Source organism: Lynx canadensis, chromosome A3 (genome assembly GCF_007474595.2).
Source record: "Lynx canadensis isolate LIC74 chromosome A3, mLynCan4.pri.v2, whole genome shotgun sequence".
Taxonomy (NCBI): domain Eukaryota; kingdom Metazoa; phylum Chordata; class Mammalia; order Carnivora; family Felidae; genus Lynx; species Lynx canadensis.
The window spans coordinates 130,422,144-130,493,827 of NC_044305.1; the positions used below are offsets into that span (position 1 = coordinate 130,422,144).

Genomic DNA, 71,684 nt, shown 5'->3' on the forward strand with positions numbered 1-71,684 from the left:
TCCGTTTAATTTAAGTTCTGAAATTCATTGGTATAAAGCTCAAAATTATTTTTATTGCTTTTAAATCCCTGGTCCCTCAGTGGTTATATCCCATTTTCATTCCTAATATTGTACATTCATTTTCTTCTTCCTTTGTTCTTGCTGGATAATTTGTGAATTTTATATCTTTTAAATGAATCAATATTAATTGACCTTTATTCGGTTTCCCCCTTCTTATTGTATCTTTTTGTATGGATTTTTTTTTCTCATTACTTGTTTAATTATTGATTTCTAATGTTGAGCTCAGAGAATGGGGACTCTGTGATATTTATTGCTTGAAGTTTTTTTTTAATGTTTATTATTTTTTTTATTTTTTGTTATTTTTTAAACTATTTTTTATTTTTTTAAATTTACATCTAAATTAGCATATAGTGTAACAAAGATTTCAGGAGTAGATTCCTTAAGTCCCTTACCCATTTAGCCCATCCCCCCTCCCACAACCCCTCCAGTAACTCTCAGTTTGTTCTCCATATTTAACAGTCTCTTCTGTTTTGTCCCCCTCCCTGTTTTTATATTATTTTTGTTTCCCTTCCCTTATGTTCATCTGTTTTGTCTCTTAAAGTCCCCATATGAGTGAAGTTATATGATTATTGTCTTTCTCTGACTAATTTCACTTAGCATAATACCCTCCAGTTCTATCCACATAGTTGCAAATGGCAAGATTTCATTCTTTTTTGATTGCCGAGTAATACTCCACTGCATATATAGACCACATCCTCTTTATCCATTGGTCCATCAATGGACATTTGGGCTCTATCCATACTTTGGCTATTGTGGATCGTGCTGCTATAAACACGGGGGTGCATGTGTCCCTTCGAAACAGCACACCTGTATTCTGTGGATAAATGCCCAGTAGTGCAATTGCTGGGTCGTAGGGTAGTTCTACTTATAGTTTTTTGAGGAACCTCCAAACTGTTTTCCAGAGTGACTGCACCAGCTTGCATTCCCAATGGAACTGCTTTCTTTTATAACGTGTCTGTCTCCAGAGAGCTGGGCCGTCTGGACACCCACAAAGCATCGCCTTTATCCTTTATGTTGATAACATGCAATCAGGAACGGTGAGCTAGCAGAGGCTCGTCTTGGTAAGATGCCTGTAATTAAAGGGTGGGAGATAAACCTTATGAAGATTCAACAGCCCACCCCTTCGCCAAAGTTTTTTAAAGATCCGACGGTCAGGGACACCATCGTCAAAGTAAACTACACATGGCCTGATCATACGTCTGTTACTTAGGAGAAAGCACAATGTCTCTCAGGCCTCCAGGTAGAGGTAAGGTGTTGGCAGCTCATCACAGATGAATGAAGAAGGGCTGGGAGGTTCTCGCAGGCACGGTCTGGGCTAAGGATCTGTGAGGTTAAGGTCAGAAATAATATTGCTGGGGAGCCTCAGGCTGATGGCCCAAGCTCCTTTCTTTGGTGGCGCTCCCTGTATCTCTACCTATTTCTCCGCCTGGGCTGAGGTCTCGGAGCCTGGGATCCTAGACCAGGAACCCTGAAGGGATGTCAGAGGAGCAGCCTCACCGCTGTAGCAGCTGCATCTTGGGAAGGGGAGTCCGGGGGGCCATTCTCCCGAGCTGCTTCCTCACCTGCTGGAGTCCTAGTTGGCTCCCACGCTTGCATCCGTCTTAGAATCTTAATTTTAGCACCTAAAAGATGCAACATTGCTCAGGCCATCTGTCCTTGGAAAAAGCACGTGTGGACTACTTTACAGTTTACATAGCGTGTAAAATAACAGGAAATTCGTTACCATCCCAATAACCCTTTGTCCCCATTTCACACACAGAGGCAGCAGAGGCGCAACAAGCGAAGGGACTTGCCACGCAAGAAACGGGCGTGTGAACCGAGACCTTCTCGTTCCAAACCCCGCTGACTTTTCAGTACATCTACATGCCCACGCTCTAAAAGCTTCAGCAACAGTCTGGATGAAGGTTCTCTTTGGGGAAGGAAGGAAATTCAGGTGTGCTGAAGTTGCTGTCCAAACCCGGTTGAACCGTGATTCAGTTCAGGGAAAGCCTCAAGATGGTACACTCAGCTCGTCTCCAGTCCCAGGCCTCTGGGAGCCGCAGAAAACATTCTTTGCAGTGTTTCGGGGATGGGGGAGGGCGAGTCCCAGCCCTCCCCCCGCCCGATTCGGTATTTAGGTCTCTGTGCCGAGATGCATCGGCATTTCCCTGTGGCAGCGTGGGATTCCTGGATGGCATCCTTCAATTACTTTAATCTCTTGGAGGCTCGCTGCTCATTTGTAAGACTTGCTACCTTCCTTGCAAGCTTTATCAGTGGGGTTAAATAGGAAATGTTGATCCTTATTTTCTCCTTCCCTTCATTTTTTTCTGGCCAAGCCTTTATTTGCAAGTCTGGTCTCCTGCAGTGACAACATATAGAGAGAGACTCAACATGCACAGAAATCATATAGACCCAATGGGGGTTATCTCTGGGCTCAGCAAGGGACTCTATCTCCAGAGCTGAGTTACCTGGCCCTTGTGTGCTGTTGCGACACTGAGCGATTGTCTGACTTGGATGAATAGGAACACCTAAAAGGCACAGATGATGAATAAGAACATTTTGGTTTAGACATTTGATGTATTGGCATATCGTGCATAATTACTGCCAATTACCATCTGACACCCATCAGAGATCAGTTACTGAGCTAGTCAGTGAAGAGAACAGGCTGGGTCAAGGATGAAGGCCACCGCGGACAGGATCTAAGATCACAGTGAGAAAAGTCAAGTGAATAACAAAACCCCTGAAGTTCATACAGGGCCACCCACCTACAAAGCTCTTGCACACCTCGGTCCTCCAGTTCAAAGCCTATTACCTACTCTCTCGGTGACTCTAGCAATGCCTTTGATTTCTCCGGACCTTGGATGCCTTATCAAAGTTGCTTTGTTGGAGACCCTGAGTGGCTCAGTCGGGTAAGCGACCGACTTCGGCTCAGGTCATGATCTCCCGGCTCACGAGTTCGAGCCCTGCATCAGGCTGTGTGCAGAGCCTGGAGCCTGCTTCGGATTCTGTGTCTCCCTCTCTCTGCCCCTCCCCCACTCACGCTCTCTCTGCGTGTCGCAAAAATGAATAAATGTTAAAAAAAAAATTTTTGTTAAGTTGCTTTTTCAAGGCTTTATCAATAGTTGGACTTGTTCAGTAGTCTTCAAACATGTCTAGCAACAGAAACTTCATCTTCCTGCCCTGAAGTCTACATCAGAACTACACAGGGGAGACGCCAGCTTTGGTTATGGTAGGGGAGGCGTCTCCGTGGGTCCCCGTCACCTCTTCTTGATAGCTTTGAGAAGGCTTGATGATCCTCAAACCCAGCAGCAACTCCTCAGTCAAAAGAACCCCACCCTGGTACGCCCTCGGTTGATGACGGAAATAGTCATCATCCCGGCCAAGCACAAGACGTTCCCTTGACATGCCTCAGTCAGTTTAATCTTTACAACATCCTCGGTCCTTATAAAAAAAGTTAAGTGATTTTCCCGGTCGTGGCTATTAGAGGGTAAATGTTCAGGGCCCTGAACGTTACTTCCCAACCCCTGCCCTCACTCCCAGTGGCCCAGGCCTCCTTGCCCTGCCCCGGGTTCAGATTAAGTAGCAGAGGGATGAAGCAGCAATGCCCAAGGAGACTAAGAAATAAAAGATTTCTGCTGGCAAAGCCTTGAGACATGAAGGGGGGTGGGAGCTTGCTGATCCTGGGTTCCCACCGAGGGAGAGGTTCCTAGAGAGGCTGGGAGTGTGCGTGCCAACACCCCCCCCCCCCAGCAGCCACACATGCGAAGGTTTGACAGGATACAATTCAAACAGGCATCCATTAGGCAGCGGGCCCATTTCTGCTCAATCACAGGCAGTGAAAGAACAAAGAAATGGGATCAGACTATCAGTGCCCTAGCAAAAGCCACCGGTGGGCTTCCAAACTTGCAAAGTCTAGGGGGCGCCTGGGTGACTCCGTCGGTTAAGCGTCCAACTTCGGCTCAGGTCATGAGCTCACTGTTCGTGAGTTCGAGCCCCCGCGTCGGGCTCTGTGCTGACAGCTCAGAGCCTGGAGCCTGCTTCCGATCCTGTGTCTCCCTCCCTCTCTGCCCCTCCCCCACTCACGCTCTGTCTCTCAATACTGAATAAAAGTTGAAAAAAAATTTAAAAACAAAAACTTGCGAAGGCTGTTTTCTAAGGGGCACCTGCTAGAAACCTGAGGTCGGAGGGCAACTGAGCAGCGTGCAGTGTCCCCACGCAAGTTCAACATCGATTCACAGTCGTTCACTGAGCACCTCCCGCGTGCCAGGCACAGGGCCGGGGGCGGCTGGGGATGCGGAAGTGAGGTTGTAGGACGATAAACACCTTGGGAATTTAGAAGGTTGGTCCCATCGGCTAGAAAGCGTCCGCTTCAGCCACCTCACCCCCACCCCCCCATGCCACCCACCCCAGTCTTCGCCAGGACCTTGAGGAGTTCTATCCACAGCTTGGCCTCAGGGGCGCTCACTTGGGCAGGTGTCTAGAAAGTTCTCACACACAGTTCCCTCTGCTTAGTGCTACCGGTTTGTCTTCCGTCATTACCCGAAGCCACTTCTTTCTGGATTCTGATTCGGCTGCTTCCAGGACCCCTCCCGACAGACTTGGGCAAACCTGGGTTTCCACGAATCCGTGTTTACCCCGCTACTCCATTCTGCCCACTGCCTTCGTCTGTTTGCCTTTCTCTCCTGTTTCCCTAACCTGCACCGACGTGACAGAGAAAGCAGTCACTTGACGTTTTGGGGTCGAATGGACCCCCTGGACTGGAGGAACTTCTAGCAAATGGGGTGCGGCATAGATGGGATTCCCTGTAGGGCCCACCTACTTTGACACCTTGTGGATCCGCCTTGGGGAAGGGCTGCTGGGTAGACATTAGTTTCTGGCAGTCGGGTGGGTGGTCTCCTTGAAGGTTTCCAATGGGGTTTGCAGCAGATAGGCCTTTTCCTAGGGAACTGTCTGGAAGCCTGGGTGATCTGAGTGCGGGAAAGCTTGGCTCCTTCAAAACTACCATACACTTGGCCTGGGAGCCGCTGGGACCTAACATCCTAGAGAGCATGACGAGCTTCAGGACGGAACAGACAGAGTCAGCACCTGACTCGATCCCTTACAGGTGGTTTAACCCCAGGCAAGTTATGCACCTTTCTGGGCTTATTTCCTAATCTGTGATGGGAACATAATTCACACCTCCGAAGGCGGCAGTGACGATGAATTCAGTGAGATATCCCCTCTAAATTGGCCAGCATAGGCCCAAACACGACGGAAGCTGGCTCTCGCTTTGTACCAACAGTCGCAGTAGACATTGGCTTCGCCCTAACAAGAGCGAACCCCCCAAGAGGACGCCAGGGTTCCGGGCCGGTGCGCAGTTGCCCACAAAACCACAGTGGCAGAGATCATCATCATTTGCAGGACCCCGGAATTTTAGTTAAATACGCACAATTTATTGATTGAAGAGATTAGGACAAAAACATTAACCAAATACAGGACAAAGCACCAGAGGCCATAGATTCCCAGCATGCATGCCCACCACACCTTTCCTCCTACAGGGGACTTAAAAAATAGGGGACGGGGAAGAAAAACAGGTCCTTCTTGACACAGCACCATCTTCAGAATGTGAAAACAAAAACAAAAACAAAAAAAAAACAAAAAAAAAAAAACAACCCAAACAAACAAAAACTTCTCCTTTGTTATCTTCCGTTATCAAAATAGAATCATGGCCGCCTTGTCTCCTGACTAGAACGGTTTAAGCCCCCTCCTGGGAACGTTGAAAGGCTGAGCCCCTGCTGACCAGGCATAAAGCACCTCCAAGGTCGCACATACATGCTACATACTATAATGAAGCACAGATCAAGTAACATTTACATACTAAGTCCACGTGTTACCTACCCACAAACATGACCATTCACAAAAACGTATACAGCGGTAAAATCCAAACACTGAGGTACTGAAACACAAATATTTATGCCAAAGTGTTTCTGTATCATCAGCAATAGAAAAGCCGTAATAAAAAACAGTTGCCACTCGAAATTCAAACAAAGCTATCTAGAAAAGCCAAACAAAAGGTTATTTCAGGGACAAGATACTCAAACGAGAAAAAAAATATATCTATAAATGTTAACTACAGCATGTAACGTCATCCCAAGTCAACCCGTAATTGAAGTACTCGCTTAATACATCACATGTGACATTTTCCTTAATAAATAGAAGAGTTCTTGAAAACACAAAGGTCGTATTGGGCGAGAGCTGTTTGTATTTATAACATCCTAGCTTTCACTGATTTTCTTCCCGCTTGTCTCTACCGAGGGTTTTTGTCCAAACCAGAGGCCTTCCGAGCCAAAAGGATCGTTCTTCCTAAAGGAAACAATAGCTGCCCTGGATTTCATCACGTGCGACACCGCTCTGGCGCACTGGTCATCCAATAAACAGAGACAAGAGGTTTCGTTGAGACCAGAGTGTTGCGAAAGCTTCGGACTCTCAATATGCCCCTCCCGCTAACCTGGCCCCGGTGCCATCGTCCCAGCAGATAGGACCATTCTAAGGCGCCCTCCTTGTTCAAAGAAAGAAATTCGGGAGTGGATTTCTCTTGTCTTCCTTCCCTTCCCTTTCCTTTCCTTTCTTTAAACTCTAATAGCGGTAATGCCTTTGGAAGTTTGACTTCTAATAGCTTCCTGCCACAAACCCGTGGACACAAAACAGAATCACTTTGTTAAAGGACAGACTTTTTTTTTTTTTCTTCCCCCTTCAGGGAGCAGAGCATCAACGTGTCATTTCCTGACCAGGATGGCAAATCGTTTATTTAGAAGAAATGAGTTAAAAGAGCGATTAAGAGACACAAACTGGACTTTTATTTTCTTTTAGCTTTAGCACCCAGGTTTCATGTCAGTCTGTGTGCACCGAATTGTTTTTAAATGAACCCCATTAATAATTATCAGGTAGGTGGCTGGCTTGTTTCAAAAAAGAAAAAAAGAAAAAAAAGAAAGAAAGAAAGAAAAAAGAAAAAAAAAAAAAAAAAAAAAAAAAAAAAAAAAAAAAAGAAGAAAGAAAGAAAGAATCCTTGGCCAATTGTACCTTCCCTGAATCGTGACAAGAAGTTAAAAGCTAACAGTGCGATGCCAAGATGTGTGGTTGAGGCAGAGAGTTTGGGCTCCGTCAGGATCTGCAACTATTTTGGAACAAATGAAAAGTGGGGTAGGCAGAAACAGCCCCGCTGGCAGGGGTGGGCTCCGGGGGCCGCGTCAGGGAAGGGGGAAGCGCCAGGGGCTCCCACCCCTCCGACCTGACCCCAGACTCCCACCCCACATCTCTCGCCCCCATGCTACATGTTCGGTCAGCTCCTTGAAGGTTCTCCTTCTCTGAACCGAGAAAACGTTGAGTGTCAGTGTCTGTCTTAACACCAAGCCAGGCGACGTGCGTGCCCCGGAAGGACTTTCCTCTGCCCTCTCTCGCTCCCGGTACCTGCTTAAGTCTCTGTGGGGCGTGAGCTCAGTTAAAGAAAGGGTCCAAGTTCTCTTCCATGTTGACATCCGGCACCAGCTGATCAGACGCCTCCTTAGCACCATATCCTGAATTCGAGACGCTAAAATCTGTAGAAAACCAAGGATGGTCCAGAATTTCCTGCGAGGTCAGCCGCTCTGAGGGCTCCCGCCGCAGGATGCTTCGGATGAGGCACTTGGCCTTGGGCGACAGAGTCTCTGGAATGTTGAACTGGCCCCGCCGGATCTTGCTGAAGAGGGAACTGGGCTCAATGTCATGGAAAGGGTACCGCCCCACCAACATGGTGTAGAGCATCACTCCCAGGCTCCACACGTCGGCTGCTTTGCCCGAGTAGCTGCCGCTGGTGTTCAAGATCTCTGGGCTTACGTAAGCCGGGCAGCCGTGCTTGTCTGACAGGGAGTCATCGTCCCCCCGCAGGATGTAGGCATCTTCCAGGCTTTCCAGCTTGACCCGGGTCCTGCAAGAGAGAGGAAAGCGTGAGCTCCTACGGGCGCTCTGACGCACACGAATCTCATCACTGTCACATCACACAGCTCCTGCTTGAATGTTTCCAAGACCCTTCATTCATTCATTCATTCGTTCAACCAGCCAAACGTGACTTCTAGGTGCCTTCTAGGTGCCAGACACTGTTCCAGGGCAGGGGGCCCCAGGAGTGAACAAGAGTGACAGGGAATTTGCAAGAGGCTTAAGATCTACTGGGGGTGGGAGGGTCCCACACCTCCAGCAAGTAAACAGACTCTAAATGACTTGACTATCTCCCCATCTCAGTGATGAGGGAGTAAGAGATCCAGTGCTATTCTCAAAGTCGCCTTTAGGTAGCGATGGGGAGTCACAGGATTTGAACTCAGATCCAGCCAACTGGGAAGCTCCCAGAAGCTCTGTCCACACGTTCCGGCAAGCTTCCGGCTGACGTGATAGAACACGGTATGGAAGGACCTTTTACTCAACGGTATCTTGGCTTTATTAACAGTCCTTTTGTTAGACATGGAAGATTTTACGATCCCATTTTACAGATAAGAACATCCAGGCTCAGAGAGCTTGAGGAGGAATAATTTGTTCACCGCCTTTTAACTGGGAAATAGAGAAGACCTGCCCCACACTTTGCTTCACCTGTCCTCCTTCCCCAATACCAAGCTGCCTCTCCAGGACACGGGCAGGGCTGGGGAATGTATTCGAGCAGGCATCCGTTACCAGCAGCTAAGCCCTCCCAGGGCTGACCTCCCCTTGCCAAGATTTGCTGTGGAAGTTGCCTCCCATCCTGCCAATCACATTCCCAGGGGCTGGTCCTTGACTTACATAATACTAATGTGACCTGGTTGCCTGTATCTTCTACCTGTGACAACTCACACACGATGCTGATTTCTCACGAGTGCAGGGGTATGTCTGTCGATCTGCCCTCGCCGTTTACTTATTTATTTATTTTTTGTTTATTTTTGAGAGAGAGACAGCACGAGTGGGGCAGGGACAGAGAGAGAGGGAGAAGGAGACACAGAATCGGAAGCAGGCTCCAAGCTCTGAGCTGTCAGCACAGAGACCAACGTGGGGCTTGAACTCGTGAACCGCGAGATCATGACCTGAGCCAAAGTGGGTCTCTGTACCAGCTGAGCCGCACAGGTGCCCCTGCCCTTGCCATTTAAGGACGAATGAGCTGGCTGACGGGTTCCAGGACCCTCCTGGATGCACTCCTGAACAGAGATGGAGAAATCCCACGTTGAACTCAGAGCTCCCGGGGCCTAGCACCCGTCTCTGCACAGCAGGGCTTGACGTGACCACTGGGCATAAAATAAGGCTCAGTAAATACTTTTGGAAGTTAAATTCCTAAAAATAATACGTACTTGCAGTGAACAAGGCTGAGGACCGAGACGTGAAAGGACTTGTTCAAGGCTGACGGATGCCCCCGACCCAGCACCATAAGCCCCTAAGACCAGCATCTCTCCTTGATTCAGGGGCCTTCCGAGAATTCCTGCTTCCCTGCCCTGCCATTCCTTGAGTGGAAAGCTAGGTACCGCTACCTTCCAGAGCTTAGGATGGAAATCCTCCTCCTGTTCTCCCGTCCAGAACCCTCCACGGCTCATGTCCAGGAGCTGTCAGACCGCAGACTCGGGCCCATTCCATCACACAGACGAATGCCTGCCACGAAGGTGACAAGGGACAGGGCGGAGGGGCCGGAGTGACGGGGTAGGGCCTCACGGACAGTGCCTACGAGGTCCCGCGAGGTCGGTGTCATCGCAACAGCTGCCTCCTTCATCTCAGAAGTGCGCACCGGAGCACGCGCCCCGTCGTCCAGAGGCGCCACGGGGCTCAAATGGCCGGGGAGGAGGAAAAACTGCAACGGGGCTCTCCTCCCAGATCCGAGCTTGTGACTCGGGTCCATGAACTACTGATCCTCCTTCTCCCTTGGGCTACAGGGCTCACCCCTTCAGGGCGGTCACCAAGGCTACTCAGGGAGCCACGGAAGCAAGGCAGGGTTCAGGGTCATCAAGTTAGCTCTCTATAAGCAAAACATGTGATGAAACCCTGGGTTGATTCTAAGATCTCATACTTGGATTACAGAAGTCTCAAAGACTAAGGAGTGACCGCATTCCCCTGCACTCATTTCTGTCCATGAGCCATAAATGGCCGTGTCACTGGTAAAGGGACCGGGCTCGGAGCCCGGGGGGGGGGGGGGGGGGGGGGGGGGAAGATGGTGGGGGGGGTGCAGATTCCAGGCCACACTACATCTCTTACCTGTGGTGTGGCTCTGGGAAGTCAATCTCTTTTTTCTTTTTTTTTTTTTTTTAATTTTTAATGTTTATTTATTTCTGCGACAGAGAGAGACAGAGCATAAGTGGGGGAGGAGCAGAGAGAGGGAGACACAAAATCCAAAGCAGACTCCAGGCTCTGAGCTGTCAAGCACAGAGCCCGACGCGGGGCTCGAACTCACAAACTGAGATCATGACCTGAGCCGAAGTCGGACGCTCAACTGACTGAGACACCCAGGAGCCCCTCTTTGTTTCTTTTAAAATTTTTTTTTTTATGTTTATTTTTGACAGAGAGGGAGAGACAGAGTGTGAGCAGGCAAGGGGCAGAGAGAGAGGGAGACACAGAATCGGAAGCAGGCTCCAGGCTCCGAGCTGGCAGCACAGAGCCTGACGTGGGGCTCGAACCCACGAACTGTGACATCACGACCTGAGCCGAAGTCGGACGCCCAACCGACTGAGCCACTCAGGCGCCCCTCAATCTCTTTGTTTCTTAAACTTGAAGAGGGGTGCTGGACAAGGTAGTGTCCTTTTTAATTTTAATTTCTTTTTATTTATTTATTTTTGAGAGACACAGAGAGACAAAATGTGAGTGGGGGAGGGGCAGAGAGACAGGAAGACACAGAATGCGAAGCGGGCTCCAGGCTCCCAGCTGTCAGCACAGAGCCCGACGCGGGGCTCGGACCCACGAACCATGACATCAAGACCTGAGCCAAAGTCGGACGCTTAACCGACTGAGCCACCTGGACGCCCCTAATTTTCTTATTATGGTACAGTATACATAAAATGTATCATTTTAACCATTTTTCACTGGACAGTTCAGCAGCATTGAGCGCGTTCGCACATCCGTCTGGACCAGACAGCCTGAAAGTCTCTGCCCGTTTTAACATCCTGGGATTCGCATCTATAGCAACGCGCCCTCGTTCCTTGCTCGCCCATGTTCCACTACAACTTGGAGCACACACGCTCTGTTCCTCTCCTCCCTCCTCAGTGAATGATCTCAAGACACAGGAAGGGCCTAGATGTGCTGATCTGGAATTGGGCTGCTGGAAAGCAAATCTCCTTCTTCCTGCTGCTCTTTCTAACCTAAGGCGGCAGGTGGGGCAGACCCACACCAGCCTCATGCGATGTTCCGGGATAGGAGTTGAGTCACGGAAACCCAGAGTGGGGAGGGGACGGGGCTCAAATCACGAGCCCAAGGAGGTTCCCTCAACAGCCTCCTTCGCCCGACCCTCACCAGCAGCAGCCCCGCCTGTCTCAGGAGCTGGCCAGACTCCTGGCCTCCAAGGTCACTGTCGTGACAGCAGAATGCCTATAGGAATAGCTCGAGCTGCTGCGGCGACGGTAATTAGCTGTGCAGCAAGGGACGGTCCGGTGTCCAGTGGGTCTGGGGGACGTTTTCCCCAAGGCTGCGAGGTGAGCCCCAGGCCTCTTGACCCCCCGCCCCGTTCCAGCCTCTTCACGGTCCCTCAAACACACTGACCACCCACCACAGCGCTCCCTGGGGTCTCTGTGCACGCCTTCCCCCAGCCCCTGCCCAGAATGTTCTTCTATCAGATCCAGGGGCGTCTCACTCCTGCTCACCTTCTTCCTTCTTTCAGGTCTCTGCTCAAAGGAGCTTCATTAAAGAGCCCCTGGCTGACCATCCTACATCCTGTAGCACCCGCCCCCAGGACTCGCAGGCCCCACAACGGCGCCGGGAATCGTCGTTCAGTCCTGCATCGGTTCCCGCGGTCCCTGCAAGGGCGATCACCTCGTTGCCACCTCCAGGAGCTCGGGAGCAGGTGGCTGAGGTCGTTGTGCATGTGGAGAACATCGCCTCTCTTTATGGCTGTATCTCCTGCACCCAGACCGGGGCTTGCCACATAGCAGACCCTCTGAGAGTGAAAGGCACAGTCACACCACGTCAATCAGAGTGAAAGGGACAGTCGCACCAGGAACCCCTCAGAGCTCCAGTGTGCTCACCTCTGAAGGAACAAGAGCCCTGCTCTGCCCGCCTGGCCGGGATTAAGAGCACGTCAGGTCGAGCATCCACGGGAACGGGCTTTGTAAATTCCAACACCTCAGTCCCTGGCGGGGTGAGGACAGGTACAGATGTGCCTGCAGACCCATGAACTGCTCCTGGCGGAGCCCTTGCAGGGGACAGACGTCACCACCTCAAGCTCCTTATGCTAAACCACATCTGCAGCCCTCTTCCAGACTTATCCCCTTCCGGGACACAGCCCTTGACGGCGACGGTCACCTTCCCCCTGTGACCCACCCGCTCCCCCGGGCAGCAGAGACCCTATTTCCACCCCGACGCCTCTCCTGGAACCCTTCGCCAGATCAGAGGAAAAAAGCCTTCGCCCACGGCCAAGGGTTCGATCTTGTTGAGGAACCCACTCACCGGCACTCGCCTCTCTCCCCCTCCACCTCCACCTCCAGGACTTCGTGGCTGTGCAAATACCCAGTGCACCCGAGAGCGTAACAGAAAGGGCACCCACGTGCTGCTGATGTTCGACTGCCCCCCCCCCCCGGCCACTTCCCCCGCCTCCCTTCAGAAGCAGGGCTTCGGATCCACCTGTCACGTTCGGCTCACCGTGTGCGATGTGCCAGAGTGTGCCCTTAAACACCCGCCAGGTATCTACATATACTTCCTCTTTAAAGTTTCTAACATCAGCTTCCAAGGCAGCAACTGTCATCCCTTTATGCGGACGCTGAGCCCAATGCTCAGAAGGGGTGAGCCAGCGAGGCCAGCGAGGCCAGTCGGGGGCGGGGCGCTCACCTTTCCCCTGGCTCCAGGCAGCCAGCACCCCCTGCCCTCGGCCTGCCCCACCCACCCGAGCACCCGGCCCAGGGAACAGCAGCCAGGGCGTCCCCGTCCACGAGACCCCCTCCCCGGGGCAGCACACACGCGCGCAGGGCCAGGGGCACCGACATCCCAGGCAGGCGAGGCGAGAAGAGGAAGAGAAGCCTAGGAAAAAAGATGGGGAGGAAGGGCGGGGTTCGCCAAGCATTCTTCTGACCTTGTCTCCTTCTCGGGACACCCCGAACTTGTTTACATCACTCCTGGGTGAGAGTCAAGGCAAGCAGTCTGGAGTGCGTCTTTTAAACCAGAACGTTCCGGGCGCACACGTCGGGACCCTGGGGCTGGGCTGTAGTCCCAGCGCCGGACCTGCCGCCCAACTGCAGGGACCCTCAGAAGGTCTCTGGGGCTTGGCTTCCCCCTCTGGGGAGCAGGGCTGCCCCTCTCTCCTCTTCAGAGCGGGGGGAGGGGCGCCTGGCAGAGCACCTGCTCCTGGCCGCTAGGGACGATGCAAATGAACCCTCTATCAACTTCTGCTGTCCCCTGGTCATAAATTCCCAGGCAAAGGAATCGATTTCCAGAACAATCAACAAGGGCACGGTGGTCCCAGGAATTCCAATGTTCCACTAACGAATGGGCAGGGCATTTAAAGTAGGCACTGGGGTCAGGGACATGACGTGTGACAGCCATCTTCTCCGTTTTTACGGGGACTAAACGAAACAACACAAGTACCTTCCGAAAAGCCGAGCACAGGAAATCTGCAAAGAAATGGTGGCGGCTCTAACCCATCTTATTAGTAAGATGAGCCCCACCCCGCCTTCAACCCCAGAGCCTACGAGACAAGACAGAGGAACAAGCCTCAGGCAGATCCAAGTGGATGTGAATTCTCTGCCCGCGTTCCTTCCTGGGCCCTTTGCACTGGTTTCTCCCTTGGCCTGGAATGTTCTACCCCCAAATATGTGCCCTGCTCACTCTTCTCACTTCCTTAACTCCTAGGGAAATCAGAGTGGGCTACCGGGAGGCGGTGGGAATAGAATGGTACATGAAGAATAGAGGGAGGGAGGGTGGACAACTGCTGTGACCAAAAAAGCTACGAATGACAGTGGCGACCTCCAGGCAGCTTCTTGGAGGAAAGAGCCATTAGCCTGGGGCGGAATCCACTTGGCTGAGAATCTGGGTCCCTGCGTGCATTTTGCAACTCGTCCCTGGCACAGGCAGCAACCAGCCTGCTTTGCTTTAATTTCTGAATGGAAAAGGCTCGCGCGGGGGCAGCCCGTGCACTTGGCCACCAGCCTTGTGCCATCAGATCCCCGGCCAGGTGAGGAAGCCAGACCAGCAGGATACGGCTCTACTCCCGCCTCCAAGGAGCAGTGTCCCACCCACTCGCAGCCGAGGCCTGCACGGCTCCCCGTGGCCCCAGGCCCAAGACCAGTGTGACCACAGCCAGACCTTTCAGCCTCAGTTTCCCTTCTGTACAATGTAAACATACCTGCAGGGCCCGAAAAGGGCTCTTCTAACTTCAAAATTCTCAATCATAAATTGTCTTTAATCGAAACTACAGGAACTGCACTGTCTCCTCCGTGACAGCTTCATAATAACAATGACAATTATGGTGACAACAACAGTGACCGTGAGTAAGACATCTACTAGGTGCTGCGAGTTTTTCAGTCCGCATCTCTGTTTCTCATAACAAAACTGAAAGGCAAGTATTATGATACACGCAAACCTCTTTAGAAATAAGGAAACTGAGGCACAGGGGATTAAATGTCCTAGCCCGCAGACGGGATAACGGAGGAAACAGAGTTCTGAGTCCACATCTGGAGGCTTTTCGTGCTGGTGCCCGCCCCAAAACACATCCTGTCACCAGCAACACAGATTTCCTGAGTGACAAAGACAGAAAACCTGTGAAAGGAAGGCCCCAGGTTTACCGAGCACTAGATCACAGACAAAAACCCGCACTCACGTGACCTAACTGTGGAAGCTCACGAGGCAGAGAGAGGTGGCTGGACCCTCTCATTTCCCAGACGAAAACACTGAGACAGAGAGAGCAGATGTGACTTGCCCAAGGCCACCTAGCAAGCGATGGCAGAGCTGGGACTCAAAACCAGGTTTTCAGCTTCCAAATCAGTGCTCTGTCCAAAAAAGTCAACAGTGGCCTGGCCAAGCAAATCATGCTTTGTCTTTAAACCTTTAAACACCACCTTGGGCTCTCGGCAGGAAGGGATCAGGACAGGGGGGGCGGGGGTGGGGCTGGGCTGGGAGTTCAGCCAGACCAAGTGGGCCTGGCCGGGACGGGAAGTCCGGTGTCCTGAGGTCAGTGGAATTCAGAGAAGTCACTGAAGGCTATTCTTTGGGGGGGGGGGGGGGGGTGTCCAAGCAGGCAAAAGGTCAAGTGAGACAGGTCAACTGCGGCCAGGTCTGGCTTCACTCTGCCCAGTACTGAAAAGCTGCCCTTGGCTGCCAGCTGGCTTGTGCAAGCAAGGGTCCCACCAGGGGCTACCGCTGGGTGTGCCCAGCCACGGACTGTCCCACACCGTAGGCTGCCATCAAGCCGACGTGACAGCCACAGGCTGCTAAACTCTGCCAGATAAATCGTCATTCGAGTTCTGTGTTTCCTGAGTGCGCAGATTTTCTCCAACAGTTACCCCTGAGAGCCACTGACGTACCAGATCCTGTAGATTCAGTGACCAGACCGACACCAAGGTCAGGCTGCTTCCAGATCGGCAAGAGGGCAGCAGGTAACCAACAGGGAGGCATGTCGGGTCCGGGTGAGGGAAGTCTACAGGGAGGGGCTGCTTGGTTCTCCCAGGTGGTATATCCTCTCACTACCTGACCACAGTCAGGGAGGTGGGGGGGGGGGTTCCTGCACCCGTGTGATGCACCAGAAAAATCACAGCTTACCAAGATGAAGATGAAGGAAATTGCTAGGGAACAGTACGGTCGTGATGAGAAGCCCGATCCGACTCAAGCACCCAGATGTTTCCACAGCACCGCTAGCCGGCCACAACAGAAAGGCCTGTGCTGTCTGCGTGCTGGTGCACGTCTGAGCCCTGACACACTATGACCGCAGGACAGCGGGGAAGCCACCGCATCCCACCCCCGAGGCCGTCCCACCGCAGGAAGACACCATCCGAGGGCAGCCTGTGTCTCCACAGGAACAGACGGGGAACCCGGAGACAGGCAGCGCCACTCAGAGCTCCTCCTTAGACCTCCGTTCAGGACTCCTGGTCCTCTGCAGGGAGACGCGATCCCAAAGGATCCCCTGATCCCGAGTCAATCGATCCAGCCTTTCAGAAAAGGCTCCGCAGGGGCGCCTGGGTGGCGCAGTCGGTTAAGCGTCCGACTTCAGCCAGGTCACGATCTCGCGGTCCGTGAGTTCGAGCCCCGCGTCAGGCTCGGGGCTGATGGCTCGGAGCCTGGAGCCTGTTTCCGATTCTGTGTCTCCCTCTCTCTCTGCACCTCCCCCGTTCATGCTCTGTCTCTCTCTGTCCCAAAAATAAATAAAAACATTGAAAAAAAAAATTTAAAAAAAAAAAAAAAAGGCTCCGCAGGCAATCTCCTGCCAGGGCAGGACAGCACTGCTCCGAGGGCCCACCCAACCTGGATTCTCCCGGGGAGAGGGAGCCAGGCGCCCCTCAAGCTCCTGCTCCGGCCCTGCTGCGTAGTCAGGCTGACTCAGGGTCCAGAACATTCCTACCCAGGACGACTGGCAGGGCAGGAGCAGGGCTCAGGCCAGCCCCTCTGACCCCACCGACCCAGGGGGCACTGGGAGCAGCGGTCCGGCGCTGGGCCAGGCAGGGATTTCCACTTGGCAGAGTCCTAACCTGGGCCTCACCCAGATGGCCCAGGCACATACTAGACCAATTCTGGGAGCCAGAAAACCTGAGCCCTGCTCTGGGTCACACCGCCAACACGTTGTAGAACTTTGGAGAAGGACAGTCCCTCCTCATTTCATTTGTAAAAATCCAAGAGTTGGGGTTAATTCTACCTCTTACCCACTCCTCCTTGATCCCACCGCTTGGGGCCTGGTTCAGCCTCAGTCAATACCCATCCCGGGTCCATTCTGCCCATACGCTTCCAGAATCACAACCTGACCCCATCCTGTCCTGTCTAGAAAAACCCTTCAGTAGCATTTCCTGGATTTCAGGTCAAGTTTAAGGACGAGGGCATGCACCCAGGCTCTAGACCTGTGCTTCCCTCTTTAGTCTTATCTCTGACCCCCATATAGCACCCTCCACCAGTACATCATCCCCCCCTGCACAGGCTCACTCATGTCTCTTGGCCTTTACTCATCCTTCCCAACACCCTCCCCTTCTCTCTACTTCACTCAGACTAACCCAAGAAGGAACCGATCTCCTCACTGACGCGCTCATTCTCTACACCCTACTACACCACTGGAACATTCTCTTCCTGCTCCCACAGACCTCTCTAATGCCCACCCGCAACGCGTAACATGGTACGAAAAGTAACTATTACACTCTGTCTTCCATCAGGCAACAACTCCCCTTAGCGATTCTTGTACCCCTAACACCTAGCGCTGTATGTGGTACAAAACAGATGCTTAATCAATATTTGCAAAGTAGCACGACTCGCACGTCTCAGATGCCCCCAGCTCTAACATGCTGTCTGGAGTTCAGGGTATCCGGGCATGATTCTGCTTAAGAACTGTACTCTCTACAGTCCAAAGAAATTTCAAATAGGCTGGACTCCATTTCATGCTTTAGAGAAACTCCCAAGAGTACTGGATAAAGGACATTTAAAATGTGTTTCCATCTACTGCCTCCTGCCATCAATATCTCTAGGGGATTTTTCTTATAATATTTATGCCTCCTGGGTGTAGGGGGCTATTCACACACCCACTTAGACAACTGTCAGACATTCACCAAGTATTTACAATGCCAGTCCTGGGCTAGATAGGGAAGACAGAAAGATAAACAGACCCCATTTCACAGTTCTGTACAGAAAACAAAACCACTCCGTGAAACAGAACGGGACATCACAGGACTGTCCGGGGGGTTAATGAACTAGTGGCCCATGACTGCTCAGAGAAGGTCAAGCACTGAGCTTCACTTAGACTCCGGCCGGTCAGGTCCTGTTGGTGTTTACTTGTCGCCTATTTGCATGAGAAAATTCTTTCTGGGGATCGGACACAAGGGGCGGAATTTTAGCTGGTGTCCATTTCCAACAGCCAGTGTGGTCTTTCCAGAGCCTAAGCTCGGGAGTCCCGTATCCTGGGTACAAATCCCCAGGCCTGCCGCTGATTAGCTGTGGGACCCTGAGCCTCAGTTCCCTCATCCATAAAATGGTGATAATAGCACTAACTTACTGTTTTTTTTCTTTTTTTTAATTTGAGAGACAGTGAGAGCCTGCGAGCTAGCAGGGGAGAGGGGGAGAGGGGGAGGAGGAGGAGGAGGAGGAGGAGGAGGAGGAGGAGGAGGGAGAATCTCAAGCAGGCTCCGTGCTCAGTGCAGAGCCCAATGCGGGGCTCGATCCCACGACCCTGGAATCATGACCTGAGTCAAAATCAAGAGTCAGAGGCCCAACCGACTGAGCCACCCAGGCGCCCCTCCTCACTGGTTTTAAGCTGGTCAATATACATACAGTAGTTAATTCGGATTAAATTAGTTCACTTAACTGCCCTTGTATTTAGAAGAGGGCCTGGCACATGGTGTATCTAGGTATTATTTCACTAAACTGTAAGTCCCACGAGGGAAAGCCTTCGGTCTCGTTTGCCACGGCAGTTTCCACAGCACCTAGAACAGTGCCTGGCCCGTGACAGGTTGCTGAGTAAACAAAGGGACCTCCGGGTGGTTGGGTGGTGAGGCCCAAAGCCAGCAGCTGATGACCAAGACCAGTCATGACCGCTACCCTCTTAAGGCTCTGCAGTGCGCCCGGCACCGTGCTGGGCACTGCAAGTTCACCATCTCCAACCCACGTCAGAGGAGGTAGGCCAAGGTCAAACGGCTCAGTGAGGCAGTAAAAACTCCTGCGGCTGTGCCCTTGGCCTCACCTTCCCAGGGTCTCAGTCCAGCCCGTCAACTAACTGATTAAGCCCAAGCAGTAAGCAGCTCAGTCAGAAATCCTACTGAAGGATGCCGACTTTTAGCCCACTTCTAAGCGAGGAACCTTGAGGATGCTCTCCCCTCTCACTGTGATCAGAGAAGCTTTTCATAAACGCGACACCTGACCACAGACACTGACCGCACTGTCTCAAATGTCATTCTGCACAAATCATTAAATCCAAATGGCAACGATGGGTTAATTTCTCATTTGAGGCGGAAGGCTGAAAGGAGCTTTCTTTGCAAAGATGTCTCCGTGGGAGACCGATAAGACGGAGCCTTTCAGGGGCTCCCAATCTGGGGAATGATCTAGAGGCCAACGATCTGTACTCACCCCCATTTCTCTCTTCTCTCATTCCGTCATGAGAATCCAATCTGAGACGCACGCGCTCAATAAAGGAGATCTTCGTTCACGCAGTGCCCACCGTGTTCCGGCAGCAGGGAAAAAGAGGCAGCCTCAGTCCCCAAGAAGCTCCCAGCCCAGGAGGAGACGGGGACAGTCTAGGGATGCACGTGTACAATGTGAGCAGAGGGGAGACTGCAGGGGTGCTGTGGTCGGGGGGGATCGCTTACCCATCCAGGGAGAAGTGGGGGAGTGAGCCTTCCCCAAGGGTTGGCATGCCTGAAGTACATAAGAGTGGTCCACATAAATAAGTGAATTCCAGGAGCGCTGTCTCCTGGGAAGCAAAAAGGTAAGATATTTTCCTAAAATACGGTGAACTTACCACTTAATGTAAATCGTTACTAACGAAAGAAAGCAGGACAGGATCTCTATACTTTGCTAGATACTGAAAGAGAGAGAGACTGGCAGGTCAGGGCAACACAAGGCCTGGGCCCCACGGGACACACGGGTAGGGTGCCCAGGTAGATGGTTACACGAGGGCCCCTAGGGCTGCTGCGGGGTTTCTAAAAAGGGTCCGGCCTCCCTCCCGCAGAAGCAGGCACTGATTAGCTTCCACGAAGCAGAGGAAATCAAACCTGTGACGTCAAGAGATAAAAATCTTCTAACCAAAGAAGAAACATGTACAGAGGCATGTTTCCCCATTCACATGGGGTATTTCTGTGCGGTGAAATGTCAACACTGAACTGCGACCGGGGGAGCAGGGCGCTGGGGGAGGGGGGTGGCAAGGAGCCTTGTCCCAAGGGAGAAGAGAAATCAAGCTGGCCAAAACGGGCACCACGGTGGGAGCCCCAGGCTGCAGCAGCTTAAAGGGCTCCCCACATCTGAGTCGGCGAGCTGGCCCTGTGTCACCCAGTGTCATCCTGTCACCCAGTGCACAGGATGTGAGGACGGCAGGAGCTACTGCTTGCTGATGGCTGATCAGGTTCCAAGCACCGGGTTCACCCGCATTAATTCATTTAATTTCACAAAGAAAGTCTCCTTGTTACTTCCACTCTGCAGATGAGGCAATCTGGACAGAAGAGCTTATGTAACTTCTCAAGATTAAGTTCAGTAAGGAGGGCAGGAGCAGGGCCTAGAATCCAGTGCCTCGGCCTCCCCGTGGGAGTAAGGGGTCTTCTCCCAGCCTCAGGCCTTCCCCTGGAGGCTCAAATTCAAACAAGAGGCCTCCCAGAACGGGCTGCCCGGGCAGAGCGGCACGGTCACTGCCCTGTATCTAATTCAGGGCTCCCACCCACAGGGGGCCCCTCTGACCCCATCAGCCCATCTCCGATTTTACTGCCGAAACTGTGGATGCAAAGGGTGTGTCCAGAGTGAGCCCAATCAGGGTAAGGGTTTAACTTCCTCAAAACAAAAACAAAACTGCAGGTCCGTCCTGCAGAAACGTCCCAGGGACGGAGGAGACAGCAGCAAAAGGCTGGGAACACAGGGGCCGCGTGGGGCCGAGGGAGCGCATGCGCCTCGAACGCTCCCTCCCCTGCGGACATCTCCTCTACCTCCTGGCCTTGCTGAGCCATCCACCCCGCCCTTTGCGCTTTTGCCCTGCTGGTCACCGGTCCCACCCCCTCCCCGCAACACTGATACAATGCCTGTCATTAACCGAGAGGGCAATGTGGCTTAAATCTGAACCCTTAGACCCCCAAGGGTTCACTCCTTGTGAAATGGCGGCCCAAGGGGCGGAACCCATTCTCCATGCACTTCCGGCGCCTTGGGAACGGCTCTTCCATAGTGGCACCACGTTATCCATGACTTTAGGAGCTGCTGGCCACCCTGTGCGCCTCTGGATCACGACACTCAGCTCTCACAACCACCAACAGGGATGCAGACCTTACTTCTGTTCTGAGGAATCCGCAGCTCAGAAGCATTAAAGGACTCCTCCCAGACCGGGTAGCTAATGAGAGGTAGAGACAATCTGCATCTAGAACCCAAACCAAAATAAAACAGAAGCCAAAGAATCTGAGGTGCTGCGGCTTCAACACAGCGAGACAAGGCACACTGCCATCAGGCCCTAACAGAACATGGGTTGACATCTTCAGAGCTGTTTCTGGGAACCTGGACTGATGGCCCTCACAGAGCCACCAAGAATATTCTCACGGGTTGGTCATGGATTCAGTTACAGTCCAGGATCGGAAATTCATGCACAGGAAGTCAGCTCACAGGCAGGTCTCCTTGGGAACCCGGCGGGGGGGGGGGGGTGAGGGCTTTCACCTTCAACCCCTTGCAAGAGAATCAACCAGGAAGAAGCACATCCTTGAGAGATCAAAGGCCATGCGCAAGGGAGGGGTCTGGTGATGGGAAGCTTAATAACACAGGGCTTCCAAAAGCCTCCTCTGTGTTTTTCCCCCATAGGACCAATGCATAAAGGGTCCGAACACAGACACAGACTCCATCGTTCAACGTTTCAAAAGCCTTTCCAATTCAACCCATTGTTTTCTTACAGGTGCCATGATGTCAGGAGAGGCAGAGGCTCTAGTGCTATCGAAATACCTATTGAGGAGGTTCTGCTGATTAGCATGGATGGCGACAGCTGCCAGCAGCAAGGTCCCAGTGAGGTCCCAGACCGCTGCCCCCCTCAAAACACGGGCGGGCTGCGCCATGCGGGCCACTGTGCAGACCAACAAAGAGAAACTCTGCTGCGAAACCCAATGGCTGTTGGACACATGGAGGGAGAAACACGTTGAGTGACAAAACCAGAGACTCACGCTCTGAGAACGAGATGTTAAAAATCAAAACAACAAGGAGAAAGGCTACAAGGCATTATTCCTCTTTCACAAAAAGTTTGACGGCTGGCTGGAAACAAAGTTCCTATCGGCTACCAATGAGAACATTTAGAGTGTCCTTGAGAATGAGAGCGACCTTCTCAGAGCTGCCCAGACTGAGACACCGGTCATGCTAAGAAGGACAAGTCCACCAAGCCTTCAGCAAGGTGAGGGATAGGGAAAGAGCTCTGGAGTCAAATGGTAGGATTTCCAGGCCAGCTCCATGGGCATGCCGGCAGTGACCTTGAGAAAGGTCACTTAGCTCCTGTGCAACCCAGTCACCTCGCCAATCAGATGAGGAGTCATCCTTCCCCCTGACAGTCCCGCAGCGATGCGAGGCTGCACGGGGCTCAGGTGCTCTCCGACACGCCAGGGACAGATGATGACCAGCTTCCTCCCCGTCACCTACGTTTCCTTTCTCAGAAGGAAATTGCTCTCTGAAGTTAAAAAGGATTTAGCTTTGCCATGCGTGCTCCGGTGAAGTATTCTGGTTTCACATTCACATGGGATGCTTCTTTCTAGATCTTTCTAGAAAGGGCCATGCTCTTTTGCAAATGTCCAACACAAACTCCCAAATCAACACCAGAAATGCACAGTCCTTGTGTCAGAAGCTTCTGACCTCTTGGCATTTCTATTTTTTTTTAAGTTTGTTTATTTATTTTGAGAGAGAGGGTGTGTGCATGAGGGGAAGTGAGGGAGACAGAGAATCCCAAGCAGGCTCCACACTGTCAGCATGGAGGCCGATATGGGGCTCCAACTCAGGAACCATGAGATCATGACCTGAGCCAAAGATCAAGAGTTGGATGTTTAACCAACTGAGCCACCCAAGCACCCCGACATCTTGGTATTTCTTCTCTAGGCACTGGGACATCAAGGATGTTCGCTTTGCCACCATAAAGGAAAAGACAGGTCTGACTCGGCCCCTTATTTGCTTCCAGCGAGCCGTGGGCACTGGGGCCAGCACCCTCACCCCTGGGGCTCTGATTCCAGGCAGCAACAAACATGACAGGACTGAAGGATGGCACCCTGTAGGCCCCAGAGTTTACACGTGCCCCCTTGTTCTGACCTGGGGGTGTCCACCCTACTGTGACCCACTTCCTAAGTATGTATTTACCATACATGTGCTATCGCTGGACGCACCACCCCTACACTCTGCTGTGTGAAATTCCTCTCTAAAGAGACACGATCAAAGGTGATGCTTAAAAACCTGGATCCCCGTCAAAGAGGGCATCGTTGCCCTTACTGTCCAGGGCAGGCAGATGAATTTCTTGAGAGCTGATTGAACAGAGCACATGTCCTTACTTCTACTCTTTCCTGTCTGTCACGGAGAGATTTCCCACATTCTGAGTCTTCCTCTATGAAATGAACACAAGGATACCCACCCCCAACCTGCAGAGAGAATTAAGCTCAACAATAACCTGTTAACCTCTCATTTTAGAAGTTAGAGTTACTCCGTGTCCAAGAAAGGTAGCACACAGAAGGATAAAGTATCTCTGTCGGGATTCTGCTGGGAGTCACAGCCGAACTTACTTCCCAATGAGAATATTCAAAGAAGCACACACATCTATTGTAACGCAGAAAAACCTCAGAACCAATAAAACAGAGCCAGGACAATAAAAGGATGAGAAACTTGAGCCCAGAAGGCGGGGACCAATCTAAATGGTCAGAGAGTATTAAAGATGAAACCAGGGTACAAACCCGAGTCTCCAGGCTCCGAGGGCAGACACATCTGAGCTGAAGACGAGAAATGGTTAAGGGTGGCCCCAGATTCTAGATCTCTGAATGGCTCCCTCTTCTTCAGTTTATTAATAAGGGTCAAATCCGTGCACTAAAAAAGCCCAGGATATTGGCTGCCACAAATGCCTAAGATATCTGTTTATGGGTGAAAATGTGGAACAATAACCAATCTCCGTGGCCACGGGCCCTCTGAACCTTGAATACTCAGCTGGGTTGCAAATGCTCATGAAATTGTCCCATTTGGGTTAAGTAACCGCAGGCCCTTTACCTTTGCTAACCCCACAATGCTTCCCAGACATTTCCCAATTAGCTCAACCCATAAAGACGAGAAAAACAAAACCAAAAACGAAGTGCACACCACCCGATGTTGAGAAGCAGTAGCCTACAATATCACAGGCCAAACTGACTGGAAGGTAGGAAGGTTTGACAGGAAGATCTGCACCAGACGCACAGATCTGCCCAGCGAGTGAATGAATGGCACGTATCGGCTTTGCACTCAGACGGCTCTTAACAGCTCTGACAACAGACCTTCACTTCACCAACCACTTTCCTAGTAGGAGGTGAGGATGCCCAAGGCAGTCGTGGTAACTCCACGACCCACGTGTGTAGAAACTCTAGAACAATTTTTGGAAGAGTCGGCAACGAATGTGAATCCGTGGCCTCCACCCCTCTGAGAACGCACATTCTTCAAAAGAGAAAAATAAGTGGCTTGGAAGAGTTTTAACAATGGAAGTCAGCTGGAAGACAAAGCAGGCCCCAGTGGGTTTGCTAAACAGAACGCAACGAGTTAATGGAAGAAGCATGAATGGAACCCAGATGCCCAGCAGCCTGTCCAGCTGTCGCCTCCAATAACCCAGACCTTCACCCGGCTGTGCATCTGCACTGGAAGGTTCCTCACCGGCAACACGGGTCCTTCCCACATTGGCCGTAACATGTTCATCATCTTTCAAGTCTGGTCCGACATCGCGTCTCCTATAAGATATCTTTCTTGCCTTCCAAGTCCTAGTTAAAACTCACATCCCAGCCCCCAGTTCCCATCCGACCCGGGAGATCATCTTCTTTTAGGGCTTGGAACATTCCTTTATAGGTGAGTCAACTAGCTCATGCACACGGATCTCCAGAGTACTGAGAATTGTGATTTATACACGCACACTTTACTGATACCCACATGCGCCCTGAGGTATTCCTGAATGAGGGAACGGACGAATGGGCTCTAAATGACTGATGCCAGGCCCCGAGCGTTCTGAAGGCACGACTGTCGCCATCGTGCCTCATGCACCTTGAAAACGCCACACAGGCTTGCAGCCACCCTTCGGAGCTGACGACACCGCAGCAAAAATAACGACCGGGTCACAGAGTGTCCTGGCACCTGCCCTCTGAGCATCCTGTAACGCCTTTAGAGGAGCAGCGACTCGTTTTCCGAGGGCGCTTAGAACGCTGCAATATTCATTCACTCCCCACCCCCCACCCCTGTCCTCCCACCCTCTCTTCTCACCTGGACAGCAGGCAGCAAGAAAAAAAACAAATAGTCCATTCCAACCTCTCACGCAAGCCACTCCTGGACGGCCTGTTAGAGTGTCAGGTCTGGACAGGAAGGGTACTCACCTCTCTTCGTCCTTAAAGATGAATTTCCGCAGCTTTAGGTCCCGCAGCACCAGCCCCCCGTCGTGGCAGTGGGCCACGGCCGAGGCGATTTGGTAGAAAAGTCTGGCCGCCTCCTCCTCCCTCAGCTTCTTGCAGGTGCGGACAAAGGAATGCATGTCCCCATAGCTTCGCTCAAAGAACACATAGGCTTTGGTCTCCCCCAGGAGAATTTCGGTGATTTGGTTGATGTTGCTGTGGGCAGTCAGGCAAAAGCACGGGGCCAGGGATTCCTGGTAGCAGCTGATATCAAACACCTAGGGCAGGGGTCACAACAAGACGGAGAGTCAGCGATCCCTCTTGTACGACCAAGAAAATCACAGGGTGCGGACACCTCCCACCGTACAGGCTTCTGAGGGGACGAGAAAGCACACCGAACGCGGACCCAGACCTGCCGGCCGCTCCCAAAGCTGGGTCGCCTTGAATAAGCTGCTGGATCTCTCTGGGCTTCCGAACGGTCACGTGCAAAATAGGCAAACGGCGCTTGACCCACAGCGTGGGGAGGGTTATAGGAGAAAATAAAGGTCAAAGCGGTTTGCGCCAGGTCATACAGCACACAAACAGGAAGTCCCGATCACCTCCGCTGAGACAGGAACAAAAGCAAAATCGGAACGTGGCCCACCCCGAGCTGCACAGACGACACCTTGTTCGCCTTCCAAACGCAAAACGGAGCAGAAATGTACATCTCTGTACCACTACAGCGATTGTGGACAACATATTTTATGCTCTGCGACTGCGTTGCACAGCACTGTAAGACAGGAGCAATTAACAGTGAAAAACGTAGACTCTGCCTTAGGGTTATCTAATTCAGTACCTTCGTTTTACGGATGTGCAAATCGAGGCTCAGGGAGCAAGTCAAATCAAGCCCCAGCGGCAGAATTAGGAATAGGACACAGGCTGTAATAGGAAAGCAGACACGCTTCTCTATTTCCTGCACGGCTATCTAGCTCAATGAATCAGTTATGCAATGATTTTCTGTGAATCAAAATTAGCCTGTGAAATGCCACCTCATTGTGGGGTTGTTTAAAAAGAAAATCCATCCCCGATACCTTTCTGAAAGCAACCTAAGAGGAATTAACACTACCGAGAATTTTTGAGGTCATAAGAAAAAGCTTTCATTCATTTTAAGACCTCCACTAAATCAGGACTACAAATCCCTGGGTTTGGAATGTGGTTTTCCTATCTGCCTGGGAATGTGGGCACATGACTCTGTTCTGTGCCTGCAGGAGTGAGGAGCAGGCATGAGGGGCTTTGCTGGAAAGCACTGGAGGCCAGGAACGCTCCAACAACACTCAGTGCTACGGGCACACCACCATTTAGCTTCTTAAATCTTTTTCATTAGTTAGAACATCCTCTCCTTGATCCCCATTTTGCAGCGTGGCCTAGAAATCACCACACCGAGGCTCTAATCCTGGCTTGGCCCCCAATAATCTGGATAAGATGGCTAAAGCACTCAGGGTCACTGGGCCTCCCTCCCCTTCAGAGACGGAAGATGTTGACTTAGAACACCGTTGACCTTTTTTGGGTCCCACAGGAGAAGCTGGTAAGAGCTCTGTCCCCTCTTCGCTGACAATGCCCAGTCTCCGATGCACGCACAATAGGAGATTCATTTTAAGGGGACTCACAGACCTTCCCAAACCCATCCAGGCACACAGGCTCTTAGGATCAAAAACCGAAAGAAATCGGTGAGTCCAACAAGGACAGCGAGAACCTCAGAGGGCTGGTGCTAACCCGGGGCGAGGAAGCGAAGTAACAGTAACGTTGTGAATGAACCATAATGAGGCATCTCAGGAAGACGGCATGGCTGCTACCACTATAACCTAAAATTTAAGAATGAATACTTCATTATCTCCAGAGACCACAAATCACACCCTGATATGGTCAAATGATGACCTACGAGCAGTGACCTCAGAGGTCCATTCAATTAGGAATCCGAAATGCCCTGAGTCAACTTTAACACCCAGGCTGTGGGCAGCAGAAACCAAGTAAAGCCTCAAAAATTTCACAGAGAGTAATAGACATGTTGCAGTGGCTAACATAAACACTCTGTGTTATGTAACGGGCAGGCTGTGTTCCGAAGCATCAGGCTGTGGGCTCCGGTCGCCAGTGCTCATGAGTTAAGATTATTTACAATCTCCTTCTTCCTTCAAGTTGCATTTTTTGAAAAATAAAAGGGGATTTTTTGGCTCAACACCCTCAATCTGTTATCCTGCTCCACTGATGAGAAACTGAATGGACACAGAAATTTCTTTAAAAAAAAAAAAAAAAAAAAAAAAAAAGAAAGAAAGAAACATTCACGGCAGCTTCAAGAAATAGCCAGTACCCTTTGTAGAAGAGATCAAATTCCAAGATGGTGGACAGAGCATGAAAAACAAAACAAATACTTAGGTTCTCCCAAATGGGTAGGAACCAAACTTTATTAGCAGCTATAACAGGCCTTTATGGGGTTGGACTGGTATTTAAACCATAACCTTCAAATGCAATATCAAGCCATAAGCCTGGTTGCCGGCTTCTTTTAAATGTTTAATTTGGAACCTTAGTTACATAATGTGACAGCTGAGATAAGGCAGTAAGATTAGGCCATCATTAATAGCATTTACCAAAAAAAAAAAAAAAAGTGCCCATTATGCCAAGGCACTAATTATGTCAATCTGCACTGTACTACCATCATTTCCATGAAAATGATAAGGTAAAGACCCCCTGAAGCTCCCTTCTTCCATTTGCCTAGCTTAAAGTAGGTTTCTGGAGACAATAAACAGGCTTGCTTATGTTGGTTAAATGACCCCAAATAGCATCCTGTAGAATTCTCTCAAGGGTCCTTTATAGTAATGGCATCTTTACATTTGATCAGTTTTTGCAAAGACTTTTCCTTGGGTCAACATAGAACTAGGAGACATGAACTCTATATTCTGAGACATCAAAAGGAACTTGATGCACTGTGTAGATTTCACAGTGCCCCCACAGTAAGCTGAGTTCACACCATATTTCTGAGGGTGGCTCATGGAAGCAGCCTTAAAAACCACTTGGAGCTTCCTAGGATATGGACAAGGATGGCTGCATAAAAAGTCGTCACCCATGTCACCTCTGGTAGAAAGGCAGGAAAACGGAGGGCCGTGTCTTAAAGGGATGACCTCTGTCCAGCGGAACAATGATACTGCACTTAAATACGCTCACAGCCACACAGTAATTGGTGAGGGGCTGATTCAATCTTTGCAATAACTAAACCAGCAGATTAAGTACAGTTTCAGGCCAAAGAGCAAGTCCACGAATGACACTGTAAGGTCAGCCCCAAGTGAAATATGCCTTGAAGAATCTGGAGGGAGAAAGAAACAGCAGGGGCGAATCACCTCTGCCTTTAAACAAAGAAATAACAGCAAGATGCTCCTGCAGAATTTGGAGGCAGAATCCCTTTCCGTGCAAGCGTCTCCAGCCTTTGAAAATACTGAAATGTTGTACTGAAGTTGAGCAAAAGGGTGAACACACTCACTGCGGGGCGATTGTGCATATTTCATAGGACAGTGGCAGCTCGGTGGAATTCATTCATTTCAAAGGATGACGCCCCTATTGTGCAACGTTGTAGGTCTTCTGAGAATTCAATCCAGCTCTGAATAGCCTACTGAATTTTGGTTAACCGGGCACAGTTGCTCTGAGTCTCAATAACTTGGGGAAGATGCAAAATACCAGATGCTCAGTACAAGGAGAGAGCTATATTTAAAGAGTCCCTGACTTTCCCGAGATCTGAACTGAGCAATTGCAAAACTGACTGAAGCCCCCACAAAACCCTCATTTACACTGCAAGAGTCCACTCCCCTATGAAATAAAGCAGTCTGTGGTTGATGGTAAAAGTGTGATGCATTTTTTGTAGCACAGCTGTGCAGAGTGCCCATTTCAAAGACAGCAAAGGTCCTCATTGCTCACCACCCCCTAGCCTCCCCCCCCAGACCCCAGGAAAACCAAGAGTGAGCAAATGTAAAATTAAGTGACAATGAATTCTTGATCTATGTCCAATGCCTGGGTAGCGGTAGGCTCTACTCTATTCTCTCTCTCTCCAATCTCTCTCTCTCTCTCTTTTTTTTTTTGCAACTATCCCCCTCTCATCCCCCTCCTCTGGAGTGCACACACACAAAGACACACACACCAGTCACTGTTGGGGGTCAGAGACAAAAAGGAAACTGAAGTGCCCGGCTCTGAATTAGCACTGCGAATGTCTGGGGCTCCAAACGCCAGCCTGTAAACCATACAGGCAGAGGTGTGGGCTGGGGGTGGGGGGCAAGAGGGGGGGTGTTCAGGCACGGAAGTCCGGAGATGAGAAAAAACGAGAGGAGAGAAGGACCCAAAGGGCTCACTATTTCCTACACCCTAAGGTGCGCTGGCGGCTTTGATTTCCACCCCCAACCCTCCTTTCAAGGCTGCAGGCAGTAGAGAGCTCTTTGTAAACTCCTTCCCCGCACTGGGCCCCTGGCTCCGCCAGAGGGGACACCTTTGTGTGTGTCTTTTAAAGGGCACCTTCCGAACAAAGGTTCAACACCTGCACGCTTCTAAGAACAATGGCTGCGAAGGGAACCCAGTCATCAGTGCCTTAAAAGCGGGGGATTCCCTACTCCACGGTGGAAGGGGAGGGGCTAGACACAGGGAGAAATCCCTTGGGCGGCGGGACCCGGCCTTGAGCCCAGGCGCTCCACGAGCCTTCGGGAGCACGCGTGTCCGCCGTGGCCCCCGCGCCGTCCCGCCGCCCTCCCCGCCCCAGGCTCTCCCCAAAACGCCCCCGCCGCAGCCCGCCCCATTGTCTGCAACGCTCTAAAAACTTCGCAACTAGCCGAACGTGAACAAATAAATAAACCCATTTAAACGAGGCCACGGGTAATTATCCCGCGAGTCTCCCTCCCCCAAGGCTCCGGAGCTCGGCGACCTCCCGCCCCTCCAAACAGCCGGGGAATCTTTTTAAAAGACAAAAAGCAAAAACAAACCCGGGCTCTTTACCTTGCACACCAGCTCCTCCCCGCTGTGCAGATGCACGGCACGAAAAACGTGGTCTCCCTCCAGAGGTTCCAACAATAAGTATTTCCCGATGCAAGAAACGCAATGCGACAAGTTCGGAGTCTCGGGCGGGCTCGGGGAGCCGAGGTTCGGGCTGAAACTCTGGCTGGGCTCGGCGGACCTTATAGACGACAACTCTTCGAAATCCTGGGTTTTGTTTCCGCGATCTCCCATATCTTGCTATTGATGGGGGTAGACCTGTGTATGTTCATGAGTGTGGGGATCGCACTCGGCAAACAAAAAACCCGCTGGAGAGATCGCTGGCGAGTGCGGCTGCAGGCGCCTCGGTGCCACGGATTTTAAAAGGGAACGAGAGGGGAGGGGACGGGAGAGGGGCGACGTGGAGAAAGAGTTAGAAGCCCCCAAATGGGCGCCGCCGGGCACCTTGTCTGCTCCGAGCCCGGCTCCCGGGGGGTGCTCAGTCGGCAGCAACTCGGGTCCCTTTGTTACCCCAAAGCAGCCAGCGATCTGCAGAATCCCCGCACTTTTAGTTTCTCTCTCTCTCCCGCTCGCTTTCCAACGCGGATCTAGCTAGGCGAGTAACCGGATTGCTAAGGTGGGGAGCTGCAGCGCCCGGTCTCCGAAGCGATCCCCACGCAGGCTTCCGAAACGCAGACGGGGCGGAGGAGCCCGGCCGTAGTTCGTGCAATCTTCCAGGGGCGCACGGCGGCGGCTCAGTCTCAACGCGTTAGAAAACCAAACAAAAAGAAAAAGGAAATAAGCACGGGTCTACCGGCTCGCGCCGCACGGCAGACAGAATCCGCGCTGCACCCCCTTTTTTGGTGGAAAGGGTGGGGGGCGTGGAAGAGGGGGCGCCGGAGAGGGTAGTTACCTACGTTTTAACTGTAGATGGCGTCTGAGGCTTTTCCAAGATCGCAAGAGCTCTCCAAAATTTAAACAAACACACAAAAAAAGAACAGAAAAAAAAGAATAGCGAGGAGCATTTAACTTGGAGCGGTCAGCGCTACCAACCAAAGATTGCAAAAGCGGGCACGGAGTTGCGGCGCGGGCCGGGCGCAGGTACCGCGACAAAGCCCGGTTGGCCCGCCGGGCGGAGGTCAGCACAGGCTCATGCTGTCGCTGCTCGCTCGTGCTCCAGATCGTCCTCCGAAAAAGAAAAAAAAAAGGGAGAAGTGCGGGCAGGGACGAGGGTGGCTCGGCGGTCTCCGATTCCCCCGGCACGAGCTTCCGGGGGATCCTCCGGGCGCTGGAAGGGGATGCGCCCCCAGCCAAGCCAACCTGCGGCGTTCCTTTCCCGCTGGATACCTGGATCTTGCCTTGGAATAATTTACGACAACTCCGTCTCCCCCTACCCGAAAAGCCCAAATTGCCCGGTGGGGTCTGTTTTGGAGAAAATTGATGGCTTTTCTTCTTCGTCTTTTATTATTATTTTTTCTTTCTTTCTTTCTCCCCCCGAGGTAAGCGGAATGTGTATTTAAAATTGAAGGGGATGGCCGATCGTGCCCGAGGCCAATCCCCGAGCTCAGCACGCCCGCAACTCCGGCGAGGCGGTATTAATAGTACTTACGTGGCCGGGGATCTCGAGCGAGCGGGGCCCTGTGTGCGCGGGTGTGCGCGCGCGCGCCTCGCTCGCGCTCCGTCTCCCCATTCAATGTCACCGACACATTTCCACGGAGCCTCCGCCCCCCCGCCCCTCCCCGCGGCACCCGCGACTGGCTCAGCCCAGGGCCGGCCCCGCCCCGCCCCCGCCCGGGCCCCCCATTGAGCCGGGCGCCCATCAATCAGCGGGCGGCTCCCCGCCCCCCAGCCGCTGCCACTGCCATTGCAGCTCCCGGCCCGGCGCGGGCGCCGGCCTCGCGGCTCTCCGGCTCGGCCCCGGCGAGGTGGCGGCGCGATATCCTTCCGCGGCCCCGCTCGGGAGAGAGTGCACCCGCCGCGGGGAGGGGGGGGGGGGTTCGCGGCGCCACGCGGGCGCGTGCTGGAGTCCCCCGGCCGCAGCTACCCCGCGCTCCGTACGCCCCACGCAGCGCCGTCAGTGCTCAGGCGTACTTGTGCTCGCCAGTTCATCTTCCAGGCGCTGCCTCCCCCCCCCCCCCCCCCCCCCCGGGAAGCCAGGCACCTGTGAGCCTCAGGCCACCGCCGCTCACACGCCGCGCCGCTCGGAGCCAGGAGCTCTTTCCCGTTGGCGATCCCTGAACCAGCGGTGCCGCGCGGGGTTTCAAAAAATCGGTTTCATTATCTTTCCCCAACACCTTACTCCGCATCTAAAAACAGTCACCCTTTGGGTTGGTGTCGCCCTCCTCCCTACCCTCTCCACCCACTCCGCACTCCAGGCGCTTTGAGCCTTTTCAGCTGAAGACACCTTTGGACTTAGACCAAATTCAAGCCCTAATTCTTCTCTCTGCACTCGGGACAGTGCCCCGAGGTCCTTGGTGGCCCAGTGAAAAAGACACCTGCGGGCAAGTGCTGGGCTGCAAGGGATCTCTTCTCTTAGCCACCCTCTCCCCCAGAACACACAAGTAGGGCAAATGCACTCAATTTGGAGAATCGGGTGCAGTTTTGCCACTGGCCCTCCCCCGCCCATTATTCTCGATTTCCTGGGGAGACAGACTCAGGTTCTCTGTCTGGGGCAGAAACACACACAGGCAAAGGGGCTTGAACTCCTGCAGAGGCTAGGAACTCCAGGTCCTCATCTAGTGCCTCGGTAAACCAGAAGCAATCTGGTTGGGGGATGAACATAAAAATTAAAAAAAAAAAAAAAAAAAGCAAGAGACTTGGAAAGGAGAATTTAAAAGACTCTTGGAGCCCTCTGAGCTTCTACATGCTCTACGCATATTTTCCAGTGCGGGAGGGAAAAGGGATCCGTGTAATTTATTGTCCACAGTAGGTCGCTTTTGAGTAGAAAGGGGGCCTATTTATAGTTATGGACACTCGGGTTACTCTGATAAGAAGTGATAAGAAGTTCGAAGTTGGCCAGAGAGGACACTGGGTGTGTGGCAAGCCACCACCACAGGACCAGAGTTTGAAAAGAAGGTCAAAAATGGCCCCGTGCCTCCTGGCACTTCTCAGCATCTTAGTGCTGACAAACCTGCCTAGGATTCAGTGCCTGGCCTCAGGGGAGTTCACGAGCTCCACCCCTATCGCCATGACTGCTAAGCAGATTCCTTTCATCAGTTCTGCCCCCTGAAGACACTCACATGCTTATGCCATCTCGGAAGCAGACCTGAGGCAGCCTCTGCAGATGAGTCAGGAAGACCCTGGTCTCCTCTGTTCAGTGGCCACCAACAGCGCTTTATAACTAGGGTTGGGAGGCCTGGTCCCAAGCCCTGTCTGGGCCTCTGATTTCAAATGAAAATTGAGTCAAGACTTTCTCCTCTCTGGGTCCCTGTTTCTTCAACGTGAAATGAGAAGCATAACACCCGCCCTGCTCAGTTCACGTGATTGCTTTAGAATTACATTTTCAATTCCAGGAAATCTAGGAAGGCTTACTATAAGCCAGGCCTGTGCCGGTTGTTAAGGACCCAAGTATGAGTAAGATTTGGTCTCTGCCACCCAGGAGCTCAGAGTCTAGCCCCAGAGAAAGGCATGGAAATACATAATTTCATTGCATAACAATGTGGCAATTAGAATATCAAAGCCTCATGGGAGCACACAGGAAGAAGCAACTTTCCTGGACTTCTGGAGTTTTCCAGAAATGTGTTTGTTTGTTTGTTTGTTTTTTTACCTTGAATTAATCCAGAGCAAATATTTATTGAAACCTACTATGTGACAGACACTGAGTACGGAGATACAATGATTTTAAAATGTGTATATTTCCTATCTTCACGGACCTTGAAAAAGCTCTGGAGTCATAAAATAACATGAATAAGAGATTGTAGTTGGCATTTCAGGCAGAAAGAAAGAATGTGCAAAAGCGAGATTTCTAGTAACTCGCCACGGGCTCCAGGATTGACATTTTGGGAGCAGTGGCCAGGCCTGGGGCTGGCCAAATGGGTTGGAATTCGAATGGGAAGGGATTAAAAGACCAGCTGGAGACCATGCTCCCTTGGTAGATGGGACATAGAGTCAAGGCTGATGTGTAACTTGCAAGTGGAGGGGGCAGATGGGGGTTTTAGAAAGATCAAGCTGGAGGTCATATGGAGGAAAGACCAGGGAGCTTCCGAGGAAAGAGACAGCTCAGCAGCAGGAGAGAGCAAGGAATTTATAAACTGATAGTAGTGTGTAACATGCTGTACCTGGCTGATGGTATATACGACTTCTGACGAAAATATACATTGGCTACTTCCCGCCCATTCTCAATGCCAGATTCATGTTCTTTGGGAGTTACTGCGGTGCAGCATAAATTAGATAATTATACCGAGTGCCTTCGATATTTTTATTTTTATGCATATTAACGATAACTGTGTGCTCAGATTGTAAAAAAGCAAATGGCAGGACGATGTGGGTGGGCTCTTCATTCATTTGCTTTTCAGCCATGTGACCTCGGATGAATTTAGAATATCTTTATTATAAAGTGAAATTATAATCTGAATTTTACCTAAGACATGAGAATGATGGATGTGCATATAAAGTACTAGCTCAAGGTCTTGTACGTGATAGGATTAATTGTTATTACTGGACTATTATTACTATTATGGTTATCGGAATATAGACCCACAGAGAGCAATCCAACATGCGATAATTAATAATAATAATAATAGATAGATAGATGAAATAGTTAAAATCCTTATAGTACCAGTAAGGAGTGGTTAAACATGCAGTTACAGGGATGGCCAAATACAATAGCGGGTATGATAAAATATGTGGCAATTAGAGAAGGAGATGCATTTAACCAGTCCACTCTGTAGGACGTTCAAAGCCATTGGCCTTAGGTTACTAGCCTGATGTGAATGCTCTCCAGAACATTCTGTATGTTGAAAGGACTTCAAGGGCTCATTTGTTTCTTCTTGCCAGTGCTCTTTTGTTTATTCATTTAGCAACCATGTAGTAGGCCTGCTAAGTGTGAAGTCCTAAGCTAAGGGTGGTGTTTGATCAAATGAGTGGGTGCTTTTTTTTTTTTTTTCATGTTTATTTTTTAGAGAGAGAGACAGAGCACAGGTAGGGAAGGGGCAGAGAGAGAGGAAGACACACAATCCGAAGCAGGCTCCCGGCTCTGAGCTGTCAGCCCAGAGCCCGACGCGGGGCTCGAACTCACAAACTGCGAGATCATGACCTGAGCTGAAGTCGGACGCTTAACTGACTCAGCCACCCAGGCGTCCCCCAAATAGGCGGTTTTTGAGAAAGAATTCCTGTGACTACTGTATCACTTACAGGCTAACATCTACCAAAGGTGATAACATTCATCTTCCTTAAGCAGCTCTTACGGCAGGCCATACCTGGGCTCAAAACTCTGTGACAAAGTTCCGGAACAAATGGCAAGAAGTGCCACCTTCTGCTGATGTGCTCACTGCAGACTCACGACTCCAGGACATTCCATTCCCATTAAGGTCCTGTGAATGGCATCCCTGGAGGCGTACAGAACCGTTTCTTTGCTGTATGTGGAACCTGGAGTTTAGACCCATTGGGCTGGAATTCAGAAACTTCTTAACAGCTTCATCTTCCAATCTTACTGTCACATACCCACCAGCTGCTCACCACTCCGTGAACTGGGGCTTTCCACCTCTGTGTCTATGAGTTGAGTTATACCTTCCTCTATGTTTGGTGCCTCCGTGGTTCCCAGGATACTCCCTTCTAAGGTTTCCCTTCACCTTGCTCACCTCTTTCAGCTAAAGTTCATGTTCCCAGTTCTATCTGGCTTGTGGATTCCTCAGGCTTTGAACGGCGTGTTCAAATCCAAGGAGGCATGGGAGTGTTGGCCAATAATGAGATTTGTGGTGTTAACGTATGAGTTGCAATCTAGATACGCTGATAGGATCTACAGATCGCTTGGCGTGAGGGTCAGGAAAAGTAACCAAGATAAATCCCCCTAATTACTCCTCCGTGCAATTTAACTAACCAACGTGCGCAAAACAAAATCAGGGTGCCGCGGGGACACCCTGATGTACAGTGAATCTGGGAGACCCCCTGCCTAAACTGAGTTCTTCACTCTCCCCAGGTCCCCCAGGTCCTTATCAGCATTTCATTATTCTGCGTTCAATTTCATATTCCTTGTTGCCTTCTCTTGAACATTCTTGCCAAGTCTAGAAAGGGTTTCTGTCATTCCTCTGTGTACGGAGGAAAGAAAAGATCCAGGAAGAAGGTGCATACGCCTTCACTGCTGTAGCCACTGGAGATGCATTTGGCCAGGGTCACCATGATCCTGGGGGTTAAGCATCGTCATGACAGGGAGATGCATTTCCAGTGGCGACGAGGCCTGTGGTTTGCTTCCAGGCGTCATGTCATAAATTGCCACATACTTGGAATCTTCTCTATTACTACTTTAATATTGGTTATATTTAATTATGCCCTCTGAGTACCACTTTCTTTCTCCCTGTTCTTATACAACCCTTCAAAATAAGTGTTATTACTCCCGCTTTGTACATGAAGGAACCAGGACCCAGATAGACTAATTAATTTTTTCCATGGCACCCCATTGCTCAATGCTGTACAGGAGGGTGTGTGTGCGTGTGTGCGCGCGTGTGTGTGTATGTGTGTGCGTGGGTGTGTTCATGTGTTTGGGGAGGAAGGGAGATAGGGCAATGAATTTCTTCTGAAACTCTATGATGTTTCACATTACCTGTCAGCAGCCTTTCTAGAGAGTTCTAAATCTTTGAGCCGAACGGCTGACTCAAAACCCCCGTAACAGTGAGTTCTTTTCTCAAAGTTTTAAAAGGGGCTTATGCTCAGAAAGCGGTTGTTGATTTCCAAGGTGATTCCTAATAGTACCTATTAAAAGGTGACTCTTGTTTGTGTTTTCCCGGCTAGGTAGGGGATGTGTTTTTTCTTTTGGATGACTGGTCCACTGGGCAAAGGCCAATGTATAAATACAAAAGAAATTGCCAGGTAAGAACCATTTTCTCCCAAGCCCCGGTTTTGTCGCTTTCCTTCCCCCCCAAGAAAATAGTTGCTGTGTACTCCCCAGTGAAAGGAATAGAGGATTTTTTTGTTGCTCTCCAAATAAGAAGAGGGTAGAAACCCCAGCATCGGGGAATTCTCTGGGTCTTGCAGACAGACTCCGGTTACCTATTTCTGAGCAGCTAACAGAGAAGTGAAAGCAGGGAAAATGAACCAGCTTGTTCCAGGCTATTAATGCTAGATTTCTGTCAAAGGACTCAGTCTGCAGGTGTGCTGGTAAATCTGCTGTGTTTCCGTACCTGGCCCCCAGATCCACCCAGAAGGAGAAGTCCCACAAGTTTTAGGGCCCTGAAGGCCACTCTCCTGGCCTTGGTAGAGTGGAGTTAATACTTTCCTTACAGGGGGACTAGGCTAAATCAAATGATCGCTCAAGTAAGTTAAATTGCTCTCGTGAGCGCAAAACCAGCCCATCTGATAACACACCCAGTGTGCACTTTAATAAGCCCTGATTCCTACCCACTGCTTCCTTCTTGTCCTCGCTCCTTTTTTCCCCTTTCCGCCTCTATTTCTCTCCTCTCTCTGTTTCCATCTGTGTCCAAATATCATTTTACATTTACAACAGTGTGGGGATCATATGTTGGGGTCCTTACGTACAAGTTCATTTGTTTGCCCCTGGAAAAGGTCCGAACGGGGAAGGTATATCTAAGCAGAAAGGTGAGCCCTGGAGCCCCAGGCGGGCTGACAGCAGACCAGGTCACAGCATGGCAACTCAGCTCCTCGTGGGGCAGTCCGCTCAGCCGACCACAGGCAGAGCGCATGGCCCACCCCCCCCTTATCTGTGTGATTTGCTTTCAAATACGCACATGTGCTTTTGTGATTATACAGTACAAAATGTAAACAGGTAACTTGTTTCATGATATGTTTTTCCCAATGGGGCCATTAAAATGTACCAAAGTTCAGTTGCCACCACTGGAGACAACATGGCATTTTATATCCTTCAAACTGGGTCCCAGAAGTCCGAAAGCTTGAGACTTGTTCTCCATTGGATGGATGGTTCTTCCAGCCATGAACCCAACACCCGAGGAAATGAGTCCTTCTGTATGTGTGAGTCTGGGGGCTTGGCGCACCGTGCCCAGTGTAAACTAGACAGGTTGACGAAAAAAGTCCCTTGTTGTAAATATGAGTTTGCACCTGGCCGTGGTTCATTCTCTTCATTTGCGTAACAAAAGAGCCTACTAAAAACTATGCCCTTGGGGGGATTTTTGTCCCTGGAAGTACCATGCTTTCTATAGGGCACAGCTGTTCAGTGACACAGGGCTGGATCCCTAACAGACTTGAGGAGACAGCATCTGGGAAAGAGCTCGGGGCAAAAGTCAAACAACCATCACTCAACAGTCAAGAAGACGTTTGGTGAGCGCTGACTCTGAACTTCAGTAGCTCTGTGACCTTAGGTCCATTACATAGCCCTCGTCCTCAGTTTCTCCTTTAAAATGTCACGATAGCAGGGCAGACCTCACAGTGTCTTGAGGGTTAAGTGACACAAGTGGACCGCTTGGGTTCGCCTTTACAACCACAGGGGCACCACCATCACCACGACTCAGCACTGCCAGTACACGTGGCTCCTCCTCGCTGGCCTGCCCTCCTCCTAGTCCCCCTGCTTCTCTCCCTGCCTCGCCCCAGACCCTGCACCAGACAATAAAGCTGAAGAGACAAGAAGGTCCCCTGCCTCCCCTCTGGTGAGGAGAGACAGCCCTCTGGGGCACAGCGTTCAAGTCCAAAACCCTGCTGGGAATCCCAGCCAGAATTCAGGCTCCATCAGGAGCTTGCAAAGCCTTGCCAGTCTGGGATCCATTCCTGTTCTCAAAGTCCACGAAAATTCCTCAGGGAAACACGGGTAAAACTGACAAAGATCACATTTTGAAAATCCTTTATTTAGCTCATCATCTCTCCTTCCAAGGCCCCTCCCTCCCTATGTCATCTCAGGCGGGAAGAAAGAAGAAAAAAGAAAAAGCCGTGATGCATATAAGGAGGTCTCATCCCCAAGCGACAAGAGAGAGTCAGCCCTTATCACAGACCACGGAGTTGTATATACTGCCTGCCAGGTCTGGGGTGCAGGGCCAGACTTTGATGCACAGGTAGGGACAATCAAAAAGAAACCAATTTGGGGCGCCTGGGTGGCGTCGGTTAAGCGTCCGACTTCAGCCAGGTCACGATCTCGCGGTCCGTGAGTTCGAGCCCCCGCGTGCGGGCTCTGGGCTGATGACTCGGAGCCTGGAGCTGTTTCCGATTCTGTCTCCCTCTCTCTCTGCCCCTCCCCCGTTCATGCTCTGTCTCTCTCTGTCCCAAAAATAATAAACGTTGAAAAAAAAAAAAAAAAAACCAATTTATTTATTTTGAGAGAAGAGACAGAGACAGAGAGGGAGAGAGAGGAGGGGCCGAGAGAGAGGGAGACAGAATCCCCAACAGGCTACACACTGTCAGGCCAGGTCCCCACCCGGGGCTCGAACTCACGAACCGGAGATCATGACCTAGCCGAAACCACGAGCTTAACCCACTGAGCCATCCACGTATCCCAGTCAAAAAGAATCTTAACCCACTTGCTACTCAGGCCAAAGAGTCTTTCTTTATGAATTCTGTAGCCAGGGCCCAAACTAACTAAGGAGAGTAAAGCACCTGCCTCAGGGACAAATGTAAAGGGACCCCAAAAACCTCAATAATCAAGAGAAATCATATTTTCACGCAATATCTAAAAGAATAATAAAAATCAAAGAAAAAAATTATCCGTGATGAAAAACATAGCCAGATTTTAAATAAAGACTAGATCAGCATTGTGATGTTTCCTTTTGCCTCAGGCTCCAAAAGACGGTTCTGGCCGCGCGTTTCTGATCCTGTCTTTCCCCAGGAGAGGAAGAAAAGGAAGAAGGAAACAAGTAAATTTTTTTCTGCACTTACTTCTTGAAGAGCACTTTGCAAACACTCCCTCCCTATCTCCTCAGATCCTCGTGTCCACTGGGCACGACGAACCCCATTTCCAGGAAGGGAAAGCCTAGATATAGCAAGGGTGAGGTGTTCTCATTGGCTGGTATGGGGTGGAGAGAGAATTGGAATTCACATGAGTCTGAACCCGCTGCTTTGGACTCTGTCACACCGCTATGGATCTACCCATAGTCCATCCTCAGGTGTCGTTAGAGCCGTGGCACCTGTCCGGGTTCTTGTCCAAAGACAGTGTATTAATCTGCTCAGGTTACACAATTCCACTGACTGGGTGGCTTCCGCAAGAGAATTTTGTTTTCTCATAGTTTTAGAGGCTGGAAGTCCAAGATCAAGGTGTCAGCAGAGTTGGTTTCTCCTGGGATCTTTCTCCTTATCTTACGGACAGTCACCTTCTCCGTGTCCTCTCGTGGCTTTTTCTCAGCGTGTGCACACTCCTGGTGTCTCTCTCTTCTTTAAGGGTGCCAGTCTTATTGGGCTAGCACCTCACCCTTATGATCTCATTTGGCCTTGATTTCCTCTTCACTGGCCCCGTCTCCAAATACCATCACACTGTGCATCTGTGCGGGTCTGCACTTCAACGTATGTATGGGAGCAGGGACACGATTTAGTGATTGGCGGTTTCTGTGCTCTGGGATTTTGTTACTATGAACATCACAGAGGTTACTGAGACCGTATCTTTGTCTTCGGAATGAATCATTGAGTTGAGGCATGCAACAGTGACATAAATTCTAAAAAGCAGTCATAAAAAACTACAATAGTAAAACTAGAGAAATTATAAACTAGAGAAAACAGGGGATTTGGTGTGCTTCTTGGTCCTTCAGAGTCCTCCTTGGCACAGAGTAGGGGACATATACATCTATAAAATTCCGGAGAAGAAAAATAATCTTTCTAACCAGGTCATGAAGCAAGGAAAGCATTTGAGCCGACCTTGAAGTCAGAGCAGAACATGAGCAGGTCAAGAACATCAGCAGGTGTCTTCTAGGAGAAGATATAGCCAGGGGGATGTATCTGTCAGACCACGGGGAGTATGAAAGTTGAGCTAAAATGCTTGGCCTTCGTTCCACCGGCCAGATGTTCCCTGGCCTCTGAATGAAAGATGCTTATTCGCCAGAAATCACATGATGTAGTAGAAAGTACACTAGACTCAGAGCTGACCTCACTGAATTTTCTTCTTTTATGTTGTATTATCGATTGCTGCATTACAAATTGCTCTCCAAAGCTTCTGCCTCCAACTCCATAGACTTCCTGGCAGAATTCAAGTCCTTGCATGTGGCTGGCCTGAAGGTCTCATTTCTTCCATGGATGTTGACCAGAAACCACTCTTGGTTCCGGGCCACTGGGTCTCTCCATAGGGCGGCTCATAGCATGGCAGTTTGCTTCATTAGAGCAACCATTGGAGAAGGGCTAGAGAGAGGGACAAGCTGGACGGATGTCACCATCTGTTTTTAGCCTAACCTTGGAAGTGACATCCCATATCACTTCGCCACATTCTACTCATTCAAAGCAAGCAGCCAGGACCACCACGAACACCACAGGAGATGATTACACAAGGATGTGCATACCAGGGGACAGGGATGATTGGGAGCCATTTTAGAAGCTGCCTGCCTTGGCATTGCCTAGGCTGACATATCAGAAGCTGGGATGGAGATTATTAGGTTCAACTGGAAGGGGTAGAAGCTAAAAGTTATTGGCCCATACTGACAGAGTTGCCACCTGTGATATCGTTGAAGGATTTTTTCCCTCTGACATGGTGGTTCCGTGGCTAGGCAATGGGGTATCTCAGTTTCTCTGCCCCTCCACCATCTTGATCCACCTCAATACAAACAACCATTTCCCTGGATTCTAAGAATGGGTAGAAAACGCCCCAATCTGGAGACATGGAGGCCCTTGAGACTTAGGGCCATATTTGATTTCCCTCTATACTCATAGTACTAGGACAGTTATGGGCACATGTTGGTTGCTCTCATTGTATTCTGGATAAGTCAATCCATGAATGGCATTCTCTTAGAAGCCTAGGGTTGTGAAAAGAGGCTGGACCTTGGAGTGGGGCAGAGGGACCTGGGATTGACCCAAATCCGTCTGTGCCTCTGTACTTCTCTGTCCACCCAGGGCCCTCTGCCTGTGCTTGAGTGAAAGGGGCTGCATGTTGTCATCCGGTCTTCAAATATTTTCTGGACGTTTCTAAATGATTACTTTTTAAGTCCACATTTCACAACTAAAATGATTCCATTGTGTTCTGAAAATCTCCTTAATTGAATGTTCTCTTTGTCAACCCAATAAACTGCTAGTTTTGCAATAAGATTCCCCTGGCACCTTTCCTGGGAGGTTCAGTGTGAGAAATTCACTCACATAACAAGAAGTATAGTAACAAATGTCTGTCCATTAGCTCAGTTCTGTTGATGGATCACCTTCTATGCATCGAGCACCACAGAAGAACTTACAATGTAATGACAAAGGCTTCTCATACACTGCTCTGTTTTCGCATTTTCTGAGAGTTTTCATGTTTTTTTGTCACATTTTTCCTTGGGCTGTAAATTACCAAGATTTTCTTATACACACGAGGTAACCACAGTAGAAAGATAAATGTGCCAGTTAAAGACAACCATACATTTTTGACATTCCTCCCATTCAGAGGTGGGGTTCATTCGTCTCCCTTGATATAATGACTGGTCTGAGACTACTTGGACCAGTAGAGAATGGTGGATATTATGCACGGCCAGGCTAAGGTCTTGCCTTTGAGAAGACTGGAGGCTTCCTCGTTAGTCTCTCAGAACCCTAAGCTACCGTGCATTAAGTCCGATCGACTATCCTGCTGACAAAACCACACAGAAAGGTCCAAAAGGCTACTTGGAGAGGGAGGGGGCCAAAGGGAACCAAGCCTTCCAGACAAATGTTGATAAGGCTCCAAGCATCAGAATAAACCTTACTTGATTCCTCCGCACCAGAGCAGTAACCAAGAGAATACCACAGAGGTGCCCCAGTTATGCCATTTTCCCGAATCCCTGCCCCACAAAATCATGATATCATAAAGTTGTGGCTGTTCTACACACACCATTAAGTATCAGCTTAGCTTTTTACTCAGTGATAGAAACCTGGGATAATGTAGTATAGTCATCTTACTCAGTCTGCTAGGCAATTCTTCCAGAAGTCATACCCAGAGGGGTAAAAAAATACCTATAATGAGAACATATCTCATAAATAGAGGCTGAATCAATCTCAAGCCCTCCTTCTTCTGACAAACGCGTTAAGGAAATGTCTTCTTTCCTGAAGAGCACAGCATCATTTGACAATGACTTTATGATGAATGCTGATTAGTCTGTCACGATTGTGTGAGGTGAACATTACTTTCCCAGGGGATCAGGAGTGAGGACTAGTCTTCTCTTGTCTCCTCTGTTCTGCATTTGTCACAGTGTTGGGTACCTATGTACCCAGTGTTGCCCAGAGAATGCAAATCCATCAAGAAAACAATGATTGCTTTGGTCTAGAGGTTTTTAGAAGTCATCCCATCCTTAGGAAAGCCTTGACATCATCCAGGGGACCTCATATCTGCTCTTGCTCTGCCACTGGGCCTATGATCCAGTTAATTTTTCACTCCAGAACTCAGTTGCCTCGTCTGTAACTTGAGGACATTAGATTAAATGATACTCAAGTCTCCTCCATCTCTAACAGTCAGTATTCCAACGAGGAGTTTTTTTTAGCATTCATTTTTCAAACATTGGTAGCCCAGCTGCCATAGGAAACTTTACTAGATTATGGAAAGCAACACATGTTTCTCTGAAGAGGAAGATAGTGGGTTCCCTTCTTTAGGGATTTGCATACTAAGGAGCATCTAGATAATTTACGATGATTCCCGTCTCCTAGTTCTAATAAGTTCAACATTTTACAGCAAACGATTTCCCATGGAGATGGGCACAGTAGCTGCCACGAGGGTCTGGGGAGGTGAGTTGCATCTGCCATAATATGAGGACTCCCCCCAACACCCCTTTCTGGATTTTCAGATAATACTGATGTTTGCACTAATAACTAATATTTTTAACAGCTACACGTATGGCTTGTTTTTTGTTTTGTTTTTTTAATCATTCTGTGCAATGCAATATATGCTCCAGTAACTGATGCTCAATGGTCTTGACGGTGTGGAATATTCTACTCACCTCCATAAATCTGGCCAAGATTCACCTTGAGCACTGTCTCTCGGGAATTCTCGGGTTGAGCTAAGAGTCTCTCCACTGCACATAGCTCTATCTCAGCCAAGCCATTTTTCGTTGAGATGATCTCTGCCCATTCCCATTTTCAAGTTGTTAGTTCGCTGAAAGCATGGATCATTTCTCACTCACCGTTGCATCTGTAAGGCTTAAACAGCACCTGCACATTACAACTGACTGACCCAGCCCCTGTGTCCTATTACAGTTTATAATGGGTGTTCTTTATTATCCCTGTTAGACAATTGAACTGTGGCTCAAAGAGGAAAGTGACTTTCTTAAGATCACCTAGCCACACACAGAGCCCACCCCCCCCCAGAGGTTTGCTAATATTCTTCCTCACATCCTGAGAATTTGGGACTTCTCCCTGGTGGGAGGGAGAGAGCTAGAGCCCTGTGCTCCCCATGGATACATCGTCTTTGTTTTCAGTGTCTGGGAAATGCCCCAGGATTCCCTGCTGCGTTACCCCGGGAGACTATTGCTCAATCCCAGCAGCTGTTCTAGAGGAAAAGAAAAAGCAGACATTCTGAATGTATCATACATACAATGCAATATTGAATTGACGATCGCTAATGAGCGAGAATTCTTATTGTGCAGTCTACTTTCGGTGAGGTCTAGCTCTTAATTTTCAGTGGGCGTAGCAGGAAGCACTAGTGGAAAAAAATAAAACATATATATTACTAATACTGTTGCTATATAAAACAATATTTGGCCAAGATGGTTAAGATATGATTCAGTCCTTGTTCATCAACTTGCTAAATATTATTCAGTGAGTGGAGTCACCATATGGCATAACTGAGTTTCCTCGGGAGGCTGGGTAAAATATTGTGTTGGATATAGAATTTGGAATTGGGCATGTCTCCGGTGGAGAGAGTCTGGATCAAGCTGCAGACTGCTAATTCCATTAAGACTAGAGACTAGAGACAGGCAGAGACTAAAATACACATGCAAATGGGAGAGGCACAGCCCTGCACGTCTCCCTCTATGAGGTCGTTTCTCTCAGAAACTGATGAAGGGTGGGCAGAGCCCCACATCTAGACACAGATGCAATCTTTAAAGAAAAATGTGTGTGGGCAAGTACAGTACCAGCTGGGAAAGTCTAAATGACTGAAACCTATGACTCAGAAATCTTAAATTGCCTTAAAATTAATGAAGCTCTACAGGGATGACTCAGTTCATTCATGTCCTTAGCTTGCAAGCTTAAAAGCTTGCAGGAGGGGCCGTTGTCCAAAGCTTGGAAGGTCAGGCCCCGCAGGGGAAACTAGCCTCACCCGGGCGGGGGGGAAGTGGGGTGGGGGTGGTCTGGGATGCACATCCAGGAACATTGGCTGGAGAGGCGGGCCCTCTCTGGATCTGATTTCTGTCGCTGCAAAATGGAAAGGAGAGATCAAATGGTTTCTCAATTTTCATCAGCTTTGATATTCTGATTAGCTACGGTCCCAGCAAGGAACAGAATTTGCCCCAGATGGTTCACACGAAGAGACTTCAGTACGGGCTCCCCCTTGCAGATGTGTGTGCGGGTTAAGAGAACAAATAAGGAAGAATTAGTTAGGCACCCAGACACTAGTTGGGGAGCACTGGAGAATAGGCACGAAGCAGTTACCACTCCCACGGCCAAAGGACAAAGGAAAACAGGGTTACTGGAGCCCATTGAGAATTGGCACGCTGGAGGAGACCCACCCAGAACTTGGCAAGAGGCCACCCGGTGGGAGACCCCGTCCAGAGGGTCCCACAGCCCGTCCCAGGCACGCAATATGGATGCAAAGACGGAGCACAGAAGAAATAACCTTAGTTGTATCTTCTCCCCTCTCCCCCTCCAGTTTCTCACTGGTGCCTCTGGTTGGTCAAACCCAATGCCATCGGGCAAGGGAGCGCAGAGTAAGCAGGCCGCAGGAATTGGTCTCAGTGTGGCACCGAGAAGTGAAAAGACGAGTAGAGAATACATCTGGAGGGGCTGAAAATAGAAATACCAGCACCTGTCCTATGACTTCATACACGTTACTACGCTCCTACATCAGAGAAAAGGGCCGAACCATATCTTCTTCCGGGAGAGATTGAAACATGTTTCTCAAACAACAGAGCTCTAGAATGCAGGGACCCGGCTTTCCTTACCTTTTTAAGCCATCAGAATCTATCACATCATTTGGTGCTTGGTAGACAATCAGGAACTGTTTCTTGAGTTAGGGACTGATCACAAGTCAGCATTTATAAACAGCTACCAGGGCACAGGACATGATGCATGGCGGACCCTCTGTTAATATCTGTTGAATGAATAATGAATGTGTAGGTTCAAAACAAATTACGTAATCCTTCGGATGAGAGGTTCTGCAAACCTCAGGCAAACCCTTGGTATTTTTGTTCTCATAGTTGTTTCGACGATGATTTATGGTTGTCATTGCACAATCTGTGTAAATTTCCTGGACTGTGAAAATGGGCGCCACAGTGTGAGGCCCAGTGATGAAATAAATTAATAAGCAACAGTGGGCTTCAAGGAGACATCTTCTGCATCCTGTCAGTGCTGAGTTTTTCCAGCAGGAGTGCTTACGAGGGTAGAATGTTTGGCGCATTCAAGCACTCGTGAAATCACCTCCGGACATGTCGATGCTCTAATAGCAAGTTCCTCTTCAGAGGCAGATAAGCCAAAGACGGACACCAAGCTGGACCAAGCTCTCAGCTCTCTGACTTCGGACGAATACTTGACCCACTGGGCCACACTTTCCATCAGATATCTGTCTGCCCCACGGGGCTAATGGAACAACTTCAGGACGTGACATGTGACCGGCATCTAGTAAAGATCCCCACGAGGGGGGCATCTGGGTGGCTCAATCGGTTAAGCGTCTGACTTCAGCTAAGGTCATTGTCTCACGGTTCATGGGTTCGAGTTCTGCGTCCGGCTCTGTGCTGACAGCTCAGAGCCTGGAGCCTGCTTCAGATTCTGTGTCTCCCTCTCTCTCTGTTCCTCCCCCACCTGTGTTCTCTCTGTCTCTCAAAAATAAATAAAGATTAAAAAAAAAAATCCCCACATGGAATAGACATTCATTTCTTTTTCAGCTCCAACTTTCTAGTGGAGTCATTCATTACCTTGGTGTTGCTGTAATGTATAAGACCAAGGAAGAGAAAAAGATGTTTTCTGCATTGCTTGGAATATGATATTTAAAAGAAAGGTGCTTCTTTTATTATGGGGACAGCCCTGTGCATAAAAGAAGCATGAAGAAAGAGTAAAAGTTACAGAACTATTATTACTTCTTCTTCATACCTAGGAACTGATGTTCCCATGTATCACCTTAGCGTATAGAGCATCATCACAGGTTTTCATATTTGCTTAGCTGATGTGCAGTCACAATTGTCTTCATAGTCAGTAGCCATTCTCCCACCTTTCTACGGGTGCCTGTATGGAACGTGAAATGCCAGACGCTTTGTTCCTGGCCTTCCTTGCAACGGAGCAAGGAGCAAGGCCTAACGTTGTCATCTTGACCAAGGGAACTAAGGATAGTTAAGAAAACTTTGGAAAGGGGTTTCCCTTTCCCTCTGGTGAAAAAAAAAAAAAAAAAAAAAAGTATTTCCCAGGGAGAAGCCCTTCTCTTGCCTTTGAAATTGCAATGTGAGGATGTGATGTTTGAGGCTTTAACAGCATCTCGCGACCTTAAAGGGAAAGCCGAGATGGGATATTGTGACTTATAATAAATACGTATTTGGTCTTCCTCCCTGTTCCTGGCACACAGCTCCTAAAAAAAATCCTTGTAATTTCCTACCTGAGAGCCATGGGGTCATCTTTTGTTATTTTGTTTTGCCCTCAGTTGCCGAAATAGCTCCAGGGACGGTAAAGGTGAGTTGGGTGACTTCTCTCATTCATGACACGCCCCTTTCAGTTACACCTGAGTTTCTGTTAATGGGCTGACTTTTGGAAAGCCCCCTGGGAAGGGGGCCGATTGCCAGGGGAACCAGCCTTGATAACGGGGTGGGAAATGTCAGCCCTACCTCCAACCTCCAGGCAGTGGAGAGGGGCTGGAGACTGAGCTCAGCACCAACAGCCACTGATTTACTCAGTCATGCCTGTGCCATAGAGCCTCCATAAAAACCCAGGAAAGTAGATTCGGAGGACCCTAGGTTGGTGAACCATCTGCGTACCAGGGGGTAACGCACCCCAAACTCCACGAGGACGGAAACTCTTGTGCTCAGGACCCTTCCAGACCCCACCCTAGGTATCTTTTCATCTGGCCAGTCTTTGGTGTCTTTCAATATCCTTTGTAATAAACTGGTACTCTGCTAAGCAAACTGGTTTCCTGGGTTCCGTGAGCTGCTCGGGCAAATGCAATGGAAGCCTGGAAGGGGGTTGTAGGAACTTCTGATTTATAACCTATCTGATGGAAGCACTGGTGAGAACTGGACTTGTGATTGGCACCTGAAGCTTGTGTGTGCGCACACGCGCGCGTGTGTGTGTGTGTGTGTGTGTGTGTGTTGGGCAGTGAAAGGGCAATCTTAATGAGACCGAGTCCTGAACGTGTGGAAACTGACACTATCTCCAGGTCAGAAGTGAGTTAAATAGTAGGACCTCCACTTAGTGTCACAGAATTGCCCGATGTGAGGAAAATCTACGCCCCTAGTGTCCAAAGTGAAGTCGTGTTGTGGTAGGGTAGTATGAGCAAAGGAAACACACCCTAGGGGTGCTGTTTTCTCTTGTCCAGAAGAACTGGCCAACAATTGTCCAGAGGCCTGGTAGAGTGGAGCTGTGAATAACCAAACTCCTATCTGGAGAGTTCGTGAGCCTGGAGGTTCGTTTTCAAACACTTAGGCCTTAGGCCTTGTTTCGGTCCTGTGTTCTAGTCCCCGCTGCCCAAAGCGCTCTGACTGGGAAGTTCTCTACAGATTTGTCCTGGTTGAATGATTGAGTTCCTGTGCTTCTGTTTCTTTTCCCCAGTGGGGGCATTAAAAGCCTAGGGGTCAGAAATCACGTTAGGTGTTTTTGATTCTTCCATCCACTTATATTGATCCATCCAATGAACCATTCATTGTCTATTCGATCCATTCAGCATGTACTTATTCAATACGTACCTATTCTTTATTCTGCTGGTTGGTTTCTGTTGATGTCTCTCCTCCGGCGTCGCCACCTTGAGGAAGTCTTCCTGGGATGTCCACACTCAGCTAAATGCCCTTCCTGTGTGCATTCTGAGCAGTCTGCCGTTACATCCTTTTTGGCATTTGTCATATGATATCGAAATAATTTGTTTGTGTATCTTCTCAGCTGGAATATACTTTTCCTAATTGCAGAGACGAATCATATCCCCCTCCCTCCCTTTCTCCTTTCTTTCCTCCTCCTCCTTCTTTTCCTCCTCTTCCTCTTCCTTTTCTTTTTCTTCTACTATGTGCTCAAAGGGTTGAAAAGTGGTTGGCCATCAATGAGTGTTCAAAACTCTTTGTAGACCGGAATTCAACTGGGTTTTATGAGAAACACCGAAGGATAACACTGTTGGCAATTAAGAGCGAAGACTGTGCTTTTTAACTTTGCTGTCCTATCCCTGACCCAGAAAGAGTGCTGAGTACGTGTTTGCTGAGTGAAAAATTGGACTCAAGGAGAACTGACATGGCGTAACTGATATATAAGAATCATTTTGCATATGAGTTAATGCTGGCTTGTGTACCATGAAGTAATAGTGATGTTTCGTAAATATGTATTAAGTAAATAATTTCTGCCTTTAATGCATCCAGAATTTGTGAAGTTGTATGTTGTGAAGTATCACTCTGTCCTGAGACCTAATATCTTTGCCCCATTTTGTGGAGAGTTTATTCTTCCTCCGGTGATTGAATTATTAGCTTCATCGTATGTAAAATGGATCATTTTCTGAAATCCTTATTTTATTATCTTGAACCTTACCACACACACACTGCTTTTTTTTAATATTAAAAAATTTTTTAATGTTTATTTATTTTTGAGAGAGAGAGAGAGAGGGAAGGAGGGAGAGAGAGAGACTGAGCAACAGTGAGCAGGGGAGAGGTAGACAGAGAGGGAGACCGAGGATCTGAAGTAGGCTCTGTGCTGAAAGCGGAAAGCCTGATGCGGGGCTGGAACTCACAAACCATGCAATCATGACACCCGACCGACTGAGCCACCCAGGCGCCCCTGCCACACTGTTTTAGTCAGTGTGTGTCTATGAATGTGTGTATCCCACATTGGTCTTCCTTTATTTTTCGGTAATTCTGAGACATTTAAGGATCCAGATAAACTTTGGGATCAAAGCTTAAGCTCCATCAACATCTCAAAATGATTTCTTAAAGTTGAGATAGTACTAAATTTAGCGGTATGGCACAGCTTTGGATTCAAATGCCCAGTCCAAAAGAATGCTCTACAACTTTCTAATTGTGGTATTTGACAAGTCAGTGAATGGTCCTCATCTGGAAAATAAAAATAATGATACTACCTGTACATACTGTTGTTAACCTAGATAAAATGGGAAAATTCATATAAATATTTATACAGTGTCTGGAACATAGAGAATGATATTGGAAATTAATTAGATGCAACAGTCTCTAGAAACTTCTCACATCCCCATCCATGGCTGATTGGGTGAAGGTAACACTTTAACCCAAGGGAACAAGTTCACAGGAAGGGGTGAGTAGTGCAGATTTTTTATGCTTTTAGGAGACTCCAAAAATACTCAGATGATGGTGTTGGATTGGAGGGGACTATGTAGTCAGACAGGGAGCTGGGGGCTGCCGGCCATGGTGGGTCCTGAGGAAATCAATCGAGCCAAATAGATGAAGAAAAGCAGAAATCAAAAATTCAGGGTGACCCGTGGTGGAGAGAGAGGGCCTTCGTCTTCTCTATCTCAGTTCCTACGGAGTCTGCCTGGTAGGAAGTTGTTAACTTGTCACGTGAGTTGGAAAGGTAATCCTCTCAATAAATTTCCCTTTCAACCGGTCGAGTTTGTGAGATGTTACTTTCAACTCCAACAGCCTTGGGCACAGAGGGGGTCTAATTTTATGCCGACTTTCCCATCAGATTGTTTTCGGGATCAAATGAAGTAATGAAAAAAAAAAAAAACTTGAAAAAGGGAAACCTGGCTCTTTTTTAATTTTTCTATAAAAATATAAGAGACTTGTAACATCGTTCCATCCTCCTCAAAGTTGACTGCATAAATCCAATGAAATGACATATGTAGAAGTGTCACCTAAAATGAAAAGGGTCACAGCCACGTGAGAACGGTGATTACAACGCTCGCATGGACCAAAGCTGTATCTAGAATGTTCTGGGGATTGCATGAATGATCACTGTTGGATTGCTTCACCTTGCCTTCATTTCAGGTGCAAAGTTCTCGCAAATATCTATGAGCTTTGGAACACGTGTGTTTTATAACCAGGATCCCGAGGTCCAAAGACACATGCCTGACAACTTCTACATCGTCACATTAAAATGGCCTCAGCATTCTTGTCTGAGCTATTTTTAAAAGGCATTAGCCCTGAGGCATTAATGGTTAAGCCTCCAATAAAGATAGAAATGACTAATAGAGGCGCAGGGTAGGGAAGTACACTCTTGTATACATGATTCATGGTGTACAGAAAGCTCTTCTATCATGCTTGTTTGCTTGGACAATTCAGTGTCACGTTGAGCAATAAGGAAACACTGAAATCTCCTGGTCTTTGTGTCAGAAGCTCACCGTAATATTCTCTGAAACCCTTTGTGACCATTTTATTCTGACATTCTACGGCCACATGCCGTAGCAAAGACTCTGAAACATGTCGCTTTTCCTCTAGACCAGTGCAATATAAGAACGGACAGGACGCAGAGTTGTCCCTTGAGATACTATTTTATAGCTAGCATATTGGTAATGACATGGCTTTAAAATGAGGGCTTTAAAACTTTTTTGGCTTGTGACAACAAAAGAGGACCCCATTTTTGACCACATCTTGGAATTTCTCACTGCTTCTTAGAGAGGTTCTCCTAAGGAAACATGAATGGTGATTTTTAAGGACATTTAAAAGAATGCAAGTGGTACCTGAAAAGAATACCAGAGCCTTGCACTATCACAAATTGCCCTGAAACATATTTACGCAGAACTGTCTTGATCCAAATCCTGGATTTAAAAAAAATTTTAACGTTCATTAATTTTTGAGAGACAGAGTGTGAGGGAGGGAGAGGCAGAGAGAGAGAGAGAGGGAGACACAGAATCTGAAGCAGGCTCCAGGCTCTGAGCTGTCAGAACAGACCCCAAAGCGGGGCTTGAACCCACGAACCTGGAGATCATGACCTGAGCCGAATTTGGATGCTTATCTGACTGAACCACCGAGATGCCCCCAAATCCTGGATTTTTAAGAGGCACAGATTAAGGGAAAATTTCGGGGTGGGAGGAAGGGACAGAGAGTGGGAGACAAAAAGATCACAGATATAGAAGAAAAATTAGAAAAATGAGAAGCTGTCAGGAGTAGACCTCTTTTTCTTTATCTAGAAGCATCTGTCATTTGTTACTGGGCCCAGTGTGGCTGGCTGGATACTGAAACCTTGTTCTGGAATCTTACGTCTACACAATTTAAAAGGCAATTTTGAAGCACTCATTGATTGCTTTACTTAGAACAAAAAGTATTACTCTGAAAGGGACCTGGAAATACAGTGACTTTCCAATTTATTTTTGAAGCCAGGATATATTTTGAGACTGAAAGAGTTGAAATTAAATATGTTTTAAAACTTTTTTGTTGTTGTTGTTTACTTATTTATCCCCACGTGAGTGGGGGAAGGTCAGAAAAAAAGAGAGAGATGGGGCGCCTGTGTGGCTCAGTCGGTTGAGCGTCCGACTTCGGCTCAGGTCATGGTCTCACGGTCCATGAGTTCGAGCCCCGTGTCGGGCTCTGGGCTGATGGCTCGGAGCCTGGAGCCTGCTTCCGATTCTGTCTCCCTCTCTCTCTGCCCCTCCCCTGCTCATGCTCTGTCTCTGTCTCAAAAATAAATAAAACATTTAAAAAATTTAAAAAAAAAGAAAAAGAGAGAGAGAGGGAGGGAGGGAGGGAGGGAGAGAATCCCAAGCAGGTTCCACCTGGTCAGGGAACAGAACCAGACATGGGGCTCGAACTCATGAACCAGTGAGATCATGACCTGAACCTAAATTAAGAGTCAGACGCTTAACCGACTGAGCCACCCAGGCACCCCTGAAATTAAATGTTTTTAAAAATGTATTTATTGGCTAGCAAGTTAATTGTATAATATTGATGATATATAACCTAGTTCTATTCAAATCTATTTCTAAAAATAATTTTGAATAAAAAAACATATCTGCAAAAAACAATATATATCCATGTAGGTTAAAGCCAATGTCAAACTTCATGCTGATTGTCTTGACCGAAAAATAATCTAAGTTGAATGAATAATCTTAGAGTATATCTATACAAACAGTTTTATATAACTGTGTATATACTATATATATAACTGTATATAACTGTATATAACTTATATAACTGCATATAACTGTATATGTAACTGTATATAATAACTGTATATAACTTATATAACTGCATATAACTGTACATATAACTGTATATAATAATTTTAGAGTATATCTATACAAATAGTTTTATATAACTGTATATATACTATATATATAACTGTATATAACTTATATAACTGTATATAACTATATGTTTAACTGTATGTAATAACTGTATATAACTGTACATATAACTGTATATAATAACCTTAGAGTATATCTATACAAACAGTATATATCTATACTAAACAGTTTTAAGACTATTTATGTCTCGACAATTATGTCAATATTTTCCTGAAAATTTTTTTTCAATAGTCTTATTATCTTTCATTTTAATAAAATTGTCTCCAGTCTGCAGAGTTTGAAAAATGGACATTTGATACTTACAACTGATTCACTTTTCTAGAATGCACTTTAAATTGTGAAAACATTTTCGCCAAGTGCTGATGTATTTGGTAGAGCCAGAACAAATTCTGCTTAAGAAGGATATTCTTTAAAAATGTTTCCTTCAGGGGTGCTTGAGTAGCTCAGTCGGTTAAGTGGCCCACTTCGGCTCCGGTCATGATCTCACAGTTCCTGAGTTCAAGCCCTGTGTCAGGCTCTGTGCTGACAGCTCAGAGCCTGGAGCCTCTTTCAGATTCTGTGTCTCCCTCTTTCTTTGCACCTCCCTGGCTTACATTCTACCTCTCTCAAAAAATAAATAAACATTAAAAAAAATTTTTAAATGTTTCCTTCATACAGAAAAGTCTAAGTATTTCACTCCAAATTTTGCCCTGATCCTAATTTTGCCTCATTAGGAGTGCCTTTCTTCCTTGAATGCAGTAATAGACAAGAATCTTCAAATATGTTATTTCTGTTTATAATTCTTTAGAATATGTTGTAAAACATATGAAAAATTTTCAGAATGTGAACTGGTAAATTATATTTTCAACATTGTTAATTTTTTCCCTTGCTTTTGTAGGGATATTTCCATATCTTTTTATTTGCAAGCTTTGTTTTAATAACTGCAACTTGTTAAGGCTTCCAAAGCTGCAGGAGGTATTTTGATGTTTATTTGGGGGGTGGGATGTATATTCCATGTGCTGAATACTGTGATTAAAGATTTCCATCTAGTTTGGAACAGAATAGAACCAAAATTTAGGCGTCTTTTTGCAAAAAGCTTAGTGGCATTGTAGGGCACTTGGATTGATTTTCAGAGTAGTTCTGCAAAAATCAAACATTTCTAAAATCTGATTAAAGGAAAGGAACAAAGATGTAGACATACATAGGTCGGTTTTTAAAAAATGTTCAGGGCACCTGGGTGGCTCAGTAAGTTGAGCATTGGACTCTTAATTTCGGCTCAGGCCATGATCTCGTGGGCATGGGGTGAGCCCCATATCAGGCCCTATGCCCAACATGCAGCCTGCTTGAGATTCTGTCCCTCCCTGTCCCTCTGCCCCTCCCCCACTTGTGTGCACATGTGAACATTCTCTCACTCTCTTTAGAAAAAGAAAAAAAGTCAATGCTAGTTCTGTCAACAATTTTGTAGTTTAGTTACTTTGGGATGTTTATTTGTCTGTGTGTACGTCTTATGCGTATGTATTTATTTTTACATTTTATTTTAATTGGTAGATTACTACAGCTTATCTGATTTTTTTTTTTTTTTTTTTGAGGTCCAGTTGACATAAAACATTGTGCTACTTTCTGGAGTATATGAAAGGCACTTTGTTGTTGTCATTGTTTTGTTTTGTTTTTTTAATGTTTATCTTTGAGAGAGAGTGCGAGCAGGGGAGGAGCAGAGAGAGAGGGAGACACAGAATCCAAAGCAGCTCCAGGCTCTGAGCTGTCAGCACAGAGCCCGACGTGGGGCTCCAGCCCATGAACCTTGAAATTGTGACCTGAGCCAAAGTCAGAAGCTTAACCAGGGGCCCCAAGTATAGCACTGCTAATTGTGTTCGCCTCAAAGCCAGTTCCAAGCCTGGTTCTGTCCTGCAGATTTCTTAATCTTACGTTTACATCACATTGTAAAGACAAACAATTTGATCTTTAGTGTTGAACTTCGAAGCTGAATTTACAACATTTAAATAGCTCTACCTTGATTTCAAGAATTAACAGAAAGATTCATTACTGAAATCATCTGGCTTTCCATTTGAAGCCTCTTTTTTTATAGAATCAAAACAGAATTATTCAACACTCTATGAACTTCTGCTGACATCATAGTTCCACGTTTGGTACGCACCCAGGAAAACGCCGAAGGAAATCTAAGCCAATTTAATTGGAAGAGTGATTCGATCTGAATTCAAAGTCAGGCTTCCTACAGTGACGGCAAACACACCTTCTGCCACTTGTGTGTCTAATCGTGGTTGCAGGCCCCGTCTTCTGGAAATAAGTTTGGAACGGATACTGATATTTCTTCAGTACAGTCGGTCTTTTAGTTTGCCCGTGGTTAGTGACATCACAACAGCCCTCCATGGGGAAAGGTAAATGTTTACAAGCATTTTGTGACTTACCGTAATTAACTGGCTTGAGAAACAGAGATGTACATTTTGTATTTCATCAATTATGCACTTGTCTTGGTTCTTTGTGCCAACAGAATTAATAGCAAATAAAAAAAAAACACTAAAAATACTTGTAGATTTATATTAACTAATCAATGACATCCTCTTCTCCTTAAACATTCTAAAGCAGGCTTCTCAAACTATTTCTTGCACATACTTCATACGCGTTTAACCAGCATTTTACTGGTTCTGATTACCCCCTCTGACCGGTGGTCTAGGAGCTCTGTGAAGCTGGCAAGCTTCGCCGTGGCCCTTCCACCACGGAATGGTATACCAGCTGCCCAGCAGCAGCGACTATTTTCCCCACTGCCACTCGAGGATGGAGAGCGCTAGCTCTCCTCAGCTGCTGGTGCCTGAGCACATTTTGTTTTATTTGCAAGTCCCCTGCATGTTGTCACTGAAAGAGAGGTGTTAGTTACATTCTGTCTGGGAAGGTCAGGAAAAGAGACATGTGTTGTTTTAACCACCTCTCACATTTAATCATATGTTGACGTGGGTCTCTCGAGCACACTCACTTCATCTCCAGTAGATTGATCCTACTGAAGGATCAAGTGCACACTCAAGGTCTACCAAACCTATCTGAGCTGATTTCAGTGCGACAAATAATAATTCTTTACTTAAAGGAAAGAAAGAGTGAAGGAAAGAAAGAAAGAAAGACAGACTTAGGAAGATGTAAAACACATGAGGCACTAAAACAGATGTGAACTGGGGCGCCTGGGTGGCTCAGTCGGTGAAGCGTCCGACGTCAGCTCAGGTCATGATCTCACGGTCCATGCGTTCGAGCCCCGCATCGCGCTCTGGGCTGACAGCTCGGGGCCTGGAGCCTGCTTCGGATTCTGTGCCTCCCTCCCTCTCTGCCCCTTCTCTGCTCGGGCTCCGTCTTTCTCTCTCTCTCAAAAATTAAGACACGTTAAAACAATTTTAAAAATAAATAAATAAAACAGATGTAAACTAAGGCTGTTCTCTGTAAACAGATGTACGGTCACCCTGTGTAGAGAGGAGACAAGTTAGTTAATGTCCCAAAATTACTGTAAACAAACCACTCAAACTCAGTGGCCTCAAAAAGCAATCACTGATTGGTGATTGCGGAAGGTGGGCAGAAGGTATTTCAGCCAGGACTCCACACGTCTCAGAGTCAACCGAGATCAGCTCGCTGTGGCTGGACTCTCCTCCCTGCTTCTTTGTCCTCACCCTGGGAGAGGCGGCTCGTCCAGCATGAGTTCCGCTCAAGGCAGTAACATAACCAGAGGAAGACGAGAATAACCCTGCAACTCTCCCTCAAGCTTACATCACCACCAGTTGACATCTCGTTGTCCAAAGTAAAGTCATGTGGCCAACTCCAGAGTCAAGGGGTGAAGAGGTGGTTTCCTCCTGGAAGTAGAGGGAAAATGTTAATGTTTTTGAAGAGTAACCTAATCTCCCACCTAGGGAATCTGCAGGGAGTCCCAGTTAAGAGTTTTTATCTTTTGGGGGTGCTTGGATGGCTCAGTTGGTTGAGTGTCTGATTCTTGATTTTGTATCAAGACCTGCTTGGGATTCTCTCTCTCCCTCCCTCTCTCCTTCTGCCCCTCCCCAGCTCGAATAGTCTCTCCCTCTCAAACAAATAAACTTAAAAAACCAAAGAGTTTTCATCTTTTATGCTGTGAATATTTGTGAAGCACCGTCTTCTGCGATATGCTTTACAACGTATGTAACAACATATTCCTCATTCGACCATTGCAATTACATATACTGATATATTATCATTTCTGACTTCCAAATAAGACAGCGGGGGCTTCAAGGACTTCATTCTTGGCTGGTGGATGACAGAGGCAAAATTCCCCAGGTCTCAGTGACCTCGCGTCCTCTCTTCTTAATTTTTTTTTTTCCTTTTGCTAAAATGCTCTACTTAATTATTTGGCACAAAGAAATTGCTTTCTTGATGGTTGCTAGAGGTCCCGCTAGCAGCTTGGAACATACTCATTCTCATCTGAGCAGAACATAATTATTGATAGAATGGTGAGCTGCCGTAATTTCATTCTGCTAAAAAATCACAGCATGAATTTGAAATATTGGGAAGACTTTGGGGCTAAAGAAAACAAAGTGCCTGGAAAAAGGCCGCCATCTGTACAGGATTCAAGTGGCATCTGTGTGTGCTCATTACACCCCATCACTCTGTTTCTGTTCAATTTGTTCACCAGGTAACTCAAACCACTCATGGGGTTGGCACTATGATGTGCCCAAAGGCCCTCTGTTTGCTTCCAGCTTATGCCTAACAAGGCGGTTTATTATTTTATTTTGTATCATGCAAAGGAGGCAATATTTCTTCTCTCAAACAACTGGGTACATAATTTCCAATAGATGTCTTTTGACTGAGAGTAGCACGTTTATTATAATACACATCAAATCTTTCTACCCCAAGCCTCTGAGATCAATGGTGCTAACTTAGAAGTGGGCTTCAGAAGTGAGTGGGCTCAAAGATGGAAAATTGGTCGGGATTGATAGTAACATTGATTGCAAGGGGCGGAGGGGGTTCTGATGGGATAGGAACTACTACGCTGTGAAGATATTTGTAGATGTGATTAACGGTTGACTTTATGTACAGGAAATTACCCTCGATAATGCCGGGGGGAGGGCTCAACCAATGAGTTGAAGACCTTAAGAATAAAAACTGAAGTTTCCTGGAAAATAGGAAATTCTGCCTCAAGACTGCAGCATACGAATCCGGCCTTGGTTCCAACCTGCCAACGTGTGCTGTGAATTTCAGACTTGTGCGAACCAATTCTTTAAAATAAATACCTACCTATGTATCTATGTAACTATGTATCATCTATCTATGTATTTACACACACACACACTCTCTCTCTCTCTCTCTCTCTCTCTCTCTCTACTGGCCTACTGGTTCTTTTTTTCTTTTTTTCTGCTGTTGCCGCAACCTCTACCTGGACCCCACCATTGGTTTTTTTCCCCTAGGAAATCCTGATGGCTACAAATTTGGTATGAAGAGTGAGGTGCTCTGTAACAAACACCTACAAATAAGGAAGTGACTTTGGAATTGGGTAATGAGTGGAAGCTGGAAGAATTTTGAGGGACAGGCCAGAAAAAGCCTGGATTGCCTTGAAGAGACTCTTGGTAGAAATACGGTTGTTCAGGGCGATTCTGGTGAGGACTCAGGCCAAAGCACACACACACACACACACACACACACACACACACACAGAATACTATGTGGTAACAGAGGCAGAGATGAGATTGATGCTGATGGAAGCCAAGGAGCTTCGGGGTCACCAAAAGCGAGAAGAGACAAGGGAAGAACCTTCTTGAAAAGCTCTGGGGAGAGCACAGCCTATACAGCACCTTGATCTTGGACTTCCAGCCTCCAGAACCATGAGAGACTAGACTTAGGTTGTCTAAAGCCACCCGGTTTGCTGTTACCGCAGCCTGGGATTCTGCTATGATCCTGACTCTAGAACTACAAGGAAGAGTGGTCCCATCTCTCAAAAAAACTTCTACGGATTATAGTGTTTATAAGCAGTATAGCCGTGGGCTGGTCTAACACGACCATGGAATAATGTGGAGCCGGGAGAGCACTCTAACTATCGATCGGCTGCCATTCTTGGACATCAAGTATAGTACCTTTCTCTGATCTCCTAAATGGGTGCTTCTAACAACATGGACGTGAATTAGAAACGCCCGGTCTGTATGGACTGGAAAGGGTAAGGAAGTTTCCTGGAGGAATTATTGCCTTATTTCTGGCCTGGAGGGATAAATGGGACTTAGAGAGACAAAATAGAAATGAATACATTCCAGAAGAGTATACTGTACAGGCAAAGACTTAGAGGCTGGGATGAATCAGCCTACTGTGTACTGCTAACTGTAGATTCCGTCTCACTAAGCTCTCAAGAGTCTCAGCACCGTGGGTATTAGTTTTCCCACTTCCAGACTGTTGCTTTGTCGTCCATTTGCGCGATTTACCTCCTTGGTAGATTAAGTTAGCATAGTAGATTATCTAAAGATCAGCAAGAAAAAAAATATATGTATCTAGAAAATAGAAATAAGAAGAAAATAGAAAAATATATGTAAAAATATAAATAGATGAAAAGGGATAAAAATATAAAAAGAGATAAAAGATATGAAAATAAAAGATAAAACATAGATAAATAGAAAAAGAGAGAAAGAGACAGAAAGAGGGGAAAGAGAGAAAGAAAAAGAAAAAGATAGAAAGAGACATAAAGATGGAGAAAGAGAGAAAGATAGAAAAAATAAAATATATAAAATATATAAAAAATATAAAAAATATATAAAAATATATAAAATATATAAAAATATATAAATATATAAATATGTGTAAATATATATATAAAAATACATAAATATATATAAATATATAAATATATATAAAATATATATAAATATACATAAATACATAAATATATAAAATATATAAAAATATATAAAATCTATAAAAATCTATAAATCTATAAATATGTGTAAATATAGATAAAATATATATAAATATACATAAATATATAAATATATAAATATATATATAATATGTATAAATATATAAATATATATTAAAAAAATATATATGTATCTCAACTTCTAGGCTTCCTGGTCAACATTATACTAGCAGGGCGACTATATCTGAAATATAGGTAGCTATAATCGGGACAAACAGCAGTATCTTAGCCAGCTATGTTGATCTATTGCCCTGGCATCGTGAGAGCCACCTGCCTAATTTCAAAGACATGGTTGCAGCTTCTGATGAAGGCGTGACTAGATCTAGGCACCAAGCCTGGGCTTGGTGCCACCTGGTGGGCCAGAAACACCTTCGGAGTCAGACTTCTCTCCCTGCTAGGCGGGGGCTGGGTGGGCTGGAAGGAGCTAGACGAGAGCCAGTGCTCAGGGGAGCTGGGGCGGTCTCTTGCTGTGGTTTCAGCACGGGAAGCCAGGAGCAGAGGCAGGCAGATCTGTCCTTGGATGTGCCGGAGACACAGTGGGGAGGCAGGGTCGGGGGTGGGGGGGGGGCAGTGGCCCCGGAAGCTGAGACTGCTAACCCGGAATCAAGCGCCGATCCACGGAGGTTGACTCAGAATTGGAGCCAAAGGGAGATGAAGCCAAGAGGGGGTGTGAAACCTGGAAGGAAAGAGAAATAGAAGCAAGAGAGAAGTGGACAGACTGGAGGTGGCTTGGCACAATTCCAAAGGCAGAATGTGGGAGACAGTGGTGACTTCTAATGCTGGTACCACGTGGGCCTGGGGGGCCACGCTGGGTGTATTTAAGGAGCTGGAGCAGTTGGACAGCAGACCCGTCTGGGATTGTGCCCACTGCCTATCACTCTGTTAGCCTCTCTGGGGCCCTCAGCTGGGAGGTCCTGCCCAGGAGCTACTTTAAAGCCAGTCCTCCTTCTGTGTGACCTTAATCCCCTGTCCCTCACCATTCCCCAGTGGCTTCGCCAGAAGTCTTGGCAACGGGCGCAGTGCCCCAAATGGACAAGGAAGACCCCCTAGGAGCCTTGAGCTTGAGCAAACCACAAGGAAACAGCCTTTTGTTTCCAGGCCGTGGCCTCTGCTGACAGATGGAATCCCTACCACCTGTCTGTGCAGCCATCAGCACATGCGCTAATCGCGCTGACCTTTCCTTGTAAACGGCAGCATTCAGGGCTCTTGCCTGGAGTACGGGGTGGCCAGGGGTCACGGTGTCCATCAAATGGCAGGAAGATGAAGCCAGGCCTGCTCTGCACCAGGATGTGAGAGCTCGTTCCCCTTCGTCCAAGAACCAACATGTTCCCCTGGCTGCTGTGTCTCCACTGCAGGCCCCCGGAGAACAATAACTCATTGAAAATTGAGTCTGGGTTGGCAGGAGCCTCGGTGAAATGGCCACCAGAGCCGCGTGATCTTTCTTTCCTTTTTATTCCTACCCTTTGCCATTTGAAACACTTTGTAAACCGTAAAGCACTAGTAAATATCAATTAATATGATTTACTCATTCATTCTGCAAATATTTGCCGGGCATCTAATCTGTACCAGATGCTGGGCTAAGTGGTGGCCCCACAGACACGCACAGGACAGTTGATGTTCCCAGGACCGCACAGGGGCGGGGGACTGACTGCTAACATAGACGCATAATCACACTCACCCAACCAAGAGTGCAAGTGGGAGCTCCCGCGGTGGGGGGGGGGGGGAAGAGTCTGTATGGGGGCAGGATCAGGGAAGGAGATTCCCGAACTGAACCAAGTGCCAGAAAGTAGTCTGGTTGGCTTGGGAGGCAGGAGAAAGCCTGTTGTTGGAAACAAGCTTTGATTAGGGCAGCAAATCTCCGCGTGTGGCCGAGTAGCATAGAAGGAAAGGGGTGAAAATAGCAACAGGTATGGTGAGTCACAAAAGGAGTTTTTGAAATCCATGATGGAGAGGCACTCAATTGTTTTTAACCGGGGGGGGGGGGGGGGGTTTTTTTTTTTTTTTTTTGACTCTTGATTGCTTTATTATTACTGTTGTTGTTGCCCCAGAAAGAACACTCTGGCCACACTAGAGGGCTTGCATTCACTTTTGGATAGGTATGAGAATGAACTGTGGGCATTTTTTTTTTTTATTTAAAAACTTAGAAAAAGAAATGGAGGTGTGGTGAGTCAGAACCCCGTGGTAGAGAGCTAAGTGAGTTCTGATACAAGGAGGCGGTGGCCCTGGACAGAGCGTGGGAGCAGCGGTGGGGGCAGGGGGGGAAGAACAGGAGGGAGAGAGATGTTGAGCAGTCAGGCAACTCTCATGGTTAAGTTCACACGACCCACAGATGGGTCCAATATGGTCTGGAACATTGCAGCTGTGGATTGACCTGGGAACCAACTCGCCATCCCCCACTCATTGAAGCACCCACTGAATTGAGTATGGCGGACGTCAGGGAAAGCAGCCGTGACCTTCTGGAAGGGGTGTTTGGCCCCGTGCTGTATCTTCACTTTGCCCATGCAAAGCATCTGGAGAGCTTTTAAAAATGTAAGGACTGTGTCCCTCCTTGGACCAGTTAAATCAGAATCTCTTGTGGGAAGGATGTCATTTCCAACTGAAGTTCGAGGTAGGAGATGGGAATATGCCAAGGTTAGCTGGGGGAAACGAGAAGGGGCCTTGAGGATGGGGGCTGGAGGGGGCGGCAGGTGCTCCCCATGGATGTCGCGCTTCTGGCTCTCCCCTCGTGGCTCTGCTACCTCGGGCACTTGTCTGACATGTCTGTGCTCAGTTTCGCCAAAGGTAAGCTGCCGCAGACTGGGAGCGTCGATAACAGAAATGTATTCGCTCACAGTTCTGGAGGCCACGAGTCCAAGATGAAGATGTCGGGGGTGTTGCTACCTTCCAAGACTGTGAGGGGGGACCTGTTCCAGCCTCTCCCCCCACCGCCCCCCGCCGCTGGTGGTTTTCTGGCAATCCTTGGTGGTCCTGGGCTCGTGGAAGCATCACGGGGACCCCTGCCTTGATCTTCGCATGGAGCCCTCCCTGAGTACGTGTCTGTGTCCAAATCGCCCCATTTTATAAGGACACAGTCATCCTGGATTTGGTCCCATCTTAATGACTTCATTTTAATCTGATTACCGCTGAAAAGACCTTCTTTCCAAATAAGGTCACATGGTGAGGTACGGGGTGGGGGGGCGGTTAGGACTTGAACATGTGAATTTGGGGAGGATCAAATTTAACCCGTAACGACTTGGAATACAAATGCTATTATTATCATCCTCTTTGTTATTATTTCCACTCATTTTTAAACATTAGGTGCCAGACCCTGCAGAAATGATCTATTAATCCTCCCTGGAACACTGTGCAATATATGATATTGACCGTATTTGATTAATTTTTTAAGAACTTTTAAAAATGTTTATTCATTTTTTTTTTTTTTAAGAAATAAAGAAAGAGAAAGAATGAGAATGAGTCGGGGAGAGGCAGACAGAGAGAGAGAGAGAGAGAGGGAGACACAGAGTCCGAAGCAGGTTCCAGGCTCCAAGCTGTCAGCACAGAACCCGACGCGGGGCTTGAACTCACGAACTGTGACATCATGACCTGGGCGGAGGTTGGGTAACTGACTAAACCACCCAGGCGCCCCAATACTGACCTTGTTTTAGAAGTGAAGAGGCCGACCTGCTAAGAGCCTAACCCATGCCTGACTGGGTGTATCCCACAGGGTCCCATAAAACACGGGGTGGGTCTGCGCCCTGAGGGCCCCTGCAGGACTCGACATCTGAATTTTCCTGGGGGGCGCCGGGGAAAGGCTGATTTGGCTTTGCCATTCTCAAGAACAGGGGGCTCGGCAGGACTCACGGGAAAGGTATGCCCGTATTGAATTAGTAACAGGATCCTGAAGTACCAGCTGTCTTTCTTTATTCATAGCTTTTCAGAGCCGGAGGTGCAGCGCAGTGCGGTGCAGGAGGAGGAGGAGGTAAGGGGAGGACAGGAGGTTGTGTAATTCTTACAGGAAGAAAGCCAAAAAGCAAAGGAAAAATGCACGCAGCAAACCCACACAAGCGACTTTGCAGAACAGAGATGAATGTTCAGCTGTGTCCCGAAATGGTCATGGAGCACCGGGGCGGGAGGAGCTGTTGCCTCCTGTGGGTTTGCCCCAGGCAAGATCTATTCTGCCCAAGCGATCAGCCGCTGGGCTCAGCTGGGTTCAGCTGTGCTCATGAAACGTTGTATCGAGAAGCTGTTTCCCCTGCTCGCTCCACTATAGAGACAGTCCCTGCTCTGCAGGAGCCGGGTCATGGGTGGGGGCTGCCTACTCAGGAGGAGATCACCTTGGAATCAACGGCAGGAGAAAGCAGAGTTGTGGAAAGGAAGCGGAGGGGAGGCTCCAGAACAAGGCTGGGGCTGGGGTGGAGTCAAGGGAGGCTTCCTGGAGGAGGCAATGATGGCCGGCTCTTCAGAGAGGGGTATTGAGTTGCAAGGTCAAGTGAGGAAGGCAGCAGTGTGAGCAAAGGCACACCGTGGGGACCCCCGCGCATGTTGACCAGCGGGCGTGCTGACTAGTGCCCATAGTATTCTAATCGGGGCTAAATGGGCCCCTTCTGGTGACGTAAATAATCCCAGCCTTCTCTTCAGGGGTTAAGAGAGCACACCTTTCTAGCTTCTTCCACCAGAAACTCACAGGGACAGGGATAGATCACAATTTGGTTCGGGGCCCCTAGGCGTAGAGTTGCCAAATATATACTCCACTCAATATGAATCATAAAAACCCGAGCACTTTAAGGAAAGGATTAATTATTAAGAGCATATCTATTAAAGCTTAGCACTTAGGCACTAGCTGCAGATTGGTTCCGAAGAGAGTGGGGAAGAGATTCTGGGCATGCTCATGAGGTTCTTGTTCCAGAACATCTTGTGAAGTGTTAGCTGACCCAGGTATCGAAAGGAGAAATTCACATAACCCATGCTAACTATTAAAATTCTTCCATTACCTTCCCTTGAGATCACCCAAAGATTAGGCAAACATTAGGGAATGTGTCCGACTGCTGCTAAGTTTTATGTACTGTCTTCCTGCTGATAAAATGATGCTTAGTTTGTAAAAGTAGCAAGGGGTAGAAATTCAGAAAAAGAATCTGTTGTTAGTATAAATATACTCCCCTCCACCATATTATGCTAACAGAGCGATCAGATAAAACAACCACATCACAGGGATACATTTTTTCCTTGGAACAAAAGCCTGTTTCCTTTGTAATGTTAATCCTAATGTGGTTTTTGGAAGAAAATTAAATATTGATGAACCTTTTAGAAAATGTGTGGATTATAATGGGTCTCACTTCATTATAAAAACTTTTAAAGAAACTGGTGATTATTCTTTGGAAATTACCTTCCTGACCGTAAACACGTTGACTTCTATCGAAACGAATTTTTTTTACCGTTAAATGATAAATCCGTAATGGAACTCGTCTTTAAGGCAGGTACTTCAACGTTTAAACCTTGCCTTGTTTTTAAGGCGGCACATTGTCAGGGCATGGCTTTCTCTGGTTTGAATGTATGCTTGTGTCTCATTCAAGAGAAACAGAAGCTGCTTTAAGCACTCAAAACAGGAGGGATTTAATCCAGGGAATTAGCTCTATGGAGGCTGAAAGATAGGCGAAGCCAGCTACAATAGATTACAGGCAGATCAAAGTGACCTAGAGATTCGCAGAAGGAGGAAAGTCATCCCAAAGTGGACGGCAGAGGGACAGAGCTGTGCTGCCCAAGGTCAGGGGCACGTCACCAGCTCGGCTGGTAAATCACTCTGAGACTGGAGAGAAGACGAGAGCAAAAGCCACGCAGCATTCCCTTCCTCTAGCCTTGCCTTCTCTAATTCTAGAAACTGTTTGGCCACCTGGAGCCCACAACCATGGAGGTGGGAGCCTGGAGTTGCAACGTCATCCTGGGGCCATGCAGGCGGTGGCCAGGGAAAGGCCAGGAATAGATGGCCTGGCAGACGGGCCTGGGGTCTGCACAGCTCATCAGCTTTCCATCGGCGTTATTTGCCAGGCCGGGGAGAAGGGGCAAGGCCGTATGAGCCCCTGGGGGGGGGGGGGGGGGGGGAGGGGAACTGAGAGAGGAGGAGAGAGAATGTTCCAGCAGAGAGCTAGAGAAAAGAGCACCGATCTCCTTTCCTCGGATCTTTTCCCTCTACATTCTGGAGTCGGCCTGATGTATTTTCCTCTTTTTCTTTTGAGTTTTTCATTTTCTTCTGACTCTCCATGTTTGACTCTGTGACTTTTTTTTTTTTTTTTTTAATTTTTTTTTTTTTTAACATTTATTTTTGAGACAGAGAGAGACAGATCATGAACAGGGGAGGGTCAGAGAGAGGGAGACACAGAATCTGAAACAGGCTCCAGGCTCTGAGCTGTCAGCACAGAGCCCGATGCGGGGCTCGAACTCATGGACCGCAAGATCATGACCTGAGCCGAAGTTGGCTGCTTAACCGACTGAGCCACCCAGGTGCCCCGACTCTGTGACTTTTTAAATGACGCCCAGGGCCTCATGGGTCTGCCCCTGAGAAGTATATTCGTTGGGGCATCTAGGGGAAATCTGGGGGGAGCAGAGTCTGCTTTAGGCACAAAAGGACACCCCTGCTGCCTCTTCCTGTCCTCTGTCTTCTGGCACATTGGCTCCTCCCAGCTGGTCAGCTGTCAGCCTGAAGCTCTTGAGCGTGGGGATTCCTCCGCGGTGCACTGTATCCAGTAGGCGCCAATGCCTTCGAGTCAGGCTGGACACCTGGCTGTGCCATTGACTAAATACGTGACATTGAGGATGGCCTTAACTTCTCTGAATTCAATTTTGTCATCTGAAAAATAGAATGGGGGTTCTTAATATTTACTCGGCACAGTTTCCGTATGAATGACTGATGGCATCTATCAAGCGTGTGTCTGGAAATTATGTTCTGATTACTAATCCTTTTTAGTACATCGCTCGTGCTTGGATCACTGCAATAGGCTGTCCGTGGCCTCCCCACCTGTACCCCTAGCACCCCCTGTCTGTGCTCAGCCCGGCAGCCAAAGTGATCTTCTCGAAATGCGAAGCTGGGTCTCCGTGTCATGCCGGGCTGCAGTCCCAGTGGCTCCCGTTACACCAGGGTGAAAACCGGCGTCTTTCCAGAGGCCTACAGCACTCTGGGTCCCCTGGTTCCCATTATGGCTCTTCCTCTCTCTCCTCTCCCTCTGCCCCCCTGCACTCCAGCCACTCCAGCCTCCTTGTTCGTCCGCGGTCAGGCTGGCTCCTGTCTTAGAGCCTTTCTAGCTGGCTGCCCCAATGCCATCTTCCTCCAATGCCCACACGATGAACCCCTGAACCCCTCCAAGCCTTGCGCAAATGTCACCTTGCCACTGAGGACCGCTCTGACCCTTCCATTTAAAAATTACGCCCCAGGGAGCCTGGGCGGCTCATCGGTGAAGCGTCCGACTCTTGGTTTCAGCACAGGTCAGGATCTCATGGTTTATGGGCTCGAGCCCCACATTGAGCTCTGCACTGGCAGTGTGGAGCCTGCTTGGGATTCTGTGTCTCCCACTCTCTCTCCCCCTCCCCTGCTCACTCTCTATCTCTCTCTCTCAAAAATAATGAATGGGTAAACATTAAAAAAATGAAAAGTCAAAATTACACCTCCTTCTCCACACCTTGCCCAACACCCTGGCATTTCTGATCCTTCTTTATCTATGAAATTTCCCTTTTCTCCATAGCACGTGACATCTGCTCACATACTTGGTGATGCTCTGTGGTCAGGCGTGATGCCCTTTGCATGGATGCAGCTTCTGGTTCTGCTCTTGCCGCTCAGGTGGCTTCTGTGCCCTCACTGCTACCGTGCAAGGGTTGTTAGATGCGTTCCAACTCGCCTTCACGCTTTAAATTCACTTGTGTTAGCCCATGCACACTTTTTGAAGAGCCATCAGCCCCGCAAGGTGAGCACGCCTGTTTTTCCCCTCCCCTGTGCATCCCCGTTGTCAGGATGGAAGCTTCGGATTTATAACACGGCAGACTAAATTCCCAGGTGAGGGAAAGCCAAGGGAGGAACTCTCCAAAGGACCGCTCTACAGGGACAGGCGTCTCAGCAGAGGTATCTGTCACCCTCACCCCTCAGGGCACCCACCTGTCCGCAGTAGCTGACGTGGTCCCTTCATTGCCCGGCTGGAAGGAGAACAGGATGCTGAGAGGACCAGGGTCCAAGTTCGACTTGCATCTCTCTATGGATATGGAATAATGCCTGAGCTCCTCGGCTGTAGGTGCCCATCTGTTTATCCGCAGGCCTGCCCGTTCGATGATTCGTCCATTTCTCTAAGCCTACTTACTGTCCTTGAGGCACTAGACACATTCATAAGGTGTCTCGGGGCTTATTACAGTTCCTCCCCAGTCAGTAGGTTTTTAAAATATTACTTTCATCATTCTCCGTCTTTGAGCTCTCGTTCGTGCTGCTGGCTTAGCTCTCACGTCTTTGCCTGTCGAAATCCTCCTTGCCCTTTCAGGTGCCTGTGGCACGGACTGGGAGTGCTCTGCCTGAACAGCGGACAGCGCTATGTTTCGCACTCACCTTTGCACTTGGTTGGGGCGCAAAGGTCAGTGGGGCTTTCTGTACGCGCAGTGAACTTAGCTGATGGAAGGGATTAGACTGTTTGCTAAGGAAATGACCAAATGAATTAACCCGTCAGTTAAATAATAGTAGGAAGAGACCAAAGGAAGTAGAAGTGAAGCAAGAGAATAAAAATTTGGAGATGAGAGGTACCTTCTCAGCAAGAAAAAGTATCTACATCTATATATTAAAAAAAAAAAAAAGAAAAAAAAAGGTATATGGGGTGTTTCCCTCTGTAGAATCTCCCTCAACCCCAAACCGGTTGCAATTAGAGGGAGGAATGTGAAAGCCTTTCTCAATCTGTCTTTCATACCATGAAGCTTTCTAAGGGGCTTATTCTGTATTTCCACCCCCTTTGAGATTTTTTTCTGGAGCCCGACTCTCTCTGTAGACACTGGGAAGCTGGAGAGGAGAGGAGAGATACCTTTGCACATATTCCAGGGAATCAAAAAAAGAGAATCAATCAGTTGGTGGATCTTTATGGCAAATCTGGAGCCGGTGTCTGGGGAAAGATGCCCACACTTACTCCTAGCCTTCTGTACCGCAACAATCAAAGAAGCCTGTGTGCTCTTTGGCGGTTGATGATGGATAATTTATATTTTATAATGTAGATTGTCAGAGTTTCCTTTATGTAATGACGATAGACTATACACAGCCACCTTTGTGGAACCTAAAAACATCACTGCTTGGGGCCAGATGTAATGTGCAATAAATAATTTAGCACGGAGCTCTTTTCGTTCTATTTCCAGTACGTTAGAATTCATCTCGGCGGCCGACGTGAAACACCACTTAGTGGACGGCGACGTTTAAATATATCTCCCGTGTAACCTGATTTGCACTGAAAGGGTTCCAACAGTTGCAAAGAGACTTCGGAGCTGGGGATTTCTTCTGCCTTCAAATCAACGTGTGTCCTCTTTTCCTCCTGGCTGCTTTTACTCCAAATTAACCCAATGCCTGATATGGACATCAATTCGTCTGTGTCTTCAAATACATTTTTCACCTCCTAAAATGCTTTGCATAGAAATTGTGGCACCTCGGTCTCAAGTACAATGTCAATGTTTTGTGTCTAGAGAGCTCTCAGATTCCACAAGTCTTCGCCATGGCAATCGGCCAGGGAGATCCTAACCATATATACGGAAACCAAGGCTCGGGAAGCTTAGGGCTTCCCCAAGGTGACTTAACTGGTGCTTTCTTTAACTCAAAAGATTTTAACCAGCACCTTCTACACGCGAGGGGTTGTAATTACGATGGGTACTGGGTGGGTTCCAATGTCGAAAAAGAGGAGATTGTCCCTGACCTCCTCAAACTTAATTCTATTGGAGAAGGCAGACGTTTAACATTTATGCAAATGATGATTTCATCACAGCCGTGGCCATGCCGGTGGAGACGCCTGGGGTGACATGTGAGCCCAGAACAGGGGACCCCGTGCAGGCCTTGGGGAGTAGCACGTGCCCTTAGGATTCACCGGCTCAAAGAGGGACGGGGAGAGCATGTCAAGTAGACAACTAGCAAGTATGGAGACCCTGAGGCAGGACGTGTTTGAGCACCGGCAAGAGACCTTCATCAAGTGGCGGAGGTGAGTCTCCTTCAGATCCACACGTTTCAACCCCGACCACCAGGCGCTTCCACTGTTACAAGGATGGAGAGCTTTTGGTATGGCATTTGGCTGGCTGTGGTCGGAGGAGACCTCCTCTCCCTGCCAGGAAGAGACTCTAACCTCAGCCTTTAGCGCCGCCAACTCCAGGCAAAGGTATCCGGGTTACATGGATTAATGGCAAATGATAACAGCGTTTATTTCCTGGAATGGGATGAAAG

At 48.4% G+C, this 71,684-nt stretch overlaps 1 protein-coding gene across 1 annotated transcript; it reads right to left on the reverse strand.

Moving 5' to 3' along the window:
• Positions 1-5,449: 5,449 nt before the first annotated feature.
• TRIB2 (tribbles pseudokinase 2) lies at positions 5,450-32,287 on the reverse strand. Its single transcript, XM_030311622.2, has 3 exons — positions 30,624-32,287; positions 25,608-25,900; positions 5,450-7,981 (listed from the first exon to the last, which is right to left on the reverse strand). The coding sequence occupies exons 1-3, from the start codon at positions 30,852-30,854 to the stop codon at positions 7,513-7,515; spliced, it is 993 nt and encodes a 330-aa protein (XP_030167482.1). The 5' UTR covers positions 30,855-32,287; the 3' UTR covers positions 5,450-7,512.
• Positions 32,288-71,684: the final 39,397 nt, after the last annotated feature.

What these genes read in the sequence shown, in the direction of transcription:
- TRIB2 (XM_030311622.2), bottom strand. Translation starts at nt 30,854, where the DNA reads ATGGGAGATCGCGGAAACAAAACCCAGGATTTCGAAGAGTTGTCGTCT. An exon ending in GGGAGGAGCTGGTGTGCAAG is followed by an intron (nt 25,901 to 30,623) that starts GTAAAGAGCCCG and finishes CCCCTGCCCTAG; the next exon opens with GTGTTTGATATCAGCTGCTA. An exon ending in ATCTTTAAGGACGAAGAGAG is followed by an intron (nt 7,982 to 25,607) that starts GTGAGTACCCTT and finishes TCTCTCTTGCAG; the next exon opens with GACCCGGGTCAAGCTGGAAA.